General features: G+C 45.1%; 6 protein-coding genes and 1 long non-coding RNA gene across 11 annotated transcripts in view; 2 read left to right on the forward strand and 5 right to left on the reverse strand.

The window, feature by feature from the left end:
• Window positions 1-19,932: 19,932 nt before the first annotated feature.
• Window positions 19,933-21,115, reverse strand: LOC139836006 (uncharacterized). Its single transcript, XR_011751606.1, has 5 exons — window positions 20,946-21,115; window positions 20,804-20,860; window positions 20,447-20,713; window positions 20,264-20,360; window positions 19,933-20,166 (listed from the first exon to the last, which is right to left on the reverse strand). It is a non-coding gene; the product is annotated as an uncharacterized lncRNA (long non-coding RNA).
• Window positions 21,116-21,363: 248 nt separating this feature from the next.
• Window positions 21,364-33,622, reverse strand: LOC139835487 (uncharacterized). The gene is made up of 4 exons (XM_071825343.1): window positions 33,254-33,622; window positions 33,082-33,144; window positions 21,509-21,595; window positions 21,364-21,369 (listed from the first exon to the last, which is right to left on the reverse strand). The coding sequence occupies exons 1-4, from the start codon at window positions 33,476-33,478 to the stop codon at window positions 21,364-21,366; spliced, it is 381 nt and encodes a 126-aa protein (XP_071681444.1). The 5' UTR covers window positions 33,479-33,622.
• A 401-nt stretch (window positions 33,623-34,023) lies between these two features.
• On the reverse strand, window positions 34,024-38,195 carry LOC127322856 (uncharacterized). 2 transcript variants are annotated; one of them, XM_051351267.2, is made up of 8 exons: window positions 37,855-38,195; window positions 37,689-37,751; window positions 35,553-35,624; window positions 35,004-35,081; window positions 34,861-34,917; window positions 34,504-34,770; window positions 34,321-34,417; window positions 34,024-34,223 (listed from the first exon to the last, which is right to left on the reverse strand). In XM_051351267.2, exons 1-7 carry the CDS (start codon window positions 38,083-38,085, stop codon window positions 34,322-34,324), a joined length of 864 nt encoding a protein of 287 aa, XP_051207227.1. In that variant the 5' UTR covers window positions 38,086-38,195; the 3' UTR covers window positions 34,024-34,223; window position 34,321. The 2 variants fall into 2 exon arrangements, with proteins under 2 accessions (XP_051207227.1, XP_051207233.1); XM_051351273.2 differs by lacking the exon at window positions 35,553-35,624.
• Window positions 38,196-44,360: 6,165 nt separating this feature from the next.
• On the reverse strand, window positions 44,361-49,012 carry LOC139829857 (uncharacterized). The gene is made up of 9 exons (XM_051351266.2): window positions 49,002-49,012; window positions 48,258-48,528; window positions 48,092-48,154; window positions 45,956-46,027; window positions 45,405-45,482; window positions 45,262-45,318; window positions 44,905-45,171; window positions 44,722-44,818; window positions 44,361-44,624 (listed from the first exon to the last, which is right to left on the reverse strand). Exons 1-8 carry the CDS (start codon window positions 49,010-49,012, stop codon window positions 44,723-44,725), a joined length of 915 nt encoding a protein of 304 aa, XP_051207226.2. The 3' UTR covers window positions 44,361-44,624; window position 44,722.
• A 5,323-nt stretch (window positions 49,013-54,335) lies between these two features.
• On the reverse strand, window positions 54,336-58,583 carry LOC139829736 (uncharacterized). 2 transcript variants are annotated; one of them, XM_051351264.2, is made up of 8 exons: window positions 58,232-58,581; window positions 58,066-58,128; window positions 55,929-56,000; window positions 55,380-55,457; window positions 55,237-55,293; window positions 54,880-55,146; window positions 54,697-54,793; window positions 54,336-54,599 (listed from the first exon to the last, which is right to left on the reverse strand). In XM_051351264.2, the coding sequence occupies exons 1-7, from the start codon at window positions 58,472-58,474 to the stop codon at window positions 54,698-54,700; spliced, it is 876 nt and encodes a 291-aa protein (XP_051207224.1). In that variant the 5' UTR covers window positions 58,475-58,581; the 3' UTR covers window positions 54,336-54,599; window position 54,697. The 2 variants fall into 2 exon arrangements, with proteins under 2 accessions (XP_051207224.1, XP_051207229.1); XM_051351269.2 differs by lacking the exon at window positions 55,929-56,000 and having other exon boundaries at window positions 58,232-58,583.
• Window positions 58,584-63,349: 4,766 nt separating this feature from the next.
• On the forward strand, window positions 63,350-65,969 carry LOC127322850 (uncharacterized). 2 transcript variants are annotated; one of them, XM_071826027.1, is made up of 8 exons: window positions 63,350-63,726; window positions 63,874-63,939; window positions 64,388-64,462; window positions 64,861-64,992; window positions 65,099-65,158; window positions 65,239-65,514; window positions 65,593-65,721; window positions 65,825-65,969. In XM_071826027.1, exons 1-7 carry the CDS (start codon window positions 63,463-63,465, stop codon window positions 65,674-65,676), a joined length of 957 nt encoding a protein of 318 aa, XP_071682128.1. In that variant the 5' UTR covers window positions 63,350-63,462; the 3' UTR covers window positions 65,677-65,721; window positions 65,825-65,969. The 2 variants fall into 2 exon arrangements, with proteins under 2 accessions (XP_071682128.1, XP_051207216.1); XM_051351256.2 differs by having other exon boundaries at window positions 63,351-63,726; window positions 65,593-65,969.
• Window positions 65,970-67,207: 1,238 nt separating this feature from the next.
• LOC127322835 (uncharacterized) overlaps window positions 67,208-69,558 on the forward strand; it is a 2,522-nt gene continuing 171 nt past the window's right edge. For both annotated transcript variants that reach the window (XR_011750884.1, XM_051351243.2), the window contains exons 1-2: window positions 67,208-68,636; window positions 68,727-69,558. The exon at window positions 68,727-69,558 is cut by the window's right edge and continues 171 nt beyond it. Coding sequence is in view for 1 of the 2 variants with exons in the window: in XM_051351243.2 (XP_051207203.1) it covers window positions 68,487-68,636; window positions 68,727-69,266 (690 nt within the window). In the remaining variant the exon portion in view is untranslated. The remainder of the gene's footprint in view (window positions 68,637-68,726) is intronic.

The following is a 69,558-nucleotide window of genomic DNA, read 5'->3' on the forward strand; positions in this document are numbered from 1 at the left end:
AGAGGTTGAAGAAGAAAGACACAAGGAAGAACTCTCTCTAGATCATCTTCTTTACTGATCTCCACAGGTTACAAGTTTTTCCGTACCAAGGCTTTTCTATGCGTACATGTGTTCGTCGCCCGTGAAGAGGGCTGCCCCCTCTCCTTATATAGGGGAGAGGGTGGCTTACAGGGCAAGAAACCCTAATGGCATCTTTGACTAGAAAAACTACTTTACAAAGTTACTTTAATCATAGATGACACCGGGGTCTTCTTTAATCAGGGAGGCTGACGTCCTCCAGCTTCTTTCTTCGTCATCCTCCTCTTTATCGTCAGGCCTTCGTTTAAAGCTACTTTGCTTAGCTCATCTTTGTCCTCTAGCTCTGGAGAGAATCTTTGACCAGATCTGCCGACATGCTCATCTTTCCGGTATCCCGGTATCTTCTTTACCCGGTTCCGGTATACCCCTCTTGGGGATACCGGTTTAGCTTCACTTAGCCAAACTTCTATCTTCGTGCTCCGGTATGAACATTAAATCGGTATCTTGATGGCCTAAACCATCCGGTTTGGCATGCCTTTGGCATGCCTTTGGCATACCGGGGGTGATCCCCCCAACAAATAGCTTAGTAGTCGGAGGATGTGAATACCTTTTACCTTACCTCCCCGGCAACGGCGCCAGAAAATAGCTTGATGTCTACGCACGCTTCTATTCCTGTAGACAGTGTTGGGCCTCCAAGAGCAGAGGTTTGTAGAACAGCAGCAAGTTTCCCTTAAGTGAATCACCCAAGGTTTATCGAACTCAGGGAGGTAGAGGTCAGAGATATTCCTCTCAAGCAACCCTACAATTAAGATACAAGAAGTCTCTTGTGTCCCCAACACACCTAATACACTTGTCAGATGTATAGGTGCACTAGTTCGGCGAAGAGATAGTGAAATACAAGTAATATGGATGAATATGAGTGGTAATAGCAATCTGAAATAAATATGGCAGCAAGTAAACATGTAGCATAACATGTTGGAAACGGTGCCAGAAAATAGCTTGCTGGCGTGGGAGGCAATTCTCTGTGGTGTAACTTTTCTATTCGGGAACAAGGCCTAGGGATCCTACTTTCACTAGTGGACACTCTCAACAATGATCACATAAATAAATAACTTCTCTTCCTTTGTGCTACATACACTCTTTTGTTGGATAACAAACACCATTCATTGTGTAGGGCTACAAGAGCTCCCTCAAGCCGGAGTTAACAAGCGCCACAACATTCGGTGTTCATATTTAAGTAACCTCTAGAGCATAATAGACCGTTGCAATTTAGACCGAGTACTAACATAGCATACACACTGTCACCTTTAAGCTATGAAAGGGGGAATAGATCGCATCAATACTATCATAGTAATAGTTAACTTCATAATCTACAAGAGATTACAATCATAACCTATGCCAAGTACTACATGATGCACACACTGTCACCATTACATCATGAAGGAGGAATAGAGTACTTTAATAACATCACTAGAGTAGCACATAGATGATATTCAACTAGATCACAAAGCTCATGATCACATAGAGATCACATGAGAGAGAGATGAACCACATAGCTACCGGTACAGCCCTTAGTCTCGAGGGAGAACTACTCCCTCCTCATCATGGGAGACAGCAGCGGCGATGAAGATGGCGGTGGTGTCGATGGACATGCCTTCCGGGGGCAATTCCCCTTCCCGGCAGCGTGCCGGAACAGAGACTTCTGTCCCCCGAACTTGGCTTCGTGATGGCGGCGGCTGCGTAACTTTTCTCGTCCCGTGGCTTATTGGTGTCGAAGTTTTAGGTCACGACGACTTATATAGGCGAAGAAAGGGAGTCGGAAGGGGTCTGGGGGTCCCACACACCAGGGGGGAGCGCCCCCTCCTCTGGCCGCGCCGCCATACTGTGTGGGGGCCCTGGGCCTCCCCTCTGGTCCCTCTCCGGTGTTCTGGAAGCTTCGTGGAAATATAAGATCGTGGGCCTTGATTTCGTCCAATTCCAAGAATATTTCCTGTGTAAGATTTCTGAAACCAAAAACAGCAGAAAACAGGAACTGGCACTTCGGCATCTCGTCAATAGGTTAGTTCCGGAAAACGCATAAAAACGATGTAAAGTGTGAATAAAACATGTAGGTATTGTCATAAAACTAGCATGGAACATAAGAAATTATAGATACGTTGGAGACGTATCACGTCCCCCTATGGTGTGGCCCCACCAGGACTCCTCAGAGGCTGCCCTTCCGCCTACTTAAAGCCTCCGTCGCGAAAACCCTAAGAGAATAAGTGATGCGTGCAATGAACACACGTCCGTTGGGAACCCCAAGAGGAAGGTGTGATGCAGACAGTAGCAAGTTTTCCCTCAGAAAGAAACCAAGGTTTATCGAACCAGGAGGAGCCAAGAAGCACGTTGAAGGTTGATGGCGGCGAAGTGTAGTGCGGCGCAACACAAGGGATTCCGGCGCCAACGTGGAACCTGCACAACACAACCAAAGTACTTTGCCCCAACGTAACAGTGAGGTTGTCAATCTCACCGGCTTGCTGTGAACAAAGCATTAACCGTATTGTGTGGAAGATGATTGTTTGTGAAGAACAGTAAAGAGCAATTGCAGTAGATTGTATTTCAGATGTAAAGAATAGACCGGGGTCCACAGTTCACTAGCGGTGTCTCTCCCATAAGATAAATAGCATGTTGGGTGAACAAATTACAGTTGGGCAATTGACAAATAAAGAAGGCATAACAATGCACATACATATATCATGATGAGTACTATGAGATTTAATCAGGGCATTACGACAAAGTACATAGACCGCCATCCAGCATGCATCTATGCCTAAAAAGTCCACTTTCAGGTTATCATCCGAACCCCTTCTGGTATTAAGTTGCAAGCAACAGACAATTGCATTAAGTATGGTGCGTAATGTAATCAACACAAATATCCTTAGACAAAGCATCGATGTTTTATCCCTAGTGGCAACAGCACATCCACAACCTTAGAACTTTCTCACATTCTGCATTTAATGGAGGCATGAACCCACTATCGAGCATAAATACTCCCTCTTGGAGTCACAAGTATCAACTTGGCCAGAGCCTCTACTAGCAACGGAGAGCATGCAAGAACATAAACAACACATATGATAGATTGATAATCAACTTGACATAGTATTCAATATCCATCGGATCCCAGCAAACACAACATGTAGGATTACAAAGAAACGATCTTGATCATGATAGGTAGCTCACAAGATCGAGCATGATAGCACAATTAGGAGAAGACGACCATCTAGCTACTGCTATGGACCCATGGTCCAGGGGTGAACTACTCACACATCAATCCGGAGGCGATCATGGCGATGAAGAGTCCTCCGGGAGATGATTCCCCTCTCCGGCAGGGTGCCGGAGGCGATCTCCTGAATCCCCCGAGATGGGATTGGCGGCGGCTGCGTCTCTGGAAGGTTTTCCGTCTCGTGGCTCTCGGTACTGGGGGTTTCGCGACGGAGGCTTTAAGTAGGCGGAAGGGCAGGTCAAGAGACACCACGGGGCCCCACACAATAGGCCGGCGCGGCCAGGGCTTGGGCCACGCCGCCCTAGCGTGTGGCCACCTCGTGGCCCCACTTCTTATCCTCTTCGGTCTTCTGGAAGCTTCGTGTGGAAATAGGACCCTGGGCATTGATTTCGTCCAATTCCGAGAATATTTCCTTACTAGGATTTCTGAAACCAAAAACAGCAGAAAACAGCAACTGGCTCTTCGGCATCTCGTCAATAGGTTAGTGCCGGAAAATGCATAATAACGACATATAATGTGTATAAAACATGTGAGTATCATCATAAAAGTAGCATGGAACATAAGAAATTATAGATACGTTTGGGACGTATCAAGCATCCCCAAGCTTAGTTCCTACTCGCCCTCGAGTAGGTAAACGATAACAAAGATAATTTCTGAAGTGACATGCTATCATAATCTTGATCATACTATTGTAAATCACATGAGATGAATGCAGCGATTCGAAGCAATGATGAAGATAATGAGTAAACAAATGAATCATATAGCAAAGACTTTTCATGAATAATACTTTCAAGACAAGCATCAATAAGACTTGCATAACAGTTAACTCATAAGCAATAAGTTCTTAGTGAAAGCGTTGAAACAACACAAAGGAAGATATAAGTTTCAGCGGTTGCTTTCAACTTTAACATGTATATCTCATGGATAATTGTCAACACAAAGTAATATAACAAGTGCAATAGGTAAACATGTAAGAATCAATGCACATAGTTTACACAAGTGTTTGCTTCTAAGATAGAAAGAATAGGTAAACTGACTCAATAATAAAGTAAAAGATAGGCCCTTCGCAGAGGGAAGCATGGATTACTATTTTTGTGCTAGAGCTTTTCATTTTGAAAACAAGAAACAATTTTGTCAACGGTAGTAATAAAGCATATGAGTTATGTATAAGATATCTTATAAGTTGCAAGCCTCATGCATAGTATACTAATAGTGCTCGCACCTTGTCCTAATTAGCTTGGGTTAACACGGATTATCATTGCATAACATATGTTTCAACCAAGTGTCACAAAGGGGTACCTCTATGCCGCCTGTACAAGGGTCTAAGGAGAAGGTTCGCATTGGATTTCTCGCTTTTGATCATTCTCAACTTAGACACCCATACCGGGACAACATAGACAACAGATAATGGACTCCTCTTTTAATGCTTAAGCATTCAACAACATATAATATTCTCATAAGAGATTGAGGTTTTATGTCCAAACTGAAACTTCCACCATGATTCATGGCTTTAGTTAGCGGCCCAATGTTCTTCTCTAACAATATGCACACTCAAACCATTTGATCATGAAAATCGCCCTTACTTCAGACAAGACGAACATGCATAGCAACTCACATGATATTCAACAAAGGTAAAAGTTGATGGCGTCCCCAGAAAACATGGTTACCGCACAACAAGCAACTTATTAAGAAATAAGACACATAAGTACATATCTTCACCACGATAGTTTTTAAGCTATTTTGTCCCATGAGCTATATATTGTAAAGGTAAAGAATGGAATTTTAAAGGTAGCACTCAAGTAATGTACTTTGGAATGGCGGAGAAATACCATGTGGTAGGTAGGTATGGTGGACACAAATGGCATGGTTATTGGCTCAAGGATTTGGGTGCACGAGAAGAATTCCTCTCAATACAAGGCTAGGCTAGCAAGGTTGTTTGAAGCAAACTCAAGTATAAAACGGTGCAGCAAGACTTACATATGAACATATTGTAGCTATTATAAGACTTTACATTGTCTCCTTATTGTTCAAACACCTCAACCAGAAAATATCTAGACTTAGAGAGAACAATCATGAAACCAAATTTTAACAAGCTCTATGTAGTTATTCATTAATGGGTGCAGGGTACATGATGCAAGAGCTTAAACATGATCTATATGAGCACAACAATTGCCAAGTATCAAATTATTCAAGACATTTTACCATTTACCACATGCGGCATTTTCCGTTTCCAACCATATATCAATGAATGAGGTAGTTCAACTTTCGCAATGAACATTAAAGATAAAGCTAAGAACACATGTGTTCATACGAAACAACGGAGCGTAATATCTCCAATATAAAGGATTGTGGGATCCGACTTTATTCAAACAAAACAAAAACTAAAGCAAACAGACGCTCCAAGCAAAGCACATAAGATGTGACGGAATAAAAATATAGTTTCATTAGAGGAACCTGATAATGTTGTCGATGAAGAAGAGGATGCCTTGGGCATCCCCAAGCTTAGATGCTTGAGTCTTCTTGAAATATGCAGGGATGAACCACGGGGGCATCCCCAAGCTTTGACTTTTCACTCTTCTTGATCATATTGTATCATCCTCCTCTCTTGACCCTTGAAAACTTCCTCCACACCAAACTCGAAACAAACTCATTAGAGGGTCAGTGCATAATTCATATATTGAGATGTGACATAATCATTCTTAATACTTCTGGACATTGCTCAAAGCTACTGAAAGTTAATGGAACAAAGAAATCCATCAAACATAGCAAAACAGGCAATGCGAAATAAAAGGCAGAATCTGTCAAAACAGAACAGTCTGTAAAGACGAATTTTAAAATGGCACCAGACTTGCTCAGATGAAAATTCCCAAATTGAATGAAAGTTGCGTACATATCTGTGGATCACGCACGTAAATTGGCAGATTTTTTTGAGTTAGCTACAGAGAATTCTGCCCAGATTCGTGACATCAAGAAATCTGTTCCTGCGCAGTAATCCAAATCTAGTATTGACTTTACTATCAAAGACTTTACTTGGCACAACAATGCAATAAAATAAAGATAAGGAGAGGTTGCTACAGTAGTAACAACTTCCAAGACTCAACAAAACAGTAGCAAAATAAACACATGGGTTATCTCCCAAGAAGTTCTTTCTTTATAGCCATTAAGATGGGCTCAGTGATTTTAATGATGCTCGCGCAAGAAATAAGAGTTGAAGCAAAAGAGAGCATCAAGAAGTAAATTAGAAACACTTTTAAGTCTAACCCACTTTCTATGAAAAGGAATCTTGTAAATAAACAAGTCATGTAAGCATAATGCAACAAGCATAGAAAGATAAAACAAGTGTAACTTCAAGATTTTCAGCACAAAGAGGGGAAACTTAATATTATTAAGATGCATATAACCATGTTTCCCTCTCTCATAAAGATTTTCAGTAGCATCATGAACAAACTCAACAATATAACTATCAAATGAAACATTCTTATCATGAGCTACATGCATAAAATTGTTACTCTCCACATAAGCATAATCAATTTTATTAGTTGTAGTGGGAGCAAATTCCACAAAGTAGCTATCATTATTATTCTCATCAAGTGTAGGAGGCATAGTATAATCATAATAAAATTTACTCTCCATAGTAGGCGGCACCAAAAGACCACTATCATTATAATCATCATAAATAGGAGGCAAAGTATCATCAAAGAAAATTTTCTCCTCAATGCTTGGGGGACTAAAAATATCATGCTCATCAAAGCCAGCTTCCCCAAGCTTAGAATTTTCCATAGCATTAGCAACAATGGTGTTCAAAGCATTCATACTAATAACATTCCCATTAGCATGCATATAAAGTTCCATGGGTTTTTTAATTCTCTCTTCAAACACATCATGTCCTAATTCAAGATAAAGTTCATAAAGATCTCTCATTTTGTTGTTGTTTTCCATTAAGCCTAACTAGTGAAGTCACACAACTTAGTGTTCTCAGGAGTATTCATTTTAACAGTAGTAAATAAAGCAAACTAAATAAAGTAAATGCAAGTAACTAATTTTTTTGTGTTTTTAATATGGAGAACAAGACAGTAAATAAAGTAAAACTAGCAACTAATTTTTTTGTGTTTTGTTTTAGTGCAGCAAACAAAGTAGTAAATAAAATAAAGCAAGAAAAAAAACAAAGTAAAGAGATTGGAAGTGGAGACTCCCCTTGCAGCGTGTCTTGATCTCCCCGGCAACGGCGCCAGAAAAAGAGCTTGATGCGTGCAATTAACACACGTCCGTTGGGAACCCCAAGAGGAAGGTGTGATGCAGACAGTAGCAAGTTTTCCCCCAGAAAGAAACCAAGGTTTATCGAACCAGGAGGAGCCAAGAAGCACGTTGAAGGTTGATGGCAGCGAAGTGTAGTGCGGCGCAACACCAGGGATTCCGGCGCCAACGTGGAACCTACACAACACAACCAAAGTACTTTGCCCCAACGTAACAGTGAGGTTGTCAATCTCACCGGCTTGCTGTGAACAAAGCATTAACCGTATTGTGTGGAAGATGATTGTTTGTGAAGAACAGTAAAGAACAATTGCAGTAGATTGTATTTCAGATTTAAAGAATAGACCGGGGTCCACAGTTCACTAGCGGTGTCTCTCCCATAAGATAAATAGCATGTTGGGTGAACAAATTACAGTTGGGCAATTGACAAATAAAGAAGGCATAACAATGCACATACATATATCATGATGAGTACTATGAGATTTAATCAGGGCATTACGACAAAGTACATAGACCGCCATCCAGCATGCATCTATGCCTAAAAAGTCCACTTTCAAGTTATCATCCAAACCCCTTCCGGTATTAAGTTGCAAGCAACAGACAATTGCATTAAGTATGGTGTGTAATGTAATCAACACAAATATCCTTAGACAAAGCATCGATGTTTTATCCCTAGTGGCAACAGCACATCCACAACCTTAGAACTTTCTCACATCGTCCTGCATTTAATGGAGGCATGAACCCACTATCGAGCATAAATACTCCCTCTTGGAGTCACAAGTATCAACTTGGCCAGAGCCTCTACTAGCAACGGAGAGCATGCAAGAACATAAACAACACATATGATAGATTGATAATCAACTTGACATAGTATTCAATATCCATCGGATCCCAACAAACACAACATGTAGGATTACAAAGAAACGATCTTGATCATGATAGGCAGCTCACAAGATCGAGCATGATAGCACAATTAGGAGAAGACGACCATCTAGCTACTGCTATGGACCCATGGTCCAGGGGTGAACTACTCACACATCAATCCGGAGGCGATCATGGCGATGAAGAGTCCTCCGGGAGATGATTCCCCTCTCCGGCAGGGTGCCGGAGGCGATCTCCTGAATCCCCCGAGATGGGATTGGCGGCGGCTGCGTCTCTGGAAGGTTTTCCGTCTCGTGGCTCTCGGTACTGGGGGTTTCGCGACGGAGGCTTTAAGTAGGCGGAAGGGCAGGTCAAGAGGCGCCACGGGGGCCCCACACAACAGGCCGGCGCGGCCAGGGCTTGGGCCGCGCCGCCCTAGCGTGTGGCCACCTCGTGGCCCCACTTCTTATCCTCTTCGGTCTTCTGGAAGCTTCGTGTGAAAATAGGACCCTGGGCGTTGATTTCGTCCAATTCCGAGAATATTTCCTTACTAGGATTTCTGAAACCAAAAACAGCAGAAAACAGCAACTGGCTCTTCGGCATCTCGTCAATAGGTTAGTGCCAGAAAATGCATAATAACGACATATAATGTGTATAAAACATGTGAGTATCATCATAAAAGTAGCATGGAACATAAGAAATTATAGATACGTTTGGGACGTATCAATAAGCCACGGGACGAGAAAAGTTACGCAGCTGCCGCCATCGTGAAGCCAAGTTCGGGGGACAGAAGTCTCTGTTCCGGCACGCCGCCGGGACGGGGAAGTGCCCCCGGAAGGAATCTCCATCGATATCACCGCCATCTTCATCGCCATTGCTGTCTCCTATGATGAGGAGGGAGTAGTTCTCCCCCGAGGCTGAGGGCTCTACCGGTAGCTATGTGGTTCATCTCTCTCTCCCATGGTGTGATCTTTATGTGATCATGAGCTTTGTATCACTATTAATCTATGTGCTACTCTAGTGATGTTATTAAAGTAGTCTATTCCTCCTCCATGATGTAATGTTGACAGTGTGTGCATCATGTAGTACTTGGCGTAGGTTATGATTATAATCTCTTGTAGATTATGGAGTTAACTATTACTATGATAGTATTGATGTGATCTATTCCCCCTTTCATAGCTATTGGTGACGGTGTGTATGCTATGTTAGTACTCGGTCTAAATTGCAACGGTCTATTATGCTCTAGAGGTTACTTAAATATGAATTCCAAATGTACTCCGGCTTGAGGGAGCTCTTGTAGCCTACACAATGAATGGTGTTTGTTATCAAACAAGAGAGTGTATGTAGCACAAGTGAGGAGAAGTTATTTATTTGTTATGTGATCAATGTTGAGAGTGTCCACTAGTGAAAGTATGATCCCTAGGCCTTGTTTCCAAATACTGCAAACATCGCTTGTTTACTGTTTTACTGCATCTTTACTTCCTGCAATATTACAACCATCTATACCACCTGTATTTCACTATCTCTTCGCCGAACTAGTGCACCTATACATCTGACAAGTGTATTAGGTGTGTTGGGGACACAAGAGACTTCTTGTATCGTAATTGCAGGGTTGCTTGAGAGGGATATCTCTGACCTCTACCTCCCTGAGTTCGATAAACCTTGGGTGATTCACTTAAGGGAAACTTGCTGCTGTTCTACAAACCTCTTCTCTTGGAGGCCCAACACTGTCTACAGGAATAGAAGCATGCGTAGACATCATCGCCTCCCGATCGCCTACTCTGTGTTTGCTTCCGTACCGGTTTGGTAAGGATAGGGCGATGTTGAATCTTGTGACATGACACCTCTGAGGTGAGTTTCTTTTACTACAATGGTTCTACCTGCCATGGCATGTTTTAGAGCAACTCTAGCAGACCCCCCTGCCTGAAACCGGAAAATAACCGTCAGTATACGGTACCAGGCGTAGATCACGGACCCAAAAGACACCGTAAATTTGCTACATCATCAATTTTGGATGCAACACTACCCCATCTCAAGCCCAAACGCTTCATATACCAGGATTTGGACCAAGAATTTGCAGCAATACCCCATTGGAAAAAATCGTTGGCAGGAGGGAATGTTCAACTCGAAACTGGCATCTCACCATAGTTGTCACCGTCGGAGAATGATTCCGGCGAGTGGATGACCAGAGCGGGCCACGGAGGGGTGGAGCAAGGACATGCGTGGCTGGGGTAGAGCCACAGTCGACCGAAAGCGGGGCCAGGGCCGGCCCAAGGGGGGTGGGCGTAGCCGGCTGGAGCATAGGCGGGGCGCGGCGAGCGGGGCAGCGGGGCCGGGTGATGTCGGGCACAGCAGGGGCAGACGCGGCCGGCCGAAGCAGGGGGTGGAGGTGGGCGCGCCAGGCAGCGAGCGGGCGGCGGGGCTGGAGCGGAACGGCCGCATCAGGGCAGAGCTGGGCCGGAGCGGTTGGTCTGGGAAAGAAGATGAAGAGGGGAAAAAAGAGGAAATATTATTTTCATTGAGGAATATGTATTTTATAGTATAACTATAGGGGTCTGTTCTGGCTTTTCACTTTTGGCGACGAAAAATCACGAGTGCATCATACCCCATCCACGTTATGCGGTACAGCCGCATGGGGTTCTACTAGAGTTGGTCTTCTTCCCTTCAATCCTTATCTTCACTTTCTCGAGCCCAGCTGCCAGCAGATGCATTCCACACTAACTATAACTATGACACCTACTGATTGTGGCCTTGAAGGTCCTTCACTTGCTTATTATTTATTTGTCTCCAAGGGAAACAATGAAATTCATTAGAGTAATATAAATTGCAATTCCAAAAGGGCAAAATTTTCACCCGCAAGAGACAAAAACAACCATAACATCAATCGAAGTAGACTAAGAAGATCCACCTTCAAAACCGCAAATTCACTTGTTTAAATGAACAAAACAACCTCACAATGAGCAAGATCGATGGACATGCCTTCATTTGCAATGAGCATTGGGACACTACCAACTACGACTACATTCTTCAAGCTCTCTCCTCTTCGATATACGATCATTGTCACATGCCGTTGCTTGCTGCTAAGGACCTAAGAAACCTAACTCCTTTCGCTTTGAGGAGTTTTGGGTGTGTATACCGGGCTTTGCCAAGGTGGTTAATAACGCTTGTGAGGAACTGTCCCCCCACTTGGATTCGTATCACAACGTACACTACAAGCTCACTCTTACCGGCAAGCGGTTGAAGACATGGAGTAGAGGCATATCCCCGGACACCAAGATACAACTTCACATGGCCTTGCACGTGATCTTCCCTCTTGATGTGGCTATGGAGAGGAGAAACTTATCCCCAGAGGAGCGCACTATTCGTTCAAGATTAAAGAGAGAAATCATTGGCTTGGTGGCTCTTGGGAGGACACCCAAATGAAAAAAGGGAGAGGGTCAACAATCTTAGGGATGGAGATGCGAACACAAAAAAATCCATGAAAGAGTGAACTCTAGGAGAAGAAAAACTTTATTCTCAAGTTTCGTCACAACCGCAGGTGGGTAACCTCACATGATGAAAAGCAATCGGTGGCTCGACATCACTTCAAATCGGCTCTCAGCGGGGAGGCCCTAGTTCCTTATCCTTCGATTAGAATAGCTTGAACCTCCCCCCCCCCCAAACTTGGAGGGTTTGGATGCTCCCTTCTCAGGATGAGGTTAAGGAGGAAATCTTTGACATGCTTTCCAACAAAGCCCATGACCAGATGGTTTCATTGGAAAATTCCAAAAGGCAGTTAGGACACAAACATAGGGGAAATATATAAATGGAGGTCACTGAACGACTCTACGGTCTTCACTCAGACAACCTTCATTGGCTCAACTTGGTGAATATTTTCTTAATCCCCAAGAAAGATGGGGCGGAAGAGATCACCTCGTTAATGGCCTTTCTTCTCACTATCCAAATTGCCCACAACATGACAAACAATCGAGTAAACTGATCGTGTGGCAATGTGTCCAATAGGTGAAATAACCAGTTCTTTGCATTTGCCTCTCTACATGCAATCATATGATCCACCATAAGATCATTAGATAACATTCAGACACTATTGGCCATATTGCATTCGATTAGTGAATGCCACCAAGAGACGACAACCCTACACACCGAACATGTGCTAGATCTGTCGATATTTCGATGTTCAAGAAGATCAGCAATTGGTAGTAATTGTTGGGCCAATCTCCATAGAAATACTCTGATTTTGGAAGGAGCCGAAGTTTTTCATAAAGAGCAACACCCCTTCAATCTTAGATTTGGTGTTAAAGGATCCATGATTGATGTCTACACACGCTTCTATTCCTGTAGACAGTGTTGGGCCTCCAAGAGTAGAGGTTTGTCGAAGAGCAGCAAGTTTCCCTTAAGTGAATCACCCAAAGTTTATCGAACTCAGGGAGGTAGAGGTCAAAGATATCCCCTCTCAAGCAACCCTGCAATTCAGATACAAGAAGTCTCTTGTGTCCCCAACACACCTAATACACTTGTCAGATGTATAGGTGCACTAGTTCGGCGAAGATATAGTGAAATACAAGTAATATGGATGATTATAAGTAGTAATTGCAATCTGAAATGAAAATGGCAGCAAGCGAACATGTAGCAGAACTTGTTGGAAACGGTGTTTCAATGCTTAGAAACAAGGCCTAGGGATCATACTTTCACTAGTGGACACTCTCAACAATGATCACATAATTGAATAAATAAATGCTACTCTCAAACACTCTCTTGTTGGATAACAAACACCATTCATTGTGTAGGGATGCAAAAGCACACCTCAAGCCGGAGTAAACAAGCTCCACAACTTCATAAAGGAATCACACACGATGCGCACACTGTCACCATCACACCGTGGAGAGTGACTCCGGAGTTCATATTAAAGTAACCTCTAGAGTGCATAATAGACAAGAGTAACATATACATATTCAACTAGATTACAAAGCTCATGATCACATAAAGATCATACCATGGGAGAGATAGATGAACCACATAGCTACCGGTAGAGCCCTCAGCCTCGGGGGAGAACTACTCCCTCCTCATCATGGGAGTCAGCAGCGGCGATGAAGATGGCGGTGGTGTCGATGGAGACGACTCCGGGGGCAATTCCCCGTCCCGGCAGCGTGCCGGAACAGAGATTCTGTCCCCCGAAACTTGTCGTCGATGGCGGCGGCACTGCGGAACTCTTCGTGGAAATTGGCTGGATTATTTAGGGTTTTCACGTCGGGAGGATTATATAGGCGAAAGGGCGATGTCGGTGGGCACCCGAGGGGCCCACCCCATAGGCTGACGCGGCAGGAGATGGGGCCGCGCCCCCCTATTAGGTGGCCACCTCGTGGCTCCTCTTCGTCTCTCCTTCGGACTCCGTGATGGTGCTGGAAAAATAGGGACTTGGCCTTTTGTTTCGTCCAATTCTGAGAATATTTGTAAACTAGCTTTTCCGAAATCAAAAACAGCAGAAAACGGGAACTGGCACTGTGGCATCTTGTTAATAGGTTAGTCCCAGAAAATGCATAAAAACATTATAAAGTATGAATAAAACATGTAGGTATTGTCATAAAACTAGCATGGAACATAAGAAATTATAGATACGTTGGAGACGTATCAAGCATCCCCAAGCTTAGTTCCTACTCGCCCTCGAGTAGGTAAACGATAAAAAGAATAATTTCTGAAGTGACATGCTACCAACATAATCTTGATCAATACTATTGTAAAGCATATGAGATGAATGAAGTGACTCAAAGCAATGGTCTATAGTTTACTAACAAAAAGATAATGACTAAACAACTGAATCATATAGCAAAAACTTTTCATGAATAGTACTTTCAAGACAAGCATCAAAAAGTCTTGCATAAGAGTTAACTCATAAAGCAATAGATTCTTAATAAAAGGTTTTGAAGCAACACAAAGGAAGATTTAAGTTTCAGCAATTTCTTTCAACTTGTAACATGTATATCTCATGGATAGTTGTCAACACAAAGTAATATAATAAGTGCAATAAGTAAGCATGTAAAAAATCAGTGCACACAGTTGACACAAGTGTTTGCTTCTAAGATAGAAAGAAGTAGGTAAACTGACTCAACATAAAGTAAAAGAAAGGCCCTTCGCAGAGGGAAGCAGGGATTAAATCATGTGCTAGAGCTTTTCAAGTTTTGAAATCATATAGAGAGCATAAAAATAAAGTTTTGAGATGTGTTTGTTGTTGTCAACGAATGGTAGTGGGCACTCTAACCCCCTTTTCAAACAGACTTTCAAAGAGCGGCTCCCATGAAGGACGTTATCTCTACCAGCAAGGTAGATCATCCCTCTTCTCTTTTGTTTACACATGTATTTTAGTTTCATTATTGATGACACTCCTCCCAACCTTTTGCTTACACAAGCCATGGCTAACCGAATCCTCGGGTGCCTTCCAACATTCACATACCATGGAGGAGTGTCTATTTGCAAAATTAAGTTGCTTACTGATAAATCAGGGCAAAACATGTGAAGAGAATTATTAATGAAAGTTAATTAATTGGGGCTGGGCACCCCATTGCCAGCTCTTTTTGCAAAATTATTGGATAAGCGGATGTATATGCCACTAGTCCATTGGTGAAAGTCTGCCCAACAAGATTGAAAGATAAAACACCACATACTTCCTCATGAGCTATAAAACATTGACAAAAATAAGGAGTAATAAAGTTTTGAATTGTTTAAAGGTAGCACATGAAGTATTTACTTGGAATGGCAGAAAATACCACATAATAGGTAGTTATGGTGGACACAAATGGCACAGGTTTTGGCTCAAGGATTTGGATGCACGAGAAGCATTCCCTCTCAGTACAAGGCTTTGGCTAGCAAGGTTGTTTGAAGCAAACACAAGTATAAACTGGTACAGCAAGACTTACATAAAAACATATTGCAAGCATTATAAGACTCTACACTGTCTTCCTTGTTGCTCAACACTTTTACCAGAAAATATCTAGACCTTAGAGAGACCAATCATGCAAACCAAATTTCAACAAGCTCTACGGTAGTTCTCCACTAATAGGTTTAAACTACATGATGCAAGAGCTTAAACATGATCTACTTGAGAGCTCAAAACAATTGCCAAGTATCAAATTATTCAAGACAATATACCAACTACCACATGAAGCATTTTCTGTTTCCAACCAAATAACAATCAATGCTGAGGCTTTCAGCTTTCGCCATGAATATTAAAGTAAAACGAAGAACACAAGTGTTCAAATGAAAAAGCAGAGCGTGTCTCTCTCCCACACAAGCATGCTAGGATCCGATTTATTCAGAGAACTAAAATAACAAACGAGAATAAAAGCACACGGATGCTCCAAGTAAAGCACATAAGATGTGACATAATTAAAATATAGTTTCACTAGAGGTGACCTGATAAGTTTTGATGAAGAGGGGATGCCTTGGGCATCCCCAAGCTTAGACGCTTGAGTCTTCTTGAAATATGCAGGGATGAACCACCGGGGGCATCCCCAAGCTTAGACTTTTCACTCTTCTTGATCACATTATATCATCCTCCTCTCTTGATCTTTGAAAACTTCCTTCACACGAAACTCAAAGCAATCTCATTAGAGGGTTAGTGCATAATCAAAAATTCACATGTTCAGCAAGGACACAATCATTCTCAACACTTCTGGACATTACCCAAGGCTACTGAAATTTAATGGAGCAAAGAAATCCACTCAAACACAATAAAAGAGGCAATGCGAAATAAAAGGCAGAATCTGTCAAAACAGAACAGTCCGTAAAGACGAATTTTTTCGAGGCACTTAACTTGCTCAGATGGAAAATCTCCAGTTGAACAAAAGTTGCGTACATATCTGAGGATTACTCATGAATGTTTTCAGGATTTTACGAGTTTTCTACAGAGAGAAAAGCTCAAATTCGTGACAGCTAAAAATCTATTTCTGCGCAGAAATCCAAATCTAGTATCAACTTTCTATCAAAGACTTTAGTTGGCACAACAATGCAATAAAATAAAGATACAAAGGTATTGCTACAGAAGTAACAAGCACCTTGACTCAAAATAAAAAGAAAAGCAAAAATAACAGAAGATAAAAACGATGGGTTGTCTCCCTAAGCGCTTTTCTTTAACGCCTTTTACCTAGGCATAGTGATTTTTATGATGCTCACATAAAGATGAGAGTTGAAAAGAGAGCATCAAGAAGCATATATAAAACATGTTTAAATCTAACACTCTTCCTATGCATAGGAGCCTTGTAAGAAAACAAGTCAATGAAGAACAAAGTGAGTAGCATAGGAAGACAAAACAACTGTAACTTCAAAAATTTCAACAAAAAGAGAGGTGACTTAATATTATTGACATATATAAAACCATGTCTCCCTCTCTCATAAGGGCCAGTAGGTCTTAAAGTACCCAGCAAATAAAAGCAAATCAAGAGAAAGCTCATAACATTCATCATAAAGAGAAGAAATTTAGTAACATGAAGATTTCTATACCCATACTTTCCTCTCTCAAAATAATTTTCAGCGGCATCATGAATAAACTCAACAATATAGCTATCACATAAAGCATTCTTACCATGATCCACATGCATAAAAGTATCATTACTCTCCACATAAGCATAATCAATTTTGTTAGTAATAGTGGGAGTAAAACTATCACAACCATCATTGTAATCATCATAAATTGCAGGCATGGTATAATCATAATAAACTTTATCCTCCATAGTAGGTGGCACCAAAATACCACTATCATTATAATCATCATAAATGGGAGGCAAAGTATCATCAAAGAAAATTTTCTCCTCAAAACTTGGGGGACTAAAAATATCACAACCAGCTTCCCCAAGCTTAGACTTTTCCATAGCATTAAAAATAATAGTGTTCAAAGAATTCATGCTAAAAACACTGCTACAACTATTTTGCAAACAAAGTTCCATGGGTTTTTTAATTCTCTCTTCAAACACATCATGTCCTAATTCAAGATAAAGTTTATAAAGATCTCTAATTTTTGTGTTGTTTTCCATTAAGCCTAACTAGTGAAAATAAAAACAAGAAACAAAAAGATATAATTGCAGAATCTAAAGGAAATAGCTTCGAGCACTCACACACCGGCAACAGTGCTAGGAAATAGCTTAGTAGTCGGAGGATGTGAATACCTTTTACCTTACCTCCCCGGCAACAGCGCCAGAAAATAGCTTGATGTCTACGCACGCTTCTATTCCTGTAGACAGTGTTGAGCCTCCAAGAGCAGAGGTTTGTAGAACAGCAGCAAGTTTCCCTTAAGTGAATCACCCAAGGTTTATCGAACTCAGGGAGGTAGAGCTCAAAGATATCCCTCTCAAGCAACCCTGCAATTAAGATACAAGAAGTCTCTTGTGTCCCCAACACACCTAATACACTTGTCAGATGTATAGGTGCACTAGTTCGGCGAAGAGATAGTGAAATACAAGTAATATGGATGATTATAAGTAGTAATTGCAATCTGAAATAAAAATGGCAGCAAGCGAACATGTAGCAGAACTTGTTGGAAACGGTGTTTCAATGCTTAGAAACAAGGCCTAGGGATCATACTTTCACTAGTGGACACTCTCAACAATGATCACATAATTGAATAAATAAATGCTACTCTCAAACACTCTCTTGTTGGATAACAAACACCATTCATTGTGTAGGGCTGCAAAAGCACACCTCAAGCCGGAGTAGACAAGCTCCACAACTTCATAAAGGAATCACACACGATGCGCACACTGTCACCATCACACCGTGGAGAGTGACTCCGGAGTTCATATTAAAGTAACCTCTAGAGTGCATAATAGACAAGAGTAACATCTACATATTCAACTAGATTACAAAGCTCATGATCACATAAAGATCACACCATGGGAGAGAGAGATGAACCACATAGCTACCGGTAGAGCCCTCAGCCTCGGGGGAGAACTACTCCCTCCTCATCATGTGAGTCAGCAGCGGCGATGAAGATGGCGGTGGTGTCGATGGAGATGACTCCGGGGGCAATTCCCCGTCCCGGCGGCGTGCCGGAACAGAGATTCTGTCCCCCGAAACTTGTCGTCGATGGCGGCGGCGCTGCGGAACTCTTCGTGGAAATTGGCTGGATTATTTAGGGTTTTCACGTCGGGAGGATTATATAGGCGAAAGGGCGATGTCGGTGGGCGCCCGAGGGGCCCACCCCATAGGCTGGCGCGGCAGGAGGTGGGGCGCGCCCCCCTATGAGGTGGCCACCTCGTGGCTCCTCTTCGTCTCTCCTTCGGACCCCGTGACGGTGCTGGAAAAATAGGGACTTGGCCTTTTGTTTCGTCCAATTCTGAGAATATTTGTAAACTAGATTTTCTAAAATCAAAAACAGCATCTTGTTAATAGGTTAGTCCCAGAAAATGCATAAAAACAATATAAAGTATGAATAAAACATGTAGATATTGTCATAAATTAGCATGTAACATAAGAAATTATAGATACGTTGGAGACGTATCAATGATTTCCTTCAAAGTAATTTTCTATGTTGGTTTTTGTGCTGATCAGCACTCTATACGCGAGCGCATAGAGAAAATACCCTATGGGTCAAAGTTCCAAGCCCAGAAGTCAGATTGTCTTCTTGTACAAAAGGGTATTTTTATAAGGAGTATTGTAGTAGCATCCATATGGAGAAATCATGATCTGATAAAGTCCTCCTTCCACATTGTCGAGGTCTCATCGATCAGCTGAGACACCATCTGCGGTGGATCAACAATCAAGGGTACAACCGGTCTCAACATGCTCTCACAAGGAAGCCAATTATGTGTCCATATATGAGTAGATCGACCATCACCAATCCGTCTTACTAAAATCTGGGCCAAAATATCTATCCCATGAAAAATGGATCGCCAAATCTGAGATGGATGAGCTTCAAGTTCCGCATCAAAAATAGTGTTATTGGGGAAGTATGATCGCCTTGAGTATGCAGGCACTAAGAGAAGAAGGATCTTGCAGCAATCTCCATGATTGGCTTGCCGGTAGGCATAGGTTAAACAACTGCAAATCTCTAAACCCCCAGTTCACCCAAATGTTTTGGCTTAGTTATTTCTTTCCATGAAACCCAACATGGCTTCTTTTTATCTTCTTTACTACTCCACCAAAATTGTCGAATCAAAGAGTTGATGTGCTCCCATGGACCTCGTGGCAATCTAAAGCATGCAATTGAGTAAACTAAAATAGTGTTGGCTAGCTAGAAACGATCGCCTCCTTGAGCCAGGTTCTGGGCTACTTTAAGATTCATGGCAGTGTGGGTCAGCCCAAATCCCCGGGACTAAATGCTGGATTTTTGCACCAGCTGGGCTATATGGGCATTTCACGGGCAGCCAAGCGTGTCCCAGGTACATCGGTGGTGGGTAAGCACGTTCGGCCCAATGGATCCCGTCAACTAGTGGTTGACGTGTTTCTAGCCAAAGGACGATCAGCAAGACAAAGCACAGACACCGGTGTGCTTGATTAAATTTCTCCTTCGGTAAAAAAAACTCCCCGAGGAAAAAGAACTGAAGATGTTGTCAAAGTCTTGAGAACATGCTGTTTTCTGTTATTGCGCTAGGTATCAAATCACTCAAAGTACTACTGAAACTGACCGCACAAATTGTTATTAACTCATTACAGCATAAAATGCATTTTTATCTCCTCCTAGTAGTAAAGGATGCACTGCCAGCATCTATGGTTTGCTTCGCCCTCAGGCATTTTAAAGATATCCTCTCCCAATCATGCCTATGGCTTAACGCGACTGAAACTTTTATCTGTTTCAACAGACAGAATAGAGATGACGTTGATCGCTACAACAAAATTAAGACCAGTGCATCAGCAAGACTACAAGTCACTATTACTATTATTTACCTTAGTCTTGGTCTTGGAGATGATGTGCATCTTCGATCAGCTTTTTTACATATGATTTTGCATGTATCAAACCTCCCAGGAGTATTTTACCAACTATCTGTTTAGAAAAATATTCCCATTAGACATACAAGGGTAGACACGCACACGGGTGGGAGATATATCAATGAGCAAAAGGAGGTGTACCTCGGTTCGTTCAGTCAACTTGATTTCCTCATTCAAAACATTCATCTTCTTACTGAACTGATGGTAATCTGTATCCAGCTGATAGGCAATCTTACTTTTCAAATGACCATCTTCGAGGTTAGCTACAGTATCCTCAACCAACATATGAGCAATTGCCCCTAAACATCCGAGAGCACCAAAAAACGAACAAATCGTGTGTATTTGGACCCTCTTATGGTAAGCGTCCTCTGCAGCCTTACAGAATGTCGTTGCATACGACCTAACCATCTATATATTATTGTAATGATGAGTATAGGTCTACCATTGCAGTCTAAATTTAAATTGGAACAAAGATACCTTACAGTAAAGGTTAATTACCTGGTGCACTGTTTGTTGTGAAATTTCATTTGTGCCAAGGCCTAATGATGGCATATCCTGTTTTCTCATATAATTGGAATCGTTATTCAACAAGCACAAGTCAAAACGGATGCATGCTCACAATATACTTAATTGTGCTTACCATGACCGTGGAAGCTAAATCCAGAGCTGACAGTGCATAGCTGCATATTATCTTTGATATATTATCACTGTATGGCTACAATCAACAAATGGGGAGAAAAGGTATCAATAATCCGGAGTAACGCTTTAGTTCATTTGCCTAGCAGATGGGCTCATATATCTACTACATGATGAAGCATGCTTATCTAACTTCCATCATAAGTGAAAATACACGGTAGTCTACTAGTACTTCTGTTTCACAACATATTTCCCCTCAGATAGTTCTAGAGATTTGAGAAAAAAAATCCTCACGCACCAACTTGCTCTCGATAAGATAAAATTGACAGCTTCCATCTAACAGAAGCAAAACTGATTCAATTCTACCAAATACCACTCAACTCACACGGAACAGATATTGTTAAACCGAAGGATCGGAGTAGCTATAACTATAACAAAGTTTAGATTACCACATTTGCAGTTAGTTAGCACTACATTTTTTTGTTCACTAAGTAAAAACAAAGTGAACTTCTTCCAATGGTTCACGAAATTAACATATAAAATGGTAGTAATGCTATGGAGACTAACCAGAATGTCATATTCGGAAGTAGGAATCTTCGACAAGTATTTAAGAATTTCATCCTGTTGCTTACGAAACATCTCGGGTGGCACATGCTTCACAAAAAAATTTAATATAGGCGTTAGAAACAACAAAATTAAATCAAGCAAAGACTGTCATAACTCAAAAATAGTTGACTGTCCGTCGTTAACCATGATTATTTTTTCAGTTACTTCTGTAATCTGGTCTTGAACTTGGTCTTCGAACTTCCTATTTTTTTTTGTAAAATTAACACCCTTTATAGGGTATCATGGTTTGTGATCTCTCTCAGTTCCTCTTGATTATTAGGCTCTGTCTAACCATCCATGTAGTATGATTAATTTTATTTTATTATGAGGTAAAAGTCATGGAAGGTGTTGTGCCAATTCATTTAACCGGAAAGAAGAAGTTCGAGATACAAACTAGAGATGGACTAGCTAAAACAAGAAGCTCAACAAAGTCCAAAACTAAAGCTAAAGAAACCCCAGCGGATTACTCACCATTATCAGGCTCAGCACTTGTCTCAGACGAGCACACGAGCAAACCTATTCGTTTGGTTGCATTGCCTAGCTGAGGAGTTAACACACATGTATACCTACTAATTTCGTTGCACGTCGCGGGAAAGCCAGTTTGGCTAGCTGGCCAGGGAAAGTATTTACGGGCAGTTACTAGCAGGATTGCTATTGAAAGCAGGATTACTCATAGCAGGATTGCTATGAGTATTTTCAGGTTCCACATTGGGCTGATTGATGAACTAACAAAGATCACTCGCGAATTCTGGTGGAGAGATGAACAGAATAGGAGGAAAATGCATTGGATGGCTTGGGACTGTTAGTTTGATCTCCAGTACGACCCAACGGTCGTACGACCTGATCTCGCGCCCTGATCGGGGGCGCCCAACCCGTATGGTTGGTGGGCCCCCGTCGCCAGCGCCATATAAAAGAGGTGGGGGCCGGGGCACGGATGCCAAGGTTTGTCCGCTGCCGTCCTCCCCACCGACACACCAAACCCTAGACCACCCGATCTGGTGAGGCGCTGTAGCGGCGGGAAGCACCACCGACATCGCCGCCACTCCTCCGTCGCCGCCATGGCGAGCTCCTCGTCGACGAAGACCGACGGTATGCACCCTGTTGTTCCCCTCTAGTGTTCATCCCGGTTAGGCTAGATGCAATTACTCACTAGATGCAACAGCTAGAGGTCCTAGAAATCTAACAATGGTATCAGAGCATGTCTAGTTTCGTTGATCTAGTTGAGGTAGTAACCCAAACCGGGATAGATGAACAAAACAGAGAAGTTTTAATTTTTTAGGCAAACCCTAACCCTAGAACGGATCATCCCGAGTAGAACATGGATTAGAAAAGAGAAAAAAAGGGGACAGAGAGAGGGAGCCGGCACCATGCCGGCCTCCACTTACCGGCTTTGCTCCGGGAAGGGCCCTCCGCAGAGGCGCCGACGCCAGGGCACCGCGGCCAATCCGCTCGACGGCGGCGCGCCCACCCGCAGGGGGAACGCGCGCACCGGCGAGAGGGTAGGCAACGGCGCCACCATCTCTCCACGCGACGGCCCATTTCGACGGCCACCGTCGCCGTCCTCGTCTGGTTCGCGCCGCTACCGTCGGGTGGTGAGTGAGAGAGGCAGAGAGATGAGAAATGAAGGGGCTAGGGTTTTCGGGTCAGCTGCCGGCGGTTTTGTGCGGCCGATCTCGGCGCACAGCCGTCGGATGCGATCCGACGGTCAGCAGCCGCCCGGTGTATCTCCTTGGGCCCAAGAGAGAAAGACAGTGCCGCGGGCCAGAGGCTGGGCACGGCCCATCTAGCGGCGCGACTTGTTTTCTGCCCGTGCGCGTTTTGTTGCCTTTAACAGAGCATCAGAGAAGAGCCCATCTGGGCTGTTATGTCTGTTTTTTTGTTTCCAGTAAATTTTTTTTCTGTTTTAATTTTCTGGAAATAGTTTAGTAATAAGAATAAATGTGAGATATGAATTTTTTCCTGTGGGTTAAAGTTCGAAAAATTAAGTTAAGTTTCCGCTGTGTTAGTTAAATTGAAGTCATATTTTATTGTTTCCTAATTTAATTGGAACCAACGGGAAAATTGAATTAGGAAATGAGAGTTATTTTTTTTAGTATGATGATTTTATTTAATGACCAACGTTGTTAATAAAATTGTATTCCGCAAGATTCAGAATTATCATTATTGGTTCTATTTCTGCCCAACGGTGATGTAGAATTAATATTGAGAAGTGCCATGTTTTAATTTGACCAACGTTGAATTAACTCATTTTGATGGAAATTTTGTTTCAGGAAATCCTATGAGTTTTATCTCGGCTATTGAGCCCCTCAATGGAGGGAACTATGGCTCGTGGCGAGAGAAGGTTGAGATGGGTCTTGCTTTGCTTGACCTCGACTTGGCACTGATAGAGGCTTGTCCCATAGAACCTAAGGACCCCGTGAGGGGCGACAAAGAAAGTGAAGATGACTTCAACAAAAGGGTTCTTGACCATGGACCAAAAAGAATGAAGTACGATCTTGATCGTGCTAAGTGGGACTCGTCCAACAGAAAGTGCTTGATGGTGATCAAGAGCTCCATTTTGGAGGCTATAAGGGGAGCAATCCCACAGTGTGACACCGCCAGTGGGTACCTGAAAAAGGTAGAGAGTCAGTTTACTGGGTCTTCCAAGGCCTATGCTAGCACTCTCATAAGAAAGCTTGTCACTACCAAGTACACTGGTGGTGGAGTAAGGGATCACATATTGAGGATGAGCCATATGTCTTCCAAGCTCAAGTCTATGGAGATGGAGCTTCCAGAACAGTTCGTCATCCATCTGATCTTTGCCTCACTCCCAAAAGAATTTGAGACTTTTGCTGTGAACTACAATGCACAGCCAGAAAAGTGGGCCATTGAGAAGATGATTGCCATGTGTGTGTAAGAAGAAGAGAGGATCAAGGGGCAATCTGGTGATTCTGTCAATTACCTAAGCCCAACCAAGAAGAGGAACTTTCAGAGTTCCAAGCCACAAGGGAAACCTCAGTGGAATCCTCCTCCTGCTAAGCCACATGGAAAAGCTCAAGATCATCAGCCGCATGAAGAGGTGGCCAAGGACACTTGCAAGTGGTGCAAAGAAAAGGGCCACTACCAAAAAGACTGTGTGGCATTCCTGAAACATCTGTGCAAGAAAGGTGAGGATTTAATTACATTTGTAGATGAATCCTTATTTTTAAGTTATGCAAAATCTACTTGGTGGATTGACTCAGGTGCAACTATTCATGTTGCAAATTCATTACAGGGATTCCGTATGAGACAGACCCTGCAAAGAGGAGAAAGATGCATTAAAGTAGCAAACGGCGTCCAAGCTGAAGTCGAAGCCATTGGAGATCTCCCATTAGTATTAGCTAATGGCTTTGTACTTTTATTAGTAGATGTGCTTTATGTACCCTCTTTGCATCGGAACTTAATAAGTGTATCGCGCTTAGATGATGATGGTTTTGCTTGCCATTTTGGTGATGGTCAATGTAAGATCAAGTTTAATAATGAGATTGTTGGTCTTGCCTTCAGACAAGACAAGCTTTATTTATTGTCACTTTGTGATGAGAATGTGAATGTTTTAAGCGCTGATAATGAGAATGTCTCCACATCCCTGAATGAAAATAATAAGCGGAAGAGAATTGATGAAGTCTCTTCGAAATTATGGCACTGTCGTTTAGGCCATATTTCGAGGGGGAGAATAGAACGCTTAGTAAAAGAATCAATCCTTCCGCCTATGGAATTTTCGAATTTAGAACAATGCATCGATTGCATTAAAGGAAAGTATGTAAAGAACATAAAGAAGGGCGCCAAAAGAAGCACAGGAGTTTTAGAAATAATTCATACGGATATATGCGGTCCGTTTCCTGTGAGATCTGTGGATGGCTATGATTCCTTCATAACATTCACGGATGATTATTCGCGTTATGGTTATATTTATCCAATTAAAGAGCGTTCAGAAGCATTGGATAAATTCAAGATATTTAAGGCTGAAGTAGAAAATCAGCATAGCATAAAGATTAAAATAGTAAGGTCTGACCGTGGTGGGGAGTACTACGGTCGGCACACCCCCATATGGCCAAGTTCTGGACCTTTTGCAAGGTTCCTACAGGAACATGGCATAGTTGCCCAAGATTCTACACCTAAGCGAGCCTCAGCAGAATGGAGTAGCTGAAAGACGAAACCGTACCCTGATGGATATGGTGAGAAGCATGTTAAGTTACTCCACTTTACCGATTAGTTTGTGGATGGAGGCGTTAAAAACCGCTATTCACATACTTAATCGAGTTCCTAGTAAGTCGGTGTCTAAAACACCATATGAATTGTGGACTAATCGAGAATCTTCACTCAATTATTTGCGAGTGTGGGGCTGTCCAGCTGAGGCTAAACTCTTTAACCCGAACATTGGGAAATTAGATCCTAAGACAGTAAGTTGCCATTTTATTGGCTATCCAGACAAGTCGAAAGGTTATCGTTTCTATTGTCCAGACAGACTCACTAAGTTTGCAGAAACGAGACACGCTGTGTTTCTGGAGGATGAGATGATCAGGGGGAGCACGGTATCCCGAGAAATCAACCTTGAGGAGAAGCGGGTGTATGCACCCACTCCGATGATCCAGGAACCATTTTTCTCGATACCTGCTGCTGCACCGACACAGGACGATGTCATTGCGACACACTGTTAGTTCTCCTGTGGCAACAATGAATGAAAATAGAGAGAATGTTACCACACATGAGGAAGAGCTGCAACAGCCCCACATAGAAAGTGCGCCAGAGATCGAGAACCTTAGAAGGTCTCAAAGATCAAGAAAGCCAGCTATTCCTGACGATTTTGAGATCTATGTCAGTGAAGAAGTTCAAATGGAGGGTGATCCCACCACTTTTGAAGAAGCCTCAAGAAGTGCTCATTCATCGAAGTGGATTGAAGCCATGGTTGATGAAATGAGATCAATGAGTAGCAACAAAGTCTGGGATTTAGAAGAAATTCCTAAAGGAGCCAAAATAGTAGGCTGTAAATGGGTCTACAAAACAAAGTGTGACTCTAGAGGGAATGTTGAAAGATATAAAGCACGACTTGTTGCGAAGGATTTCACTCAAAGAGAAGGAATAGACTATAATGAGACCTTTTCTCCGGTCTCATGTAAGGATTCTTTTAGAATTATAATGGCTTTAGTGGCACAACATGATTTAGAGTTGCATCAAATGGATGTAAAGACGGCCTTCTTGAATGGAGATTTGGAGGAAAATGTTTACATGGCACAACCCAAGGGTTTTGTCGTGGAAGGAAAAGAACATATGGGATGCCGTCTGAAGAAATCCATTTATGGATTAAAACAAGCCTCCAGGCAATGGTACTTGAAGTTCCATGAGACAATTAAAAGTTTTGGGTTTAATGAGAATAGAGAGGACAATTGCGTATATGCAAAGTTTAAGAAAGGGAAATTCATTTTCCTTATCCTATATGTGGATGACATTCTGCTTGCTAGTAGTGATGTTAGTCTACAATTGGAGACGAAGAAGTTCTTGTCCTCGAACTTCGATATGAAAGATCTTGGTGAAGCTTCATTCGTTCTAGGAATTGAAATTCACCGAGATAGACAAAGAGGGGTTTTAGGATTATCGCAAAAGGCATACTTAGAGAAAGTTCTAAAGAAGTATGGTATGCATGCGAGTAATTCCACGCCTGCTCCTATAGTCAAGGGCGATAGATTTGGGGATTTTCAATCTCCCAGGAACCAATATGAGATCGATCAAATGAAAGCGGTTCCATATGCTTCAGCTGTCGGAAGCCTAATGTATGCTCAAGTATGTACGCGCCCAGACTTAGCTTTTGTTACCGGGGTACTTGGAAGATTCCAAAGTAATCCAGGAATAGATCACTGGAAAATGGTGAAGAAGGCATTGCGTTATGCGCAAGGCACGAAAGGCCTCATGCTAACATATAGAAGAACTGATTCCCTTGAGATAGAAGGGTATTCAGATGCAGACTTTGCGGGAGATGTAGATGACAGAAAATCCACATCAGGTTATGTATTCACTCTCGCAGGTGGAGCTATATCGTGGAAAACCTTCAAGCAATCTATCACGGCACCGTCCACAATGGTTGCTGAGTATGTAGCATGTTATGAGGCATCGGGGCAGGCAAACTGGTTAAAGAAATTTATACCCGGGTTGAGAGTGGTAGACAGCATTCAAAGACCACTTAGAATGTACTGCGACAATGAGTCAGCAGTATTTTATGCTTACAACAATAAGTCAAGTGATGCTGGCAAGCACATTGACATCAAGTATTATGTTGTGAAAGATAGAATCCAGGATCATACCATAAGTTTAGAGCATATAAGCACAAAGAGAATGCTCGCGGATCCGCTTACGAAAGGCTTACCACCCAGTGTGTTCAGAGAACACGTAGCCGGCATGGGTTTACGGGAAAGCCTATGATACCTGGATATTAAGGGCCTAGAGGAAGAATCTATTTTAAAATGGAAAAGTGTGTAGTAGCTATTGAATCTGATGGCGCGTAACTGGCCATCATGACGAGACATGCTCTATATGCTAATCTGTGATGAAATGGGTACCAAGAAAAGTTTAAGTCTAAGATTAAGATTAAAGTAAGATGAGATCAAGGGGGAGAATGTTAGTTTGATCTCCAGTACGACCCAACGGTCGTACGACCTGATCTCGCGCCCTGATCGGGGGCGCCCAACCCGTATGGTTGGTGGGCCCCCGTCGCCAGCGCCATATAAAAGAGGTGGGGGCCGGGGCACGGACGCCAAGGTTTGTCCGCTGCCGTCCTCCCCACCGACACACCAAACCCTAGACCACCCGATCTGGTGAGGCGCTGTAGCGGCGGGAAGCACCACCGACATCGCCGCCACTCCTCCGTCGCCGCCATGGCGAGCTCCTCGTCGACGAAGACCGACGGTATGCACCCTGTTGTTCCCCTCTAGTGTTCATCCCGGTTAGGCTAGATGCAATTACTCACTAGATGCAACAGCTAGAGGTCCTAGAAATCTAACAGGGACAGGTTAGCACGACCAAAGTACCTAGGAGGTGCGGGTTTTCGTGATCTAATTTTTTTAAACCAAGCTCTACTTGCAAGGCAAGCATGGCGGCTGCTACAATTGCCTGACAGTTTGTGCGCGCGGTTGCTAAAGGCTAGATACTACCCCGCTGCTAATTTACTTGATACTGCCTTCACCCAAAATGCCTCGCCGACGTGGCAAGGCAGTATGTTTGGTTTTGAACTACTTAAAAAAGGAGTGATCTGGAGGATCGGCTTAGGTTCTAGCGTGAGGATATTTTGTGACAATTGGCTGCCACGTCCTGGGGCTCTGAAACTTGCAGGAAGACGTGGGAATGCTCGCCGACGATAGGTGTCCGAGCTGATTGATCCAGTGACTCGCACCTGGAATGAAGCCACTGTTCGGGACTGTTGTCTACCAGATGATGCAGATACAATACTTGCCATAAAGTTACTAGCCAGATCATGTGACGATTTTGTAGCATGGCAGCCGGAGAGGAACGGTACTTTTTCTGTCCGATCTGCATATCGACTTGGTTTGGAACCAATCTTGTCTGAACTCAGCCCTGGTCAATCGAGTTCATCCCCTAACAGTGACTGTCTTATATAGGACCTAGTGTGGAAGGTAGATGTTCCGCAAAAGCTGCATATTTTTGCATGGAGGGCTGCAACATCTTCTCTGGCTGTACGCATAGGGCTACATCGGCGTATCTCAACGATTGATCCTACATGTTCCATTTGTGGTTGTGAACAGGAGGACACTCACCATGATCTGATCAGGTGTACTCTTCGCGAGGGCATTACACAATGGTTTGCGGGATTCCTGGGATCTACCGCCGGAGAGCGCATTCAGAGATACAGGAGGAGAGTGGTTTCTAAACTTGATCGACAATGTATCAGCTCGCACACGGTCTCAGATAATATGCTTGCTCTGGAGGTCTTGGCAACGCCGCAACAATGTCGTCAACGGCGACGGCAAGGCCTCGATTGCAGCCTCTATTCAATACTTGTGTAATTGTTTGGACTCCTTCACTACCAGCAGGAGCCTGACTGCAAACGCCAAAGGGAAGTCAGTGCTTCAGCCAGATTATGCAACTAGTTCTGAAGGCCCATTAGCTTCTAATTGAGCAGCCCGGCCGGAAGGTAGTCTCAAGGTGAATGTGGATGCAGGCTGGGATATTGCAAGTATGAGAAGCAGGGCTCGGTACCATCATACGAGGCCATCATGGTCAGGTTGTTTGGTCTGAGTGGCAGTTTATACCATGGTGTCCTAGCGCCGAGGAGGCAAAAATCATGGCATGCTTGAGGGGACTGAAACGTGTGCTCAATATGCAGCGCACTTCAGCGACCCTCGAATCTGATTGCCTCCGGGTGGTGCAGATTTTAACAAGTGGTACTCAAGATCGATCGCCAAGATGGTGTTTATATCCAAGGGCAGGAGTTAATGAGAGTTTATCAACATGTTGGTGTAGCAAAAGTGGACCGCGTGAGCAACGGAGCGGCACATGCCTTAGCACATTTAGGCAAGAACCGTATTAATGGTGTTTTATGTGGTGCTGCCCCGACCTGTTTGTCGGTGGAGATCACACATGATTGTAAGAATATTGTTGCCTAATTACTAAAGCTCACGAGTACCTTAAAAATAAAAGCAAGCTTTTAACAGAGAGTGGTGTTTTGGCTCATGGGATCATAAGCTCCCTTTGTTTTGAAATGCATCCTAGACACATTTTGAAATGCCAAAAAAATTGAAACAAAAAGATCGCGTGTACATCTTAACGTGTTACGTGATCACAAAGTCGTTTCATGAGAAATCGACTTGTCATGTGGCTGCTAAAAATAAGGCTTTCCACAAGATAAATTTTCTCTTTTCAACATAGACCACAAAAATATCGGTTTTTCGTGAAACTTGACGAACACACATATATTGTGGAGATGTACATGTAGATTTTTTATCAAAAAATTTCGACACTTTGAAATATTTTTTTTTGTAGAGGGGGCATATGCACCCGGAGCCAAATTGAATTTCTGGCTTTTATCACCTGTACCAAACGGCAAGCCTAGCTAGGCAAGGTCAGTGGGCAGTGGCTAGGTTGGTTTTTGCTCTAGAGCCAAACGCACCACACCCGAGATCTCTCCATCTTTTCCCAAAGCCCAACTTCTCCACCAGTTCTAACATATATTCCCAAGACACTGAATCAAAAACATCCATAATGTCCAACTTGAGAAATAAACATGGTTTTTTCTTGGAACGGAGCTCTTTGAATTGTGTTTCGGACATAAAGAAAATTAGAGCATCTCCACTCGTGCCCCCGTCGAGGCCCCCGGCGAGCGTTTTTTCCATCCGGACGGCGTAATTCGGCCCAGTCGCGCCCCCGGTTCCTCGTTTTCGTCCGGATTTGGCCCTTCATCCATCCGGCGAGCCCACGCCACCCCCGGCCCCCCGGGGAGCGCTCGGGGACTCCGGACGAAACGAAAGCGCGCGAAACGTTCCCGCGCGTCTGGTGGCCCCAACTTGTCGGCGAGAGACACCGATCGTCGTCCTCATCGCATCGTCTTCCGCGCGCTGTAAAAGCCTGCCGCCGGTCAGCATTCGCCGGACGCGTAGCTTCCACGCGGCGAGTTAATGCCGTCGCCTCGGTTTCATGCGCGCCTACCGCTATTTATCGCCGAACTACCCCGGCTGCCCCGCATTCACCTCCTCGCTGGTCTTCCCCCAAATCATCCCCGAACTCGAAGGAACCAGCAATGGCGAACGACGGTGCGGCCAACAACGGCTTCGGCCGCCGCTCTCTCCACCAATGGGAGGGGCGACTCCTGCACGCGGCGGGCTACCCTGCGCCGCCGGACTTCCGCGCGCCGGGAGGCTGGAGGCTGAGCGCAGGCGGCGTGCCGATCCCGCCGCCGCCAACGGGTGGCGGCGCACTCGAAGCGGCGATCGAGGAGGTGCGCGTCACTCTCAGTGACGAGCAGCGTGCGGATCCGCGCTTCTTCCCCGACAACCACGAAGCGTGGATCGCGTTCTTTCGGCGAAGGTACGAACGCGAACTCGCCGCTTACGACGGCCCTCCTCCTCCTCTGGCAAGGAACAACGCCGCCGGCCGCCGCCGATGGTGGAGCGCGCCCAACCGCACCCTCGAGAATGTGCTCGCGCACATCGAGGACGGGAACTCCCCTGTCCTGGGGATGCCGCCGCCGGTGGCTGCTACCGTGTCGCGCCGGCACGGTAGTTCCTGGATACCGAGGAGGATGGCGCCGTCCTCTTCGTCGTCGGGCTCGAGATCGGCGTCTAGGTCCGGCGGGTCGACGCCGGCCACCGTCAAGAAGGAGTGGCCGTCTCCGGCCACCGTGAAGAAGGAGCCGACGTCTCCACCGCCGACCAGAGGGCGCAGCAGCGGCGCGCTCGTCATCCGCGACCAGCCCTCCTCGCCGCAACGCGGGCGGAAGAGGAAGACGGTGAAGAATGAGGCCGCCGCGGCCGCCGCCAACCAGCTCGCTGAGGAGGAGGCGAAGCGCGCGGAGGACGCCGCGGTGGCGGAGGCGATCGCCAGGTCGCTGAAGGACCTGGTGCCCGCCGACAACAGCCTCCCCATCGACGCCGCGCTGGAGTGGTCCAGGCGCGATCGGGAGCGCCAGGAGGCGGAGCGGCAGCCGACGGATGTTGGATCTGGCCGCCGCGCGACAACTCGCCGCCCGCGCCGCCGCACCGTCCTCGCGGAACGCCGCGCCCAGGGAGGTGATCAAGCTCGAGGAGAGCAGCGACGACGACATCTACCGGCCGTCGCCTCCACGCGCCGACGACGCTGGCCAGGGCACGAGCCGCTGGTACGAGGCGCCGCCGCCCCAGGACGACGCCGGCTCCAGCGACGACGACGACGGCGGCGACTACACGACCTTCTACCGCCATTTCGGCATGTAGGAGGCCGCTTTTAGTTTTAGTATTAGTTTGCCAATCGCCGAATTCAAATATATGTACGAATTCGGCCTATTTATGTACGAACTCGCCTCTATATGTTAAATATCATTAAATTTCGCTTATGTTTGAACGAATTCGCCTATTTTGTCTGAATTCGTCGTATTACGTTGCATCCATCCTGGGCTCGCGGCTGGGAAAATGGGCCTCCCCACGCCAAATCTTCCTCCAATCCGGACGAAAATTTCGCCGGATTTGGGCATGAGGAGCCCAAACGAGCGGGGATGCTCTTATCGTTGAGGCAAGGTGAGGGATTGGCCATCATCTCGCAGACCAACTTAGCCACCTTGCGCGTTAAACCGACGGGCCTAAAATCCTCTACTCTGCAAGCACATCGCTTTTCGGACAAATCAATCTAACTATATAAGTTTCGGAAATACTACAAGTTTTTGTTGTTGTCATATAATTTGGTGTTCCAAACAAAATAAACTGCAGCCCCCTTTCTGCAAGGTTCGCCACTGCTTGCAACCAAAGCACTAATTGAAGATTTGGCAAACATACAATAGAAGGGTTTACTGATAAGCTAGTTCTCACACGAGCAAAACTTACCCAACCTTTCTCGGCTATATAGTCATCTCGGGCCTTATCCAGCTTCTTGAAGAAGATGTCTACCTAGAGAAGCAATTAACGGTCAGAAGGAATCTTCTTCCCCGCGTCCGGGACATGAACATCGCGTATTCGCGTGGAAGAAGGTAAATTAAGACTGAAGTGTGCAGCTTACCACGTCCGGTTGCTCCAGCTCGTGCTCGGGCTCGGGGTGGCGATCGGCGCCCTTCTGGCACCGGGAGACGAAGAATGTGTCGCGCGGGTGTCGCCCCAGCTGGATCCTCGGCAACGGCGCCGGCGAGGGGGCGCGCAGGGTCATGCGAGCCGGGCGCGTGCTTGGGGATGTGGCGGAGACAGTCACGGGAGCCGCCCAACACCAGGAGGCGCAGAGCGAGGCCATCTGCGGAACTGTGCACAAGCGCGTCGACTTCGAGCTTCAAGCTGGGAGGGCGGGGTATCGAAATCACGAAAGCAGAGTAGATCAGAAATTATTAAGATACTGTAGACATGATCGATTTGACAGGACACGATTCTTTATATCTCTTCACGAAGGCAACAGTTCGGTCCGGATTCTCTGTTGTTTTGTTGAGATTGAGAATTCTGATGGTTTCAGAATGCTAACAGAATCTAGCGTTTAGTTAGACGAGTTTTGGAGTATTCCATGCACACTTTCTAATTTTTGTACAGATCTTGTTTCGTATGTAGAATTGAAATGCACTTAATAAGAAGTTTTTATTAAGTATAACTTTACTACTCCCATCGATTCATATTAATTGCCTTAAATATAGATGTATCTAGACACATTTTATTAGTAGATACATCCAATACCATTGACAATTAATATGAATCGGATGAAGTAGCATAATACTCGTGTGTTGCTACTTGTAAAGGAAATTACTTTGGTATCAGATTGCCTAGGTCTCATGGGCTCGACCCCATCACCGCTAAGTATAAAACCACTCAAAGTACTAGTGAAACTGACCGCACAAATTGTTATTAAGTCATTACAACAAAGAATGCATTTTTATCTCCTCCTAGTAGTAAAGGATGCACTGCCAGCATCTATAGTTTGCTTCGCCCTCAGGCAGCTCAAAGATATCCTCTCCCAATCATACCTATGGCTTTAACGCGACTGAAATTTTTACCTGTTTCAACAGACAGAACAGAGATGACGTTGATCGCTACAGAAAAATTAAGACCAGTGCATCAGCAAGACTACAAGTCACTATTACTACTATTTACCTTAGTCTTGGTCTTGGAGATGATGTGCATCTTCGATCAGCTTTTTTACATATGATTTTGCATGTATCAAACCTTCCAGGAGTATTTTACCAACTATCTGTTTAGAAAAATATTCCCATTAGAGATACAAGTGTAGACACGCACCCGGGTGGGAGATATATCAATGAGCAAAAGGAGGTGTACCTCGGTTCGTTCAGTCAACTTGATTTTCTCATGCAAAACATTCATCTTCTTACTGAACTGATGGTAATCTGTATCCAGCTGATAGGTAATCTTACTTTTCAAATGGCCATCTTCGAGGTTAGACACAGTATCCTCAACCAACATATGAGCAATTGCCCCTAAACATCCGAGAGCACCAAGAAACGAACAAATCGTGTCTATTTGGACCCTCTTATGGTAAGCGTCTTCTGCAGCCTTACAGAATGTCGTTGCATACGACCGAACCATCTATATATTATTGAAATGATGAGTATAGGTCTACCATTGCAGTCTAAATTAAAATTGGAACAAAGATACCTTACAGTAAAGGTTAATTACCTGGTGCACCGTTTGTTGTGAAATTTCATTTGTGCCAAGGCCTAATGATGGCATATCCTGTTTTTTCACATAATTGTAATTGTTATTCAACAAGCACAAGTCAAAACGAATGCATGCTCACAATATACTCCAATTATACTTACCATGACCGTGGAAGCTAAATCCAGAGCTGAAAGTGCATGGCCGCATATTCTATTTGATATATCATCAATGTCTGCATGCTACAATCAACAAATGGGGACAAAAGACATCAAGAATCCGGAGTAGTTCATTTGCCTAGCAGATGAGCTCATATATCTACTACTTGACGAAGCATGCTCATCTAACTTCCATCATAAATGAAAAAAAACAGTAGTCTACTAGTACTTCTGTTTCACAACATATTTCCCCTCAGATAGTTCAAGAGTTTTGAGAGAATAAAATCCTCACTGACCATACTTGCTCTCGATAAGATAAATATGCACAGTGTCCATCTAACAGAAGCAAAACTGATTCAATTCTACCAAATACCAGTCAACTCACGCGGAACAGATATTGTTAAACCGAAGGATCGGAGTAGCTATAACAATAACAAAGTTTAGATTACCACATTTGCATACATTTTTTTGTTCACTAAGTAAAATTAAAGTGAACTTGTTCCAATGGTTCATGAAATTAACATATAAAATGGCAATAATGGTATGAAGACTAACCAGAATGTCAATCTCCCACGAGTATTTAATAATTTCATCCTTTTGCTTACGAAAGATCTCAGGTGGCATATGCTTCTCAAAAAAATTAACACAGGCATTAGAAACAACAAAACTAAATCCAGCAAAGACTGTAATAACTCAAAAATAGTTGACTGTCTTTGTCATTAAACATGATTATTTTTTCAGCTACTTTTTGCAATCTAGTCTTGAACTTGGTCCTGGAACTTCCTATTTTTTGTAAAATTAACACCCTTATATATAGGATATCATAGTTTTGTAATCTCTCTCAGTTCCTCTTGATTATTAGGCTCTGTATAAACCATCAATGTAGTATGATTACTTTTATTTTATTATGAGATAGAAATAATGGCAGGTGTTGTGCCAATTCATTTTACCGGAAAGAAGTTGTTCGAGATACAAGCTAGAGAGGGACTAGCTAAAACAAGAAGCTGAACAAAGTCCAAAACAAAACTAAGGGGACCCCAGCGGATTACTTGCCATTATCAGGCTCAGCGCTTGTCTCAGACAAGATAAAGAGCACACGAGCAAACCTATTCGTTTGGTTGCATTGCCTAGCTGAGTTAACACAAGTACCGCAGTGGTACTAATTTCGTTGCGCTTCGCCGGAGAGCCAATTTGGCTAGCCGGCCAGCGAAAGCATTTAGCGGCAGTTACTAGCAGGATTGCTATCGAAAGCAAGCTTTTATCACCTGTACCAAAAAAAAATTCGACAAAGAGCATATATTAATATCGCGGAGATACCAATTACACCTAGCCTCTGCAACAATGCACTGCCCTAGCGACATTACGGATGCACACAGCAGAAAAAAAGAAGAATTATCAAAAAAGAAAAGTCCCGCTACAGTGATCTAATCCTTTAAAACAGCAGTACTAACACCACCAAGATAGCACCAGAAGTTCAGCTTCTCCAAAAGCGACGACTCCAAGAAGGTAACAGTGCACAAGCGCTGTCATCGTCCGATCATAGATCTTACGTTTTCAACCTGAAGAAAACGTCCTCACTCTCAAAACAATACCTTCAACAAGAATATTGCCAGGCACAACCAATTAAGGTCAAACCTTGAATTTTCATCCTGAAAGGTAAGACTTTGAACTTCTTATGTACAGTCGCCCCCACTCGCATGCCGTTGCTCCAAGTCACAAATCACCAAGCTAATTCCTCCTCGGCACCAAGACTCGAGTCACCATTGCAAGACCTCAGATCTCGGCTTCCATGTCATTCTCCGCCAGCACCACGAAACGAGAACGTGCTCCATGATAATAACCGCCAGCAGAGCTTCGAAGCGCTCCCTCTGTAACCAAACGGCCAGAGAAAAACATGGGTGCGCACGACCGAATTCCACCCGATCCGGCAATCACCTGTACCAAATGGCAAGCCTAGCTAGGAAAGGCTAGGTTGGGTTTTGCTCTAGAACCAAACACACTGCACCCGAGATCTCTCCATCTTTGCCCAAAGCCTACCTTCTCCACCGGGTCTAACATATATTCCCAGGACACTGAATCAAAAGCACCCGTAGTGTCCAACTTGAGGAACAAACATGGTTTTTTCTTGGACCAGACCTCTTTGAATTGTGTTTCAAACATAAAGAAAATTATCGTGAATAGACCTTTTTTTTATGAAAGCACTGTGACTATTGGTTATCATATCGTTGAGGCAAGGTGCTTAAGGATTGACCATTATCTTGCAGATCAACTTAGCCACCGAGTGCATTAAACCGACGGGCCTAAAATCCTCTATCTGCAAGCACATCGCTTTTCCGACAAAGCAATCTAACTACTATTACCTCTGTCCACAAAAGGATGTCGAAGGTTTGTCTAAATTTGGAGTGCTTTTAGATACATCCGAATTTAGACAAATCACCGACATCCTTTTATGTGTGTATAGATACATCCAAATTTAGACAAACTTTCGACATCCTTTTATGGACAGAGATATATAGTATATAAGTTTCGGAAAATACTACAAATTCTTGTTGTTGTCATTTTTTTTTTGCAGGGAGTTATTGTCATATAATCTGGTATTCCAAATAAATAACCAAAGCACTAATTGTAGATTTGGCAAAAGACGATAGAAGGGATTACTGATAAGCTAGTTCTCACACGAGCAAAACTTACCCAACCTTTCTCGACTATATAGTCATCTCGGGCCTTATCCAGCTTCTTGAAGAAGTTGTCTACCTAGAGAAGTAATTGACGGTCAGGCATATAAAAGAGCAGAGCCTGTAGGCAGGAATCTTATCGCGTGGAAGAAGGTAAAATAAGACTGAAGTGTGCAGCTTACCACGTCCGGTTGCTCCAGCTCGGGCTCCGGCTTGGGCTCAGGGTTGCGATCGGCGCCCTTCTGGCACCGGGAGACGAAGAATGCGTCGCGGGGGTGTCGCCCCAGCTGGATCCTCGGCAACGGCGCCGGCGAGGGGGCGCGCAGGGTCATGCGAGCCGGGCGCGTGCTTGGGGATGTGGCGGAGACAGTCACGGGAGCCGCCCAACACCAGGAGGCGCAGAGCGAGGCCATCTGCGGAACTGTGCACAAGCGCGTCGACTTCGAGCTTCAAGCTGGGAGGGCGGGGTATCGAAATCACGAAAGCAGAGTAGATCAGAAATTATTAAGATACTGTAGACATGATCGATTTGACAGGACACGATTCTTTATATCTCTTCACGAAGGCAACAGTTCGGTCCGGATTCTCTGTTGTTTTGTTGAGATTGAGAATTCTGATGGTTTCAGAATGCTAACAGAATCTAGCGTTTAGTTAGACGAGTTTTGGAGTATTCCATGCACACTTTCTAATTTTTGTACAGATCTTGTTTCGTATGTAGAATTGAAATGCACTTAATAAGAAGTTTTTATTAAGTATAACTTTACTACTCCCATCGATTCATATTAATTGCCTTAAATATAGATGTATCTAGACACATTTTATTAGTAGATACATCCAATACCATTGACAATTAATATGAATCGGATGAAGTAGCATAATACTCGTGTGTTGCTACTTGTAACGGAAAATACTTTGGTATCAGATTGCCTAGGTCTCATGGGCTCCAACAGCCCCCCCGTCGACCCCATCACCGCCACGTCCGCCGCAGCCACCAACACCACCACCGCCACCGCCGCCGCCATGACCGGCGCCCACGCGCTGCAGGGAGCCGCCGCCGCCGCCAACGGAGACCAGGCCGCCGCCGCCCCACGGGCCTCGACCTCCTGCCCGCTACTTTGGCGGACCTCGCCGGCGATCTCCGCGCCATCCGTTTCGAGCTCGCGGAGATCAAGGCCGGCCAGCACCCGCCGGCCCCACCGGCCGCCGTTCCGCCGCCGGCCCCACCGCCCGCCTCCGCCGCCAAAGAACGGGCGCCCCGCGTGGTGGCCGCCATCGCCTTCGCCAATTCCCACATGGATCAACGCGTCGCCCGTCTACACTCGGGCTGCGGCACGGACGACGGTGTTCGGCAGCCCGCCCACACCCTTGGCGATCCTGGCGGGTTTGCGGCCCTTCGCCGCGAGCACGTCCTTCAACCCGGGCCGCCGGAGGGCGCCCGAGGTCCCGCCTTCGCACGCAGCTCGCCCCGCTTCACCAGGCGGCGTTCGCCACCTACGACGGCGCCACCGATCCCCGAATCGGGCCGAACCGGTGTGAAGCGGTTCTTTCGGGGGGCAGCTCGCCGTCGGCCGACGGCGCGCAGCTGCTGCGCATCCGCGGCCTCGGCGCAGCGCGGCGAACCTCGTCGATGAAGGCGAAAGATGGCCCGGAGTGGATGCGCAGGGCCGCACCGACCGTGGGCGCGTCTGCGGCGTCGTCGATGTCGCGGCAGACAGGGCGTCGGCAGAATCGTGTTGAGGCGGCCGGGGCGGTACTCTCCTAACCTAGCCGCCTCCTCTCTCCTACCCGAGCCGCCGCCTCCTCCTCTCCCGCCCCCCTCCCGGGCGGCGGCGGAGGATCTACCCGCCCCGCTCCGAGCAGCCGCCCCCGGAGCGCCGCAGCTCAGCCGCCGCTGCTGCCGGCCTCGGCCCCGGCCCCGGCCACGGTGGCGGTGGCGGTGCCCCTTCCGTCGAATGACGAGGGGGAGGAGAGGGTTTCCACGGTGGCGTTCCATGGGAGGTGATGAAGCGCCGGTGGAGGAAGCCGGGCGGCACGGCTATTTGGCCGGGGCCTGATGCTCTCCGTCGGTAGCCATGGAGGATTCGGTGGAGCGGTGGCGGCCTCCGCCCCCGGATGGTTCAGCGGTGGTACGCATGATCCACGCCGCCGTCTTCTTCCCTGGTGATCCGGCAGGAGGGACTGGCGGCGTGGGGCTGCTGGTCTTGCTTTGTTTTTGGTGGCGGTCCTCGGGTTTCTCGCAAGCGAAGATGAAGATCTACCGGAGGTCAGTTTGCTTTGATCTGGCTGGAGAGATGAGTTCCGGAAAGCTCACTGCGAATGGAACAGGTGCATATTTTGCTGCAGCTTGCGTGGATCGGGTGGTATTCGGTCGCGCGCACCCATGTTTTTATTCCGACCGTTTGGTTCCCGGAGGGAGCGCAAAGCTATATTCTGTGTTGACATCTCGGTGACTTTTTGGTCCATGGTGAAGTCGAAGAAGGAATATCATGAAGGCCGGATTGGTGGACCGACTAAAGGAGGTTCGAGTCAACGTGATGCCGAGGGATCCGCTTGGCGTTCCGGGCTTGCAGCAGTGGTATGCATGTGGGGGCGGCAGCACAGGGGAAGTTCGGAGTCTTACCTCTCAGGGTGAAAACCCAAGGTCTGGCCTTAACTGGTTGTGCCTGGCAATGTTCTTGTTGGAGGCATTGTTTTGAGAGTGGGGACTATCTTCAGGGAGAAATTCTAAGACCTTTGGTCGGGCGACGACGGTGCTGGTGCACTGTTTCCTTCTTGGAGGCGTCGCTTTTGGAGAGTCTGTACTTCAGGTGTTGTCACGGTGGTGGTTGTATTATTGTTGCTAGGTCTAGAAGGCTGTAGCGGGACTTTTATTTTTTAGTTTTCTTTTCTCTTTTTTGGCTGTGTGCATCCGTACTGCCATTAGGGTGGGGCGTTGTTGCAGAGGCTGGGTGTAATTAGTATCTTTTGATATTAATATATATCCCCTTTATCGAAAAAACGGAAAATACATACCAGATTCTCTCCCTGGCAGTTGACCACCCGGGCGATCACTCTGGCGCGAAGCGCTCACCTCGTGATTCTATTCTCTTTCTTTGTTGTTTCTTTTTTTTTTTTTTTTTGAAACGGAGGCAAAAGCTTTGCCTCATCTATTGATTAAGAAGAGAGTGTACAGTTTTTAGGAGAAAACCGGACGAAAACCAACAACAACAGGGCCAAGCCCATACAAACCGCGCCCACACTCGCAACTGAACACAGATCTAAACAACAAGGCCACACCCACACTAGCCAACACAAAGGACGACATGATGACACAAACGAACTCCAAGCACGACACTCCAACGCGCCGACAATGACATGCCATGAAATTGGGAGAACCCATCAATCAACTGCAGATCCAGGGAAGGTAGCAGCTAAGGTGGCGAGAAAATCGCAAACCTCTCGAGCGACGACACCTCCAGGCGCCAGCAAACCTGACTTAGCAGCCCCATCACCAATAGGAACCACGTCCCTCACTTCTTTGTTGTTTCTATTTTGTCGCTTTCTTGCTATTTGGCTATGCTAGCTTCACAACACTCCAGTTATTTTGGTACGTGCGCGTGATACATTTTTATTTTTTTCTTATTTCTTGTTTGTCAATTCTCTTTACTTTTTTGTTATAGAAAAGTGTAAAAGTTCCATTTGCTCTTTACTATTCTTTTTTTTGTTAGTTTTGTATCAACATTCGTGTTATTTCCACTAACTTTTTAAATTTCCTTTTTCGGGCTGTTGTTTTTCTAGGGGAGAAATAAACAGGTGGAAACACTCACTTGCAATTTATTTAAATGAACTACCACTTATAACTTAAATTACAAACATCGAAAACAGAGATGATGCATATATATGCATGCCAAAAGTAAGCGCTACTAAAGGGAAATACCTCGAAGAGACAGACCAATAAACATGTGTACAAAAGGTGTTTGATTAAATTACAAGCCCTGTAGTGTGCAAGTGACAAATTAGCAGACCACTACACCAGCTAATCCAGTCAAAAGGAAGAGTTGAACAGGAGGTCGACACCAACTGATCGAACGCGATCATCCTATTCCTATTACGGAGTACATACACATAGCCCGGCTAGAGCCAATCCACGGTGTTGGCGAGGCTTGGAATGAACAAAAAGGAGTCTCTGACCATGCACATGGAGTACTGACGGTTGAGAAGAATCCAACAGTTTCAGTCTGGTGCATACTATTGATACCGAAACGGCAAATTTCAGGATGAGACCTAAATTCATAGCCAAGTGCATGGCTCAAGGTGTAAACACGGTTCTTTCTTGTCAGATATCCTGGAGCACCATCCGCACCCGCTCCTATATTATTAATGAAAATCAGATAGTTCAAATCCAAGGAAAAGAGAATATCCCCCGAGGTTAGAAATAGTTTTCCAGTGCTTAGTGCAAAATTTCTGCAGTCGATCTCCGTATAAGTATAACCTCCTAGTGTCCGTCCGGAACACCATGGAGCAAAACCTTGAACCATAGGTGCGAAGAGTACGGCCCCAGTGAACAACACTATCATCAGCAACAACATGATTAGTACGAACTCCACCACTATCAGCACTAGTGGGGCCATAGGTATAGACTGGAAGAATTCTAACCCTCATGAGTTTGCTAACCACGACCTAGCAGGACCTTCAACCTCCTCATCATCAATGTCACTATGTGGATACCCTAGGTAATAATGCACTTCAGATGGCACATAATTGAGCCGCAAAGACGAGCTTGAAAAAGAAACAAAACGTAACATTAAAATATATTTCGAGATGCATGTAATGATGTTCTTATTTGAACCATGCATGCAGGAGCGCTGCATGTATATTATTATACAATAGTATACAGGTTTTGTTCATGTCTCAGTCGCCTGGATTTTCTTAACTAAGTCTAAGTCAGCACCGTACAAAGGTAAGTCCGAAAAAAGTACAATTGAAAACCAGTTGCATTTTATGGGTGAAATATACGTGATTGCATTTTTCTAGGTGCCTGAGAAATATCAAAATCAGAGTAATATTATAAGATAAAGCCAAAGATATTAATTAAATATTGTAGATGTTGATGCTATTTTCTATAATCTTTGTCAAACTTTTGATGGTTTGAGTGTACAAATTAAAATGCCTTATTTTAAGTAACAATAAGAACTGAAAGGGTAATTTTCCTATCTAAGAATGCAATGTATACCGTACTAAAATTGCAGATATTAAATTCTTATACAAGATTTTGTGTGTTTGATTACATCAAATGGATACCAAAGAATTCACTATTCCAGGAATATTAATTTTACGTATAGTAGATGGTAAATTCCCTATCGACTATGGTACCCAGAGCAATCCTATATATGAACCAAACAACCTAGAAGTAGTAAAAAAATTCCTAATGATTGTATTCCTCCCAAAAGCTTTGAAGCAAAGAAGCAAAAATTCCTACAAACGTATATTAAATTAAAGATGCCCTAACACAATTCAGTAAAATTAGCTTACATCAGCTTATATGCTATATACGGAGGAAAAATTACCAGGAAAACGACGATCCCATCCATAAACATTGCTGCCTCATTTATTGCGAACACAAGGTCGTTGTGAATAATACCATCACAGTATCTGATAGGGCACTTGCAATTGCTCTTAAGAATTGTCCAAGTAGAAAGAGAGCCATGAAGGACATGAGTACTGAAATCGAAGATAGCGACCATAGGGAAATCATCATATCTCCCAGCAGCTGTAGGAACTTTGCAAAGAGTTATCTTCTACAGTACAATTGTGGATCCTGGGCGTCCAAGATCCACAAATCTAAGTGCACTATTGGTGGCTTCAACCTCCTTCAATGGTGGAAGATCAATCTTGCGCTGAGTGGACATGTTGATAAAGTTCCACTTGCCTTTGAGGCCAATGACGATCCAAGCTCCATAGCTACATGCCCGCAACTCATCGGTACCATTTGACATCAGAGTATCAGAGGAGAACCTGTCCAGCTAATCGAAGAAACAAATAGGATGAACCGATGAGGCTTGCTGCGGTGATGGCATCACATCTGGTTGCGACTTCTTCGAAGGGGCCTTCGGTAAACACTTTTTAAATCAACTCAGAATCATCACTGATGTCCTTCCTCGATCCCGCCATCGCATGGGCAGCGGGTGGGACGGATGGGGTTTGAGATTAACTGATTTGAGGTTTGGGAGAGATGACTAGATGAGGCGCGATCGATGGCGGTAGGTGGGAGGGCGATATGAAGAACCGAGGATCTCAATCTGGGCTTTGGAGACGACCCGAAAGCGGCAAAGGAGTGGGCATATACGATGACCGAAGGTGAACCGAGTAATTATTATGGTGGTTTTTTTTACTTCTGTGTCGAGGAGAGTGTGACCTGTGTAGACTACAGGTCTACGTGTATAGCCCCATCATAAAAGGTCATTGATTGTTGGTGGAAACTTGGTTGTCCCAAGCTCTGTGTTGTCTCTCCATCCTACGAAAATTGTCTAAATTTGAATGTATCTAAACATTACATAGCATCTAGATATCTCTAAATTTAGATAAACCTTAGATAAGTTTTATGGGACGGAAGGAGTATATCGGTGGGGAAGCACGTTCGGCCCCTTGGACCCCATCTACATCCGGTGTACTTGGTTTATATTTCTCCTTCAGAGAAAAAACTTCCGAGGAAAAAAGAACTGAAGATATTTTCGAAGTCTTGAGAACATGCTGTTTTCTGTACGTTCTTGCGCTAAGTATAAAACCACTCAAAGTACTAGTGAAACTGACCGCACAAATTGTTATTAAGTCATTACAACAAAGAATGCATTTTTATCTCCTCCTAGTAGTAAAGGATGCACTGCCAGCATCTATAGTTTGCTTCGCCCTCAGGCAGCTCAAAGATATCCTCTCCCAATCATACCTATGGCTTTAACGCGACTGAAATTTTTACCTGTTTCAACAGACAGAACAGAGATGACGTTGATCGCTACAGAAAAATTAAGACCAGTGCATCAGCAAGACTACAAGTCACTATTACTACTATTTACCTTAGTCTTGGTCTTGGAGATGATGTGCATCTTCGATCAGCTTTTTTACATATGATTTTGCATGTATCAAACCTTCCAGGAGTATTTTACCAACTATCTGTTTAGAAAAATATTCCCATTAGAGATACAAGTGTAGACACGCACACGGGTGGGAGATATATCAATGAGCAAAAGGAGGTGTACCTCGGTTCGTTCAGTCAACTTGATTTTCTCATGCAAAACATTCATCTTCTTACTGAACTGATGGTAATCTGTATCCAGCTGATAGGTAATCTTACTTTTCAAATGGCCATCTTCGAGGTTAGACACAGTATCCTCAACCAACATATGAGCAATTGCCCCTAAACATCCGAGAGCACCAAGAAACGAACAAATCGTGTCTATTTGGACCCTCTTATGGTAAGCGTCTTCTGCAGCCTTACAGAATGTCGTTGCATACGACCGAACCATCTATATATTATTGAAATGATGAGTATAGGTCTACCATTGCAGTCTAAATTAAAATTGGAACAAAGATACCTTACAGTAAAGGTTAATTACCTGGTGCACCGTTTGTTGTGAAATTTCATTTGTGCCAAGGCCTAATGATGGCATATCCTGTTTTTTCACATAATTGTAATTGTTATTCAACAAGCACAAGTCAAAACGAATGCATGCTCACAATATACTCCAATTATACTTACCATGACCGTGGAAGCTAAATCCAGAGCTGAAAGTGCATGGCCGCATATTCTATTTGATATATCATCAATGTCTGCATGCTACAATCAACAAATGGGGACAAAAGACATCAAGAATCCGGAGTAGTTCATTTGCCTAGCAGATGAGCTCATATATCTACTACTTGACGAAGCATGCTCATCTAACTTCCATCATAAATGAAAAAAAAAACAGTAGTCTACTAGTACTTCTGTTTCACAACATATTTCCCCTCAGATAGTTCCAGAGATTTGAGAGAAAAAAATCCTCACTGACCATACTTGCTCTCGATAAGATAAATATGCACAGTGTCCATCTAACAGAAGCAAAACTGATTCAATTCTACCAAATACCAGTCAACTCACGCGGAACAGATATTGTTAAACCGAAGGATCGGAGTAGCTATAACAATAACAAAGTTTAGATTACCACATTTGCATACATTTTTTTGTTCACTAAGTAAAATTAAAGTGAACTTGTTCCAATGGTTCATGAAATTAACATATAAAATGGCAATAATGGTATGAAGACTAACCAGAATGTCAATCTCCCACGAGTATTTAATAATTTCATCCTTTTGCTTACGAAAGATCTCAGGTGGCATATGCTTCTCAAAAAAATTAACACAGGCATTAGAAACAACAAAACTAAATCCAGCAAAGACTGTAATAACTCAAAAATAGTTGACTGTCTTTGTCATTAAACATGATTATTTTTTCAGCTACTTTTTGCAATCTAGTCTTGAACTTGGTCCTGGAACTTCCTATTTTTTGTAAAATTAACACCCTTATATATAGGATATCATAGTTTTGTAATCTCTCTCAGTTCCTCTTGATTATTAGGCTCTGTATAAACCATCAATGTAGTATGATTACTTTTATTTTATTATGAGATAGAAATAATGGCAGGTGTTGTGCCAATTCATTTTACCGGAAAGAAGTTGTTCGAGATACAAGCTAGAGAGGGACTAGCTAAAACAAGAAGCTGAACAAAGTCCAAAACAAAACTAAGGGGACCCCAGCGGATTACTTGCCATTATCAGGCTCAGCGCTTGTCTCAGACAAGATAAAGAGCACACGAGCAAACCTATTCGTTTGGTTGCATTGCCTAGCTGAGTTAACACAAGTACCGCAGTGGTACTAATTTCGTTGCGCTTCGCCGGAGAGCCAATTTGGCTAGCCGGCCAGCGAAAGCATTTAGCGGCAGTTACTAGCAGGATTGCTATCGAAAGCAAGCTTTTATCACCTGTACCAAAAAAAAATTCGACAAAGAGCATATATTAATATCGCGGAGATACCAATTACACCTAGCCTCTGCAACAATGCACTGCCCTAGCGACATTACGGATGCACACAGCAGAAAAAAAGAAGAATTATCAAAAAAGAAAAGTCCCGCTACAGTGATCTAATCCTTTAAAACAGCAGTACTAACACCACCAAGATAGCACCAGAAGTTCAGCTTCTCCAAAAGCGACGACTCCAAGAAGGTAACAGTGCACAAGCGCTGTCATCGTCCAATCATAGATCTTACGTTTTCAACCTGAAGAAAACGTGCTCACTCTCAAAACAATACCTTCAACAAGAATATTGCCAGGCACAACCAATTAAGGTCAAACCTTGAATTTTCATCCTGAAAGGTAAGACTTTGAACTTCTTATGTACAGTCGCCCCCACTCGCATGCCGTTGCTCCAAGTCACAAATCACCAAGCTAATTCCTCCTCGGCACCAAGACTCGAGTCACCATTGCAAGACCTCAGATCTCGGCTTCCATGTCATTCTCCGCCAGCACCACGGAACGAGAACGTGCTCCATGATAATAACCGCCAGCAGAGCTTCGAAGCGCTCCCTCTGTAACCAAACGGCCAGAGAAAAACATGGGTGCGCACGACCGAATTCCACCCGATCCGGCAATCACCTGTACCAAATGGCAAGCCTAGCTAGGAAAGGCTAGGTTGGGTTTTGCTCTAGAACCAAACACACTGCACCCGAGATCTCTCCATCTTTGCCCAAAGCCTACCTTCTCCACCGGGTCTAACATATATTCCCAGGACACTGAATCAAAAGCACCCGTAGTGTCCAACTTGAGGAACAAACATGGTTTTTTCTTGGACCAGACCTCTTTGAATTGTGTTTCAAACATAAAGAAAATTATCGTGAATAGACCTTTTTTTTATGAAAGCACTGTGACTATTGGTTATCATATCGTTGAGGCAAGGTGCTTAAGGATTGACCATTATCTTGCAGATCAACTTAGCCACCGAGTGCATTAAACCGACGGGCCTAAAATCCTCTATCTGCAAGCACATCGCTTTTCCGACAAAGCAATCTAACTACTATTACCTCTGTCCACAAAAGGATGTCGAAGGTTTGTCTAAATTTGGAGTGCTTTTAGATACATCCGAATTTAGACAAATCACCGACATCCTTTTATGTGTGTATAGATACATCCAAATTTAGACAAACTTTCGACATCCTTTTATGGACAGAGATATATAGTATATAAGTTTCGGAAAATACTACAAATTCTTGTTGTTGTCATTTTTTTTTTGCAGGGAGTTATTGTCATATAATCTGGTATTCCAAATAAATAACCAAAGCACTAATTGTAGATTTGGCAAAAGACGATAGAAGGGATTACTGATAAGCTAGTTCTCACACGAGCAAAACTTACCCAACCTTTCTCGACTATATAGTCATCTCGGGCCTTATCCAGCTTCTTGAAGAAGTTGTCTACCTAGAGAAGTAATTGACGGTCAGGCATATAAAAGAGCAGAGCCTGTAGGCAGGAATCTTATCGCGTGGAAGAAGGTAAAATAAGACTGAAGTGTGCAGCTTACCACGTCCGGTTGCTCCAGCTCGGGCTCCGGCTTGGGCTCAGGGTTGCGATCGGCGCCCTTCTGGCACCGGGAGACGAAGAATGCGTCGCGGGGGTGTCGCCCCAGCTGGATCCTCGGCAACGGCGCCGGCGAGGGGCGCGCAGGGTCATGCGAGCCGGACGCGTGCTTGGGGATGTGGCGGAGACAGTCACGGGAGCCGCCCAACACCAGGAGGCGCAGAGCGAGGCCATCTGCGGAACTGTGCACAAGCGCGTCGACTTCGAGCTTCAAGCTGGGAGGGCGGGGTATCGAAATCACGAAAGCAGAGTAGATCAGAAATTATTAAGATACTGTAGACATGATCGATTTGACAGGACACGATTCTTTATATCTCTTCACGAAGGCAACAGTTCGGTCCGGATTCTCTGTTGTTTTGTTGAGATTGAGAATTCTGATGGTTTCAGAATGCTAACAGAATCTAGCGTTTAGTTAGACGAGTTTTGGAGTATTCCATGCACACTTTCTAATTTTTGTACAGATCTTGTTTCGTATGTAGAATTGAAATGCACTTAATAAGAAGTTTTTATTAAGTATAACTTTACTACTCCCATCGATTCATATTAATTGCCTTAAATATAGATGTATCTAGACACATTTTATTAGTAGATACATCCAATACCATTGACAATTAATATGAATCGGATGAAGTAGCATAATACTCGTGTGTTGCTACTTGTAACGGAAAATACTTTGGTATCAGATTGCCTAGGTCTCATGGGCTCCAACAGCCCCCCCGTCGACCCCATCACCGCCACGTCCGCCGCAGCCACCAACACCACCACCGCCACCGCCGCCGCCATGACCGGCGCCCACGCGCTGCAGGAGCGCCGCCGCCGCCAACGGAGACCAGGCCGCCGCCGCCCCACGGGCCTCGACCTCCTGCCCGCTACTTTGGCGGACCTCGCCGACGCCTCCGCGCCATCCGTTTCGAGCTCGCGGAGATCAAGGCCGGCCAGCACCCGCCGGCCCCACCGGCCGCCGTTCCGCCGCCGGCCCCACCGCCCGCCTCCGCCGCCAAAGAACGGCGCCCGCGTGGTGGCCGCCATCGCCTTCGCCAATTCCCACATGGATCAACGCGTCGCCCGTCTACACTCGGGATCGCGGCACGGACGACGGTTCAGCAGCCCGCCCACACCCTTGGCGCTCCCGGCGGGTTTGCGGCCCCTTCGCCGCGAGCACGTCCTTCAACCCGGGCCGCCCGAGGGCGCCCGAGGTCCCGCCTGCGGCACAGCAGCCGCCCCGCTTCACCAAGCCGGCGTTCGCCACCTACGACGGCGCCACCGATCCCTGAACTGGCTGAACCAGTGTGAGCAGTTCTTTCGGGGGCAGCTCGCCGTCGGCCAGGCGCTGGCGCAGCTGCTGCGCATCCGCGGCCTCGGCAGTAGCGCGGCGAACCTCGTCGATGAAGGCGAAAGATGGCCCGGAGTGGATGCAGAGGGCCGCACCGACCGTGGGCGCGTCTGCGGCGTCGTCGATGTCGTGGCGGGACAGGGCGTCGGCAACTGTGTTGAGGCGGCCGGGGTGGTACTCTCCTAACCTAGCTGCCTCCTCTCTCCTAACCTAGCCGCCGCCTCCTCCTCTCCCGCCCCCCTCCCGGGCGGCGGCGGAGGATCTACCCGCCCCGCTCCGAGCAGCCGCCCCCGGATCGCCGCAGCTCAGCCGCCGCTGCTGCCGGCCTCGGCCCCGGCCCCGGCCACGGTGGCGGTGGCGGTGCCCCTTCCGTCGAATGACGAGGGGGAGGAGAGGGTTTCCACGGTGGCGTTCCATGGGAGGTGATGAAGCGCCGGTGGAGGAAGCCGGGCGGCACGGCTATTTGGCCGGGGCCTGATGCTCTCCGTCGGTAGCCATGGAGGATTCGGTGGAGCGGTGGCGGCCTCCGCCCCCGGATGGTTCAGCGGTGGTACGCATGATCCACGCCGCCGTCTTCTTCCCTGGTGATCCGGCAGGAGGGACTGGCGGCGTGGGGCTGCTGGTCTTGCTTTGTTTTTGGTGGCGGTCCTCGGGTTTCTCGCAAGCGAAGATGAAGATCTACCGGAGGTCAGTTTGCTTTGATCTGGCTGGAGAGATGAGTTCCGGAAAGCTCCGCTGGCGAATGGAACAGTGCATATTTTGCCTGCAGCTTCTTTGGATCGGGTGGTATTCGGTCGCGCGCACCCATGTTTTTATTCCGACCGTTTGGTTCCGGAGGGAGCGCAGTGAAGCTATATTCTCGTTGACATCCGGTGACTTTTTGGTCCATGGTGAAGTCGAAGAAGGAATATCATGAAGGCCGGATTGGTGGACCGACTAAAGGAGGTTCGAGTCAACGTGATGCTTGAGGGATCCGCTTGCGTTCCGGCTTGCAGCAGTGGTATGCATGTGGGGGCGGCAAAGACAGGGGAAGTTCGGAGTCTTACCTCTCGGTGAAAACCCAAGGTCTGGCCTTTAATTTGTGCCTGGCAATGTTCTTGTTGGAGGCATTGTTTTGAGAGTGGGGACTATCTTCAGGGAGAAATTCTAAGACCTTTGGTCGGGCGGCAGCAGTCTTTGGTGCACTGTTTCCTTCTTGGAGGCGTCGCTTTTGGAGAGTCTGTACTTCAGGTGTTGTCACGGTGGTGGTTGTATTGTTGTTGCTAGGTCTAGAAGGCTGTAGCGGGACTTTTATTTTTTAGTTTTCTTTTCTCTTTTTTGGCTGTGTGCATCCGTACTGCCATTAGGGTGGGGCGTTGTTGCAGAGGCTGGGTGTAATTAGTATTTTTTGATATTAATATATATCCCCTTTATCGAAAAAACGGAAAATACATACCAGATTCTCTCCCTGGCAGTTGACCACCCGGGCGATCACTCTGGCGCGAAGCGCTCACCTCGTGATTCTATTCTCTTTCTTTGTTGTTTCTATTTTGTCGCTTTCTTGCTATTTGGCTATGCTAGCTTCACAACACTCCAGTTATTTTGGTACGTGCGCGTGATCCATTTTTATTTTTTTCTTATTTCTTGTTTGTCAATTCTCTTTACTTTTTTGTTATAGAAAAGTGTAAAAGTTCCATTTGCTCTTTACTATTCTTTTTTTTGTTAGTTTTGTATCAACATTCGTGTTATTTCCACTAACTTTTTAAATTTCCTTTTTCGGGCTGTTGTTTTTCTAGGGGAGAAATAAACAGGTGGAAACACTCACTTGCAATTTATTTAAATGAACTACCACTTATAACTTAAATTACAAACATCGAAAACAGAGATGATGCATATATATGCATGCCAAAAGTAAGCGCTACTAAAGGGAAATACCTCGAAGAGACAGACCAATAAACATGTGTACAAAAGGTGTTTGATTAAATTACAAGCCCTGTAGTGTGCAAGTGACAAATTAGCAGACCACTACACCAGCTAATCCAGTCAAAAGGAAGAGTTGAACAGGAGGTCGACACCAACTGATCGAACGCGATCATCCTATTCCTATTACGGAGTACATACACATAGCCCGGCTAGAGCCAATCCACGGTGTTGGCGAGGCTTGGAATGAACAAAAAGGAGTCTCTGACCATGCACATGGAGTACTGACGGTTGAGAAGAATCCAACAGTTTCAGTCTGGTGCATACTATTGATACCGAAACGGCAAATTTCAGGATGAGACCTAAATTCATAGCCAAGTGCATGGCTCAAGGTGTAAACACGGTTCTTTCTTGTCAGATATCCTGGAGCACCATCCGCACCCGCTCCTATATTATTAATGAAAATCAGATAGTTCAAATACAAGGAAAAGAGAATATCCCCCGAGGTTAGAAATAGTTTTCCAGTGCTTAGTGCAAAATTTCTGCAGTCGATCTCCGTATAAGTATAACCTCCTAGTGTCCGTCCGGAACACCATGGAGCAAAACCTTGAACCATAGGTGCGAAGAGTACGGCCCCAGTGAACAACACTATCATCAGCAACAACATGATTAGTACGAACTCCACCACTATCAGCACTAGTGGGGCCATAGGTATAGACCAGAAGAATTCTAGAACCCTTGCGAGAGTTTGCTAACCACGACCTAGCAGGACCTTCAACCTCCTCATCATCAATGTCACTATGTGGATACCCTAGGTAATAATGCACTTCAGATGGCACATAATTGAGCCGCAAAGACGAGCTTGAAAAAGAAACAAAACGTAACATTAAAATATATTTCGAGATGCATGTAATGATGTTCTTATTTGAACCATGCATGCAGGAGCGCTGCATGTATATTATTATACAATAGTATACAGGTTTTGTTCATGTCTCAGTCGCCTGGATTTTCTTAACTAAGTCTAAGTCAGCACCGTACAAAGGTAAGTCCGAAAAAAGTACAATTGAAAACCAGTTGCATTTTATGGGTGAAATATACGTGATTGCATTTTTCTAGGTGCCTGAGAAATATCAAAATCAGAGTAATATTATAAGATAAAGCCAAAGATATTAATTAAATATTGTAGATGTTGATGCTATTTTCTATAATCTTTGTCAAACTTTTGATGGTTTGAGTGTACAAATTAAAATGCCTTATTTTAAGTAACAATAAGAACTGAAAGGGTAATTTTCCTATCTAAGAATGCAATGTATACCGTACTAAAATTGCAGATATTAAATTCTTATACAAGATTTTGTGTGTTTGATTACATCAAATGGATACCAAAGAATTCACTATTCCAGGAATATTAATTTTACGTATAGTAGATGGTAAATTCCCTATCGACTATGGTACCCAGAGCAATCCTATATATGAACCAAACAACCTAGAAGTAGTAAAAAAATTCCTAATGATTGTATTCCTCCCAAACGCTTTGAAGCAAAGAAGCAAAAATTCCTACAAACGTATATTAAATTAAAGATGCCCTAACACAATTCAGTAAAATTAGCTTACATCAGCTTATATGCTATATACGGAGGAAAAATTACCAGGAAAACGACGATCCCATCCATAAACATTGCTGCCTCATTTATTGCGAACACAAGGTCGTTGTGAATAATACCATCACAGTATCTGATAGGGCACTTGCAATTGCTCTTAAGAATTGTCCAAGTAGAAAGAGAGCCATGAAGGACATGAGTACTGAAATCGAAGATAGCGACCATAGGGAAATCATCATATCTCCCAGCAGCTGTAGGAACTTTGCAAAGAGTTATCTTCTACAGTACAATTGTGGATCCTGGGCGTCCAAGATCCACAATCTAAGTGCACTATTGGTGGCTTCAACCTCCTTCAATGGTGGAAGATCAATCTTGCGCTGAGTGGACATGTTGATAAAGTTCCACTTGCCTTTGAGGCCAATGACGATCCAAGCTCCATAGCTACATGCCCGCAACTCATCGGTACCATTTGACATCAGAGTATCAGAGGAGAACCTGTCCAGCTAATCGAAGAAACAAATAGGATGAACCGATGAGGCTTGCTGCGGTGATGGCATCACATCTGGTTGCGACTTCTTCGAAGGGGCCTTCGGTAAACACTTTTTAAATCAACTCAGAATCATCACTGATGTCCTTCCTCGATCCCGCCATCGCATGGGCAGCGGGTGGGACGGATGGGGTTTGAGATTAACTGATTTGAGGTTTGGGAGAGATGACTAGATGAGGCGCGATCGATGGCGGTAGGTGGGAGGGCGATATGAAGAACCGAGGATCTCAATCTGGGCTTTGGAGACGACCCGAAAGCGGCAAAGGAGTGGGCATATACGATGACCGAAGGTGAACCGAGTAATTATTATGGTGGTTTTTTTTACTTCTGTGTCGAGGAGAGTGTGACCTGTGTAGACTACAGGTCTACGTGTATAGCCCCATCATAAAAGGTCATTGATTGTTGGTGGAAACTTGGTTGTCCCAAGCTCTGTGTTGTCTCTCCATCCTACGAAAATTGTCTAAATTTGAATGTATCTAAACATTACATAGCATCTAGATATCTCTAAATTTAGATAAACCTTAGATAAGTTTTATGGGACGGAAGGAGTATATCGGTGGGGAAGCACGTTCGGCCCCTTGGACCCCATCTACATCCGGTGTACTTGGTTTATATTTCTCCTTCAGAGAAAAAACTTCCGAGGAAAAAAGAACTGAAGATATTTTCGAAGTCTTGAGAACATGCTGTTTTCTGTACGTTCTTGCGCTAAGTATAAAACCACTCAAAGTACTAGTGAAACTGACCGCACAAATTGTTATTAAGTCATTACAACAAAGAATGCATTTTTATCTCCTCCTAGTAGTAAAGGATGCACTGCCAGCATCTATAGTTTGCTTCGCCCTCAGGCAGCTCAAAGATATCCTCTCCCAATCATACCTATGGCTTTAACGCGACTGAAATTTTTACCTGTTTCAACAGACAGAACAGAGATGACGTTGATCGCTACAGAAAAATTAAGACCAGTGCATCAGCAAGACTACAAGTCACTATTACTACTATTTACCTCAGTCTTGGTCTTGGAGATGATGTGCATCTTCGATCAGCTTTTTTACATATGATTTTGCATGTATCAAACCTTCCAGGAGTATTTTACCAACTATCTGTTTAGAAAAATATTCCCATTAGAGATACAAGTGTAGACACGCACACGGGTGGGAGATATATCAATGAGCAAAAGGAGGTGTACCTCGGTTCGTTCAGTCAACTTGATTTTCTCATGCAAAACATTCATCTTCTTACTGAACTGATGGTAATCTGTATCCAGCTGATAGGTAATCTTACTTTTCAAATGGCCATCTTCGAGGTTAGACACAGTATCCTCAACCAACATATGAGCAATTGCCCCTAAACATCCGAGAGCACCAAGAAACGAACAAATCGTGTCTATTTGGACCCTCTTATGGTAAGCGTCTTCTGCAGCCTTACAGAATGTCGTTGCATACGACCGAACCATCTATATATTATTGAAATGATGAGTATAGGTCTACCATTGCAGTCTAAATTAAAATTGGAACAAAGATACCTTACAGTAAAGGTTAATTACCTGGTGCACCGTTTGTTGTGAAATTTCATTTGTGCCAAGGCCTAATGATGGCATATCCTGTTTTTTCACATAATTGTAATTGTTATTCAACAAGCACAAGTCAAAACGAATGCATGCTCACAATATACTCCAATTATACTTACCATGACCGTGGAAGCTAAATCCAGAGCTGAAAGTGCATGGCCGCATATTCTATTTGATATATCATCAATGTCTGCATGCTACAATCAACAAATGGGGACAAAAGACATCAAGAATCCGGAGTAGTTCATTTGCCTAGCAGATGAGCTCATATATCTACTACTTGACGAAGCATGCTCATCTAACTTCCATCATAAATGAAAAAAAAAACAGTAGTCTACTAGTACTTCTGTTTCACAACCTATTTCCCTCAGATAGTTCCAGAGATTTGAGAGAAAAAATCCTCACTGACCATACTTGCTCTCGATAAGATAAATATGCACAGTGTCCATCTAACAGAAGCAAAACTGATTCAATTCTACCAAATACCAGTCAACTCACGCGGAACAGATATTGTTAAACCGAAGGATCGGAGTAGCTATAACAATAACAAAGTTTAGATTACCACATTTGCATACATTTTTTTGTTCACTAAGTAAAATTAAAGTGAACTTGTTCCAATGGTTCATGAAATTAACATATAAAATGGCAATAATGGTATGAAGACTAACCAGAATGTCAATCTCCCACGAGTATTTAATAATTTCATCCTTTTGCTTACGAAAGATCTCAGGTGGCATATGCTTCTCAAAAAAATTAACACAGGCATTAGAAACAACAAAACTAAATCCAGCAAAGACTGTAATAACTCAAAAATAGTTGACTGTCTTTGTCATTAAACATGATTATTTTTTCAGCTACTTTTTGCAATCTAGTCTTGAACTTGGTCCTGGAACTTCCTATTTTTTGTAAAATTAACACCCTTATATATAGGATATCATAGTTTTGTAATCTCTCTCAGTTCCTCTTGATTATTAGGCTCTGTATAAACCATCAATGTAGTATGATTACTTTTATTTTATTATGAGATAGAAATAATGGCAGGTGTTGTGCCAATTCATTTTACCGGAAAGAAGTTGTTCGAGATACAAGCTAGAGAGGGACTAGCTAAAACAAGAAGCTGAACAAAGTCCAAAACAAAACTAAGGGGACCCCAGCGGATTACTTGCCATTATCAGGCTCAGCGCTTGTCTCAGACAAGATAAAGAGCACACGAGCAAACCTATTCGTTTGGTTGCATTGCCTAGCTGAGTTAACACAAGTACCGCAGTGGTACTAATTTCGTTGCGCTTCGCCGGAGAGCCAATTTGGCTAGCCGGCCAGCGAAAGCATTTAGCGGCAGTTACTAGCAGGATTGCTATCGAAAGCAAGCTTTTATCACCTGTACCAAAAAAAAATTCGACAAAGAGCATATATTAATATCGCGGAGATACCAATTACACCTAGCCTCTGCAACAATGCACTGCCCTAGCGACATTACGGATGCACACAGCAGAAAAAAAGAAGAATTATCAAAAAAGAAAAGTCCCGCTACAGTGATCTAATCCTTTAAAACAGCAGTACTAACACCACCAAGATAGCACCAGAAGTTCAGCTTCTCCAAAAGCGACGACTCCAAGAAGGTAACAGTGCACAAGCGCTGTCATCGTCCGATCATAGATCTTACGTTTTCAACCTGAAGAAAACGTCCTCACTCTCAAAACAATACCTTCAACAAGAATATTGCCAGGCACAACCAATTAAGGTCAAACCTTGAATTTTCATCCTGAAAGGTAAGACTTTGAACTTCTTATGTACAGTCGCCCCCACTCGCATGCCGTTGCTCCAAGTCACAAATCACCAAGCTAATTCCTCCTCGGCACCAAGACTCGAGTCACCATTGCAAGACCTCAGATCTCGGCTTCCATGTCATTCTCCGCCAGCATCACGGAACGAGAACGTGCTCCATGATAATAACCGCCAGCAGAGCTTCGAAGCGCTCCCTCTGTAACCAAACGGCCAGAGAAAAACATGGGTGCGCACGACCGAATTCCACCCGATCCGGCAATCACCTGTACCAAATGGCAAGCCTAGCTAGGAAAGGCTAGGTTGGGTTTTGCTCTAGAACCAAACACACTGCACCCGAGATCTCTCCATCTTTGCCCAAAGCCTACCTTCTCCACCGGGTCTAACATATATTCCCAGGACACTGAATCAAAAGCACCCGTAGTGTCCAACTTGAGGAACAAACATGGTTTTTTCTTGGACCAGACCTCTTTGAATTGTGTTTCAAACATAAAGAAAATTATCGTGAATAGACCTTTTTTTTATGAAAGCACTGTGACTATTGGTTATCATATCGTTGAGGCAAGGTGCTTAAGGATTGACCATTATCTTGCAGATCAACTTAGCCACCGAGTGCATTAAACCGACGGGCCTAAAATCCTCTATCTGCAAGCACATCGCTTTTCCGACAAAGCAATCTAACTACTATTACCTCTGTCCACAAAAGGATGTCGAAGGTTTGTCTAAATTTGGAGTGCTTTTAGATACATCCGAATTTAGACAAATCACCGACATCCTTTTATGTGTGTATAGATACATCCAAATTTAGACAAACTTTCGACATCCTTTTATGGACAGAGATATATAGTATATAAGTTTCGGAAAATACTACAAATTCTTGTTGTTGTCATTTTTTTTTTTGCAGGGAGTTATTGTCATATAATCTGGTATTCCAAATAAATAACCAAAGCACTAATTGTAGATTTGGCAAAAGACGATAGAAGGGATTACTGATAAGCTAGTTCTCACACGAGCAAAACTTACCCAACCTTTCTCGACTATATAGTCATCTCGGGCCTTATCCAGCTTCTTGAAGAAGTTGTCTACCTAGAGAAGTAATTGACGGTCAGGCATATAAAAGAGCAGAGCCTGTAGGCAGGAATCTTATCGCGTGGAAGAAGGTAAAATAAGACTGAAGTGTGCAGCTTACCACGTCCGGTTGCTCCAGCTCGGGCTCCGGCTTGGGCTCAGGGTTGCGATCGGCGCCCTTCTGGCACCGGGAGACGAAGAATGCGTCGCGGGGGTGTCGCCCCAGCTGGATCCTCGGCAACGGCGCCGGCGAGGGGGCGCGCGGGAGCGCGAGCAGGGTCACGCGAGCCGGGCGCGTGCTCGGGGACGCGGCGGCGACGGTCACCGGAGCTGCCCAGCACCAGGAGGCGCAGAGGGAGGCCATGTGCGGAACTGTGCACGAGCGCGTCGACTTTTCGTTTCGAGCTTGAAGCTGGGAGGGCGCGGGTATCGAAATCAGGAAAGCAGAGTATGCGAGTTCAGGAGTAGACAAGATCGATTAGACAGGACACGATTATGTATATCTTGTTCACCAGGGCACCTCTATTGTTTTGGTGAGAGTCCTGATGGTTCCCTTTTACTAGATCACTTAAGTTTCCTAATTTGAAGGATTGGAACAAAGGAAAAATCCGCTGTTGTTGGGTCATCGAACAAGGAGTCGTTCTATCTCATGGTTTATTTGATTCAAAGGGTTGATTTAAACTTTGGAGCATTCTATTCGCAAAAAAAAAAAAAAAACTTTGGAGCATTCTATGGGCTGAAAACATAAGGAAGTTTTTATATCAAAACTCACTTTTTTTTTTGAGAAACACAGTACAAACGCAGACGCTCACATACACGCGTATACACTCACCCCTATGAACGCACACACGCACACCCTACCCCTATGAGCACCTCCGGAAGACTGAGCCAGCGGATTGGATCTTGAAATTGACGAAGTCACCACAGGCGCCTCGCTGTCGACGGGAACATCGCCTCCCACTGAATGAATATTCCGCCTTTATGAGACACACAGATGTCAAACCTGGAGTTTGAACTCTGGTGGGCTGGGGGTACAACCACCCTCCTAACCACCCAACCTCAGGTTGGTTCTCACGTTGGCACCTGAGCACACCAGTTAAGTGAGACGTTAGATCATATTGGTACCAAACAAGAACTGAGTGCTAGCTCAGTGGTAAGCCTTGCGAGTCCGCAGCCAGTCCACCTGGATTCGAGTTTCAAGAAGACCGAATTAAACGGGGTGTTATCTAGCCCGTATAAATCCGCAGCTGGAGAGGTCTCATCATCTATCTAACAACGTATAGTCAAGGAAGGAAATCTTCCCCGTTGGTTAATGTTATGTTGGTACCAAACCCATGCGGGGCTAACATTTTTTGTTCCATATATTTTTTATGAGGAGGACATGTTTTATCGTGTGACGGTAAAAAATCTGCTCCTGGGAAATCATGTTTTCTATGGAATATTCCTTGAGATGGTAACTAAAGGCATTAATTATTAACATGGGAGGAAATATATTTTTAGATATGATGAAAGTGGGCACATACATATCTTTTCCGATCGTTTCATGCACTCTTAGATGGTAATTTAGCGCAACCTTTGGGAAGTAGAGACAATAATCAACCAAACTATACGTATGAAAAGGTATCTAACAACAAATGTGAATAGTACACAAATAAGATTGCAAAGGTGGACGGTCATAAGAACCAACATGTGAATGGATGTTTAGGAGGGTAGTGGCACCCTCAACCTGTGGGGACTTTGTTTTTGAAACAAATATATTAAGCTAGCAAGTCGTCTCGTTAAAAACCATCCCCTTAGATACCCTGGTAAGGAAAAGAGTGCCTCTCAAACTTGCTGCTAAACTCAAGATCCGGTTACATCATTACTCAGAAGAGCTAAATCGTTCAGAGCATCTATTACAACTTGACTAGGTGGATCATCATCCCAGGAGATAATTCTGTCCGATGAAAGCAAAGCCTTGCAAGATTATGCGCTACCTTGTTCGACAATGTTGAAAAGTGATCATCCCATCAGCTTGTGGTGACTTCGTCAATCTCAAGACCCACTTTTCTATAATACATGATATTATTATTATTATTATTATTATTATTATTATTATTATTATTATTATTATTATGTTTTTTCTTTTCTTATGTTAACTAGATTGCGCTGGCCTGCATAAAGAATGTTCAAGAACAAGTAAACAAGCTGAGTTACTATTTATCGTGCAAGCCGCTGCCGCTAGAAAGAAAACGAGGCCGCCTCCACCTTCTACTCCATCATAGTTCGGTTCCCCCTCCTCCGGTCGGCCTCGCCGGCATTAGGAGGGGTGGGAAACCTGATCTATGAGTGAAGGTTTCGATAAAAGTAGTGAATTTTCAATAAGATTGGAATAGGGTTTAGGTAGTCGTCTTATTTGGATTCCCAAATCAATGGAGATGGCATCGTCTACAATAATTGATCTTTGACCCATCTTACGAGAACAAGATCTTCCTCCTGGTGTTAATGATGGTGTTGGAAGATTAAAGTTCTCTAGGTATGGTTTGCAGATCTTTTTTCACCGGATCGATCTAAGATCTTTTCTCGTGGTTGTTGCGAGGATGTTTGTCCTTCCAATATTTGTCCCGGCTGCTATATCCTCGACAATGGTCATTTAGTCTACCAACTTCTTCTCTTTTTTAACATGGCCAATTATTATCCATCATACTTTTATATATTTATAATTATACTCTTTTTTGCAAAAATCCCATCAACATACTAATAAATATTAATAGTAGTACAAAGAGATCTAAAAGTCATGAAAATTATAAATAGATTCTTGGACCACCTATTGAAGACTACAACCACTAGAGCGAGTCGAAGGCGCGCTCCCATCCTTGCCCCCTCCCCCTCACCGGAGACGGGCAAAACTTGTCGTAGTAGAGCTTGTAATAGTAGAGATACAGAAAGTCTTCATGGTAAGGCCCCAAAGGACTAGCGCACCAGAGCAGCATTTATCGGGAGGGACGAATTTGCAACCACACGAACTGGCAGGGAAACCGGCATGATCCTAAGCAATCTACCATGAAGGAAATTCCATCCATCCTCCATCGGCACTAAGAGCATCGCGGGAACATGGATATGGCGAGGAGGATCTTACTGTGACTTCAGAATCTTGTCGCTGCATCACCATCCTAAAGAACACACTCCTAATAACTTAAAAAAAAAGAATAGAAACCTCCTGTCGGCGAGAGGAATGAAACCCTAGATTGGTTTTTTATTACCTCCTGACGGTAAAGGGACTGAAAGTGTCCCGAATGTCAAGGGAAAAGTCCCCCGAGGTCTGCGAGTCGTCACCGACCGCCCCTCCGCTCCCGAGCATCGACCTCAACGCCCAGGTGAGCGACTCGTCTAATACCGGGAAAAGAAATCCCCCATGGCGGCTATCACCGGACGGCCTCCTTCACCCCCAACCCTCTCGATGAAATTGGGTCGCGATTCGGTTCGCCCTCGCATCTGGTACGAAGCTATAATTTTTCCTGCTTTGTTATGTTCATCGATTTAGCAATTCTGATCCGACCCCTTGCATGTGGCAGTCCTACTTGGATGTGGACGAGACCATGTCCGGCATGATCAATGGAGGTGGTGGTACGAAAGGTGGCACCCAGATGCAGCATGATGCCACCCAAGGTGGCACCCAGTACACCCCTAACTCTATCGACGAGGCTCCCTTGTTCGAGGATCGGCAACCTCAAGTCACCAAAGGAGCGTCCCGTAGATGGAGGATGTGTGCCTTTGCGAGGCATGGATGTATGTTGGACAAGATCCAATTTGTGGTGCCCAACAAAGGGGTCTCACATTTTGGAAGAAGATCCACAACTACTTCCACAAGCACAAGCATTTGGGCGATCACCCATTTGTGAGCGATCGAAGTGAGGCCTCGCTCACGAAAAGGTGGGCTGCATCCAAGAGCAGACCACCAAGTTCAAGGATACCTACGACAAGATGAAGAAGCGTAAAGTGAATGGCCTTGACGTTGTTGACTTGATGACCCAATTTTTGGGCCATTCAAGGTTGCCAACAAGCAAAAGAACTTCAACTTGGTCTACTGTTGGGCGGTGCTTAAGGATTGCCCCAAGTGGCATGACCTATATGCGTCCTATGACGCCAACGCGCCCGACAAATCCAATATCATCGATGTTGATGGCGAGGCCCCAAGTGCACTGTTGAAGAGGCCGAGGGGGGCGGACCATCTCTAATTCGGAAGGTAAGTGAGAGGCCTCCTCGCAAGCAATGATGGAGACTATCAAGACGCTACTTGCCGACAAGGAGGTGTCGAGCGAGAAGAAGGACGAGACGAAGCGGCGGGTAAAGGAAGAGGGTGTCAAAAACTAGTACGAGATACAAACCGAGAAGATCAAGATAGAAGAGATCAATTCCCATGCTACCGCAGAAGAGGTAGATAACAAGCAAAAGGATTTGGAGATCGCCCTGCTAAGCAAGGATGCCAGGATCATGCTGACCCCTTGACGTACGACATGGACTCTACCCATGGGGCATAGCTTGAGAATAAGATTATTTTAGTTCCGGATATGTGATTTGTGTATCATGTAATTAAAACTTTGGTGTGCCGATAAGTTGGAACATGGGAGCATATATGCTCCCTATATTTTAAAATGCATCCTACACATATTTTAAATTTTAAAAATTGAAACAAAAAATTCGCACGTACATCTTCATGTGCTACGCGCTCACTTATCATGTGACGTGTGTAAAAAAGATAAAATTCAGTGCTTAAAACAATGCTTTTTCACATGTTAAATTTTCTCTTTTTTACATAGGTCACAAAAAATATTATTTTTTCGTGAAACTTGACGCACACACATATATTATGGAGATGTACATGTAGAATTTTTTGTCAAAAATTTTCCACACTTTGAAATATGTTTTGTTGGTAGAGGGAGCATACGCACCCAGGAGCCGAATTGAATTTCCGGATAAGTTGTATTTAACCTTCTTATGTTGCAACTTTAGTTTCTATCATTTTCAAAGAATTATTTACTATTTATTTATGGCCGGTAATGTTAAATATAAAATTTTAAAAAAGACATTAACCTGTAGGCCGCAGACATAATACTCCAAATTTCTTCCGGCTGAACACAGAATACTCCAAACGGACCCGAACAGTGTTCGAACACTAGAACCGTCACGATTTCCAACAGGAAGAACAGAGAATCCTGAACAAGATATAAAGAGTCATGTCTAATCGATCTTGTCTAATACTGTATTTTATCACTACAATCGCCTTCGTGCGCTCTGCTTTCGTGGTTTCGATACACGCGCCCTGCCAGCTTCAAGCTCGAACGGTCGACGCTCTCCTGCACAGTTCCTCACATGGCCTCGCTCTGCGCCTCCTGGTGCTGGGCAGCTCCCGTGACCGTCGCCGCCGCGTCCCCGAGCACGCGCCCCGCTCGCGTGACCCTGCGCGCGCTCCCGCGTGCCGCCTCGCCGGCGCCGTTGCTGAGGATCCAGCTGGGCCGACGCCCGCGCGGCGCATTCTTCCTCTCCCGGTGCCAGAAGGGCGCCGATCGCCACCTCGAGCCTGATGAGCCCGAGCCCGAGCCCGAGCTGGGGCGAGAGGACGGCGGTCCGGATTCGGTAAGCTGCACAGTTCTGTCTCGATTTCCTTTCTTCCAGGTGTTGTTCATGTCTCGGATGCGATCACGCGAGGAAGATTCCTACCTACAGGCTACAGCTAACTACCTGTGTGCTCTACTTATGCTTGACCGTTTATTGCTTCTTCAGTTAGACGTCATGATCAAGGATCTGGCGGAGTACAGTGACTACTATAGAGCCAACAAACTGGGCCTGGTATGTTTTGGTCGCATTTATTTTTTTGAATTATCACCACCTGGGTCGCATTGTTGTAGCTAGTTTAAGTTATCATTAATTTGTGTTCTGTAATTTCTGCTTCTAAGTTGCGAAAGAAACATCACGGGAATACATGTAGCTGCCCACTTTGAATCAGTAATGCTTGCGGGCGCGTGTTCGCTTCTCCCAAGAATAATTGAAGAAAATTATCTTGAGTCACCGACATTAGCATTAAAAAATAAAAATGGATAAATAACACTGGCATGTTAGAGAAGTTAGTGAAAATAATAATCATGTTTCTTTTTCTGGGAGAACATAATAACATGTTCCTTGAGAAGAGGTAACTATTTTGGCTGTATTTTTAATCTGGATTTAGTATGTATTGTTTTTTACTTGATTTAATATATGTTGCTATCTCTAATGCATTTGTTTGTTTTATTTGAAACAGCGCGTGCCACCCAGGATGTTCCGTAAGCAGGACGATGAAATTTGTGAGCATATGAAGAAGATTATTCGTTCCAAGGTTAGCCCTCATTGCATTATCGTTCATGTAAATTTATTTTTTCTTCAGAAGGTAATAAATAAATATCAAAACGGTACCAAAAACACCCAGACTCTGCAACAACGTAATGTCAAGATATAGTTAAGACATAAAGGATGCACATAGACAAATTTAATTAACCGAGTGCAAAAGTTTCTCGGCTATAAATTCGTGCAGATATTTTTTTTTAGTTCCAACCAACATCAAATGGGGTACACAAACATAGTTGCCTTTTCTATTTAGAGGACTATATATTTTTACATCACTTGGAAGACTATAAGCATGCTTTATCTAGTGGATAAATTAACACATCTGCGATTAAAAAAACTAAGGGGTACTAGATCCTTAATGTGTTGTTTCTCTCGGTTTCTTGATTGTAGACAGTCCCTTGTGGCTACGATGGAAAAAGGATCAACGCGTCATTGGGTCAAGAGAATCCAAGCAACAATCAGATGGCAATGACGGTCTGCCGGCGAGCTCGATCATCTCTTGATATAGCTTCCATGGTCATGGTAAGTGGTAAATAGATTACTTGTGTTTTGTTAACAAATCATGCCCACGCATTCATTTTTACTCATGGCTGGTGCAAAACCACGGCAACTGTATCAAAATATCCAGGATATTACATCAGTGTTAGGCCTCGGTACAGCAGAAATCTCTCAACATACAACAGGCCAGGTAATAACAATCCCTATAAGGTATTTTCGACGAATTTTTTGATATGGTAGACACATACTGATACTTTTTCCTTGATATAGATGGTTAGGATGTATGCAGCAACCTTTTGTGATGCTGCCGAGGCTGCCTGCCTCACAGGGATTGAGAAGGACACAATTCTTTCGTTTCTGGGGGCTCTTGGATGTTTAGGGGCAATTGCACATATCTTGGTTGAAGATATCAGCGCGAAACTCAAAGATGGTCCTTGGAAGAATAAGATAAAGTTTCACTTGGATATAGATTACCATGAATTCTGTAAGAAGATGGATGCTTTGAAAATGGAAATTGATTTGGCTGAACGAAATGATGCACGCAAGGTATATTTTGTTTGACCCATTAGTCGCACCCCAGGAAATATTTTACTAGGTTCTAATAGTGTACATTTACTTTAACAGGCTATGGATCAGGTACTCTGGAATGGTGTGCGGCATGCAGAATCATATGTTTCCAAACTGATCAAAGATGCGTTATCCCATTAGTAAGTTAATCAAATTGATTTGCAGCCTCCCAAATGCAGGTGGTTTTTGCTATAGTATTGCCACCTGCTGTGTATTGCTGCATGCTAAGCTATACATGAATCATCTGCCTCTTGTTGGTGTGAAGCCATATGCAGAAAAAAGAGAATGCTTGCATCAGTATTCTTCTTTGCCAGAGAGCCGAAAGAAGAAGAAAAATGCATGCAGAATAATGTTCCATTGGTTCTTAATGTGTTGATATTGTAATGGAGGAAGAACACTGTCCATGATTTTTAATACAAGTGTTTTTTTTTTTACCTGAAGCAAGTATATTTTATTCAAGCAAATCTCCATACAATTTGTAGCCGGGGCTAAAATCAAGCGGTCCAAAATTCTGTGTTTATACAAGAAGTGCCCCCACTGACATGTTCTGCTCCCACTCCAAATTCGTTCTGTGCCCGCCCCTGTGGTCTGGTGCTCCTCCTCTCTACGGTTTCCCGCCAGCAAGCTAGACGGCCGTCCCCTCCGAATTCCGTTCGTTCCCATCGCCGCTGGAACTTGCTCCCCAGTTCGTGCGCGCAGCAGTTCGTGCAAGTAGCACGAGTTCTTCAGTGTGGCTTGGCTTCGGTTGTTTGTTTGCTTTCACTGCACCGCGGCATCAGAAGAAAACGGAGCAGAACACACTTGTAGCAACACACCACGGAAACGCCAGACTGAAGAAACGGCCCAGCCCAGCACAGACTGCAGCTCCTCTCTATTCCTCTCGTCTCGTTTAGGACATCTCCAGCCGCGCGACCCAAACATAGTTGCCAGCGATCCGGATCGTGCGGGTCGAGGAACGGGGTCGAGGATCGAGGATCGACATCCTAGCGAACAAGGATCGACATGGGGTATACATCTCCGGTACGCCGATTTGGTACGCGGGTCGGGATCCATTTAATTTTGGGTCGATCCAGTCAGCCAGTCAGCCCACCACCACGCCAGCCCAGGAAACTCATCCGTTCCGTATTTCTTCTCCAGGAAGACGAAGCACCAAACAAATCCCCAAATTCCTTCGGTCTATTCCGGTGACCAAGTCCAGCAGTGCCTCCCACGATCAGAGCCCGACCTCCCCTAGTGAATTCCAGGCGACCAGGCGGCGATGGCGGTAACGGAGGAACGGAGCAGGGCAGGCCGCAATGCGACGGCGCCGTGAGACTGAGACCGTCGATGAGCCGCCGGCGTACATGGCAGGACGGAAACTGCGGCGGCATGCCTGGTATGTACTCGCCGCCTTGCAACTGCCGTGCTCAACATCAATCGAACGGGGTCGTGACCCGGCCACGAATCAGGTCGACCCGCTGTCGTTCCCGATCCTCGATCCGGGTCGATCGATCCGGGGTCGTGGATCGCGTCACCGACCCCGAACCTGGCAACTATGGACCCAAACGGTCGCTGAGCGACCGTTTTCGTCCGTCGTGATCGGAGATGCGTCTGGAATCTGTTCCAGCGGGGCGACGCAAAGTGACCGGGCCGTCCGCGGAGACGCAAACCTGGCCCAAATATGCGCCAGGTTTGCGTCTCCGCGGACGCTCGGCAATCGCTCCGAGTGTCCGACGAAAAAGACGTAGGACCCGCGCGTCAGTGGCTGGAGGGCGATATTATTCCCGCCACTGGCCATTCCCCCGCGCCAAATTGGAAACTAGACCGGCGCGAGCAGCCCAGAAGCGATGGACGTCCTCGCCGCCGCAGCTACCGCCATGGATGCAGAGCAAACCCTCGCACCCACCGCCGCCCCACACTCCCCCGTAGCCACGGCCATAGCCAGAATGGACACTGCAGCTCCGGCGGAAGCAAAGCGGGCCGCCGACGACGGCGGCCGGGAGGCAAAGCTGAAGGCGGCAAAGAAGGTGCTCTCCGCGGAGGAGAAAGTCCTGGAGGCCGCGAAGCATCGCGGGTGGCGCAAGAACCAGAAGATCAAGACTGCCGCGGCCGCCAACCAGCAGGCCTGGCAGATGCAGATCAAAGCCGACGTCGCGCAAGTAGCCCTCCATCCGACCTTAGCGGAGGGCTACATGATCGTCAAGAGAGAGGGGATCGCCGGTGTCGCTCCTCCGGCCTCTTCGGTCAGCTCGGTAAGTTCCCAGCTGCGCCCTGGAACTCCCGCTCCCTTGCAGGGCCACGCGGCGTCGCGGTTCGCCTCCGGCCTGCCGCCGGTAAAGTTGACCGGGGCGGCGGTTCCCGACCTCAACCGGACGCCTAGAAGCGGTGACTCCTGCCCGGGCGCGACACAGAAGACGCGCCAGGTGCCGGAGGAGAGCATGCCGCAGCCCCGCATCCTGTTCGACGAAATGGCGCCGCCTGCCCCGACGATGGACGACCCGGTACGTGAGCTCTGTCAATGTGTGCGAGTGCCCTGTATCATGCGTCTGATGTTCCGGTCGTTCGTAGGACTATTGGAAGGACCGCCATGATTCAGACATCCAGGAAATTATCTACGGTGGCGGCTTCGTTCGCGATGATCGGGCCTGGACAGGCGTGCATGATGACTGGCCACCAACGCAAGATGCAGAGGACATCGAGACTGCACGGCTGTTCGGCACCCAGCAGACGCAGCCAACACCCGTGTGCGTGGACGACTTCGACGACGCGCCAACACAGCCTATCCCCACGGACATTGCCACCAAGAAGAAGGGGGAGAGCCGCAGGACACAAGGCTTCGTCGACGACGAGGACAAGTGTTTGTGTGAAGCGTGGCTGACTGGCTGGCAACGACCCAAGATTGTATCAATGCCGCCCAGCAAAAGGGCAAGGTCTATTGGGCCAAGATCTTGCAGCAGTACAACGAGACCAGGATGCACCCGCCCTACCATATCACAGGCCCTCGGACGGAAGAGTCCCTCCGGAAAAGATGGAACTACATCAAACAAGAGACTGCCAAGTTCTGCTCGGCGGTCGAACATGCTATTAACAACCCCGTAAGCGGCACTGGCGTCATGACAGTGGTAAAGACGATAGAACCATCATCTTTGTAGACAATTTGCGTCATTGCGTCAATTTGCATCATTGTACATCATTGGTGGCTATGATTGCAGGTATCCCGCGCCTTGCAGAAGTTCAGGGCGACGCACAAGAAGGGCTTCCATATGGTCCATTGTTGGGAGGTGCTCACAGACAACAACAAGTGGATGATAAGCTTTGCGGCCTACAACGAAGCTGTGAGGAATGGGACAGCGGTCAACCTCGACGGCGAAGACGATGATCAAGGTCGTCCAGTCCTTCCACCTCGTCCACGAGGCCACAAGGCTACCAAGGCCGATCTCGTCCGGGAGGCGCAGGCCATTGCTTTCACGCAGAGCATGGAGAAGATAATGGCCGACAACCGTGCCGCCATGGCTGCTAGGGATGAGAAGAGGCGTCTGGAAAAAGAGGCCGCAGCTGCCATCTACCAGAACCTCGCCAAGGAGGTCCTCGATGTCCAAAGGCTGGACATCGAGGCCAAAAAGGCAGACACCGAGGCCAAATTGCGTGCAGAAGACACAAGGATCATGCTTGCCGACTTGAGCGGCGTCGACGACGACACCAGGGCATGGTTCATGAAGAGGCGCGCCGAAATCCGCGCGCGAGACCCCTGATCGCCGGCGCCGGCGCCATGCGCCCAGCACCTTGGCCTCCTTTTGGACTTTTTTTTTATTGTTGTTCAGACCTTGTTGTGCCTCTTTTGCTCCACTTTGTGCCGTACGAGCTGCAAAGTGTGATGAACTTGTTTCAGCCCTCAATTTGCGGCTGTAATTTCGTGCAAAGTCGACGCTATTTCATTGTTTTTTGAATTCTGGCCTGCGCCCAAAATACGTCACCCCGCTGGAGCCAACCCCAGACGCAAACGGACACACGGCCATTTCCCTGTCCGCCAGGCGACGCAAACGG

This window comes from Lolium perenne, chromosome 2, assembly GCF_019359855.2.
Source record: "Lolium perenne isolate Kyuss_39 chromosome 2, Kyuss_2.0, whole genome shotgun sequence".
NCBI classification, from domain to species: domain Eukaryota; kingdom Viridiplantae; phylum Streptophyta; class Magnoliopsida; order Poales; family Poaceae; genus Lolium; species Lolium perenne.

Excerpts from the sequence above, each read along its gene's own strand:
- LOC127322850 (XM_071826027.1), top strand. The coding sequence starts at position 63,463 with ATGGCCTCGCTCTGCGCCTCCTGGTGCTGGGCAGCTCCCGTGACCGTC. Across the intron at positions 63,727-63,873 it reads AGGACGGCGGTCCGGATTCG|TTAGACGTCATGATCAAGGA; the intron begins GTAAGCTGCACA and ends TTGCTTCTTCAG. Across the intron at positions 63,940-64,387 it reads GAGCCAACAAACTGGGCCTG|CGCGTGCCACCCAGGATGTT; the intron begins GTATGTTTTGGT and ends TATTTGAAACAG.
- LOC139835487 (XM_071825343.1), bottom strand. The coding sequence starts at position 33,478 with ATGGCCTCGCTCTGCGCCTCCTGGTGTTGGGCGGCTCCCGTGACTGTC. Across the intron at positions 33,145-33,253 it reads AGCTGGAGCAACCGGACGTG|GTAGACATCTTCTTCAAGAA; the intron begins GTAAGCTGCACA and ends TTGCTTCTCTAG. Across the intron at positions 21,596-33,081 it reads ATATAGCCGAGAAAGGTTGG|CATGTGCCACCCGAGATGTT; the intron begins GTAAGTTTTGCT and ends TTTTTTGTGAAG.
- LOC139829736 (XM_051351264.2), bottom strand. The coding sequence starts at position 58,474 with ATGGCCTCCCTCTGCGCCTCCTGGTGCTGGGCAGCTCCGGTGACCGTC. Across the intron at positions 58,129-58,231 it reads AGCTGGAGCAACCGGACGTG|GTAGACAACTTCTTCAAGAA; the intron begins GTAAGCTGCACA and ends TTACTTCTCTAG. Across the intron at positions 56,001-58,065 it reads ATATAGTCGAGAAAGGTTGG|CATATGCCACCTGAGATCTT; the intron begins GTAAGTTTTGCT and ends TTTTTTGAGAAG.
- LOC127322856 (XM_051351267.2), bottom strand. The coding sequence starts at position 38,085 with ATGGCCTCGCTCTGCGCCTCCTGGTGTTGGGCGGCTCCCGTGACTGTC. Across the intron at positions 34,918-35,003 it reads ATTTAGCTTCCACGGTCATG|GATATGCCATCATTAGGCCT; the intron begins GTAAGTATAATT and ends GTGAAAAAACAG. Across the intron at positions 34,418-34,503 it reads AGTTGACTGAACGAACCGAG|ATAGTTGGTAAAATACTCCT; the intron begins GTACACCTCCTT and ends TTTTCTAAACAG.
- LOC139829857 (XM_051351266.2), bottom strand. Across the intron at positions 45,483-45,955 it reads CGTGGGAGATTGACATTCTG|CATGCAGACATTGATGATAT; the intron begins GTTAGTCTTCAT and ends TGTTGATTGTAG. Across the intron at positions 45,319-45,404 it reads ATTTAGCTTCCACGGTCATG|GATATGCCATCATTAGGCCT; the intron begins GTAAGTATAATT and ends GTGAAAAAACAG.